The 72,089-nt window shown below is 38.1% G+C and overlaps 2 protein-coding genes and 1 long non-coding RNA gene across 6 annotated transcripts; 1 reads left to right on the top strand and 2 right to left on the bottom strand.

Annotated features, from left to right (window-relative positions):
• Positions 1-8,961: 8,961 nt before the first annotated feature.
• LOC122043484 lies at positions 8,962-11,570 on the bottom strand. Of its 4 annotated transcripts, none has more exons than XR_006129511.1 (3): positions 11,366-11,570; positions 9,231-11,267; positions 8,962-9,173 (listed from the first exon to the last, which is right to left on the bottom strand). It is a non-coding gene; the product is annotated as an uncharacterized LOC122043484 (long non-coding RNA). The 4 variants fall into 4 exon arrangements; XR_006129510.1 differs by having other exon boundaries at positions 8,962-9,166; XR_006129512.1 differs by having other exon boundaries at positions 8,962-9,146.
• A 25,009-nt stretch (positions 11,571-36,579) lies between these two features.
• LOC122044314 (dirigent protein 22-like) lies at positions 36,580-56,515 on the bottom strand. Its single transcript, XM_042604819.1, has 2 exons — positions 56,333-56,515; positions 36,580-37,026 (listed from the first exon to the last, which is right to left on the bottom strand). Exons 1-2 carry the CDS (start codon positions 56,513-56,515, stop codon positions 36,580-36,582), a joined length of 630 nt encoding a protein of 209 aa, XP_042460753.1.
• A 5,699-nt stretch (positions 56,516-62,214) lies between these two features.
• Positions 62,215-62,885, top strand: LOC122040335 (pterocarpan synthase 1-like). Its single transcript, XM_042599659.1, has one exon. The coding sequence runs from the start codon at positions 62,244-62,246 to the stop codon at positions 62,751-62,753; it is 510 nt and encodes a 169-aa protein (XP_042455593.1). The 5' UTR covers positions 62,215-62,243; the 3' UTR covers positions 62,754-62,885.
• The last annotated feature ends 9,204 nt before the right edge of the window (positions 62,886-72,089 follow it).

Below are 72,089 nucleotides of genomic sequence, written 5' to 3'. Positions count from 1 at the left end.
GATCAGATACTTGAAGATATCTGAAGTTCAACGTGACATTGGCATGAGACGAGAAAAGTTCAGGTGGGTCACGGTTGACAAACACCTGGTGATTGAAAGATCAATAGGAAGTTGACACGAAGATGAGAAGTCCAAGTGGGTCACTATGGTCTGAACACTTGGCAATCAAAAGTCCAACAAGGAGTTGACATGAGAAGAAGGAAGTCTAAGTGAGTCACGGTTGATCAGACACTTGGTGATCGGAAGTCTAATAGTTAGTTGGCACGAGAAAAGTCCAAATGGGTCATAGTTGACCAAATACTTAGCCGTTGGAAGTCCAAGAGGGAATTGACATAAGGTGTAAAGTCTTGACAGGTTAAGATTGATCAGATGATAGATAACGAGGAAACCCCGATAGAGTAAACTTTCAAAGGTTATAAATTTTGACTCTGATATTAGAATGAGATGATTTTTGGTACAAAACAGAACTCATTTGGAGGTCTATATTTTTACTACTTACCATTCGATTGGTGCAATCTATTGAAGCAATCAATTGATAACTTATTTCCAGCAAACAGAATGCTTCCAAATAGTTTGGCCTGATCGACTCTCACTAATAGATTGGTATAGTAAAAAATAGTCGTTCTATAGGTTTAAACGGTCAAATCCAACGGGGCAATCGATTGATGAGTCTACCAATCAATTGGTAAGCAGAAATCAGCTCAAATGCAACCTTATAAAAGAGGATTGTATGAAAATTTAAAGGAGCCAATTTTTGAAAGATTAGAGGTGAAGTGCTATTACATTTTCAACCATTAAGGCATTCCAAAATGATAAAGAAGTAAGCAAAGTAAAGTGTTCCTTGTAAAGTTGTTTTACTTTTCATTTGTATTTGTATTTGTATTTATTTGTTGTATTCTTGTAAGAAAAGCTTGTAATAAATTTCTTACCTTCGGAAGACATCCAAAAAGAAGAAGTTTACAGTGGAGGGAGATCACTAAGAGTAGATCTTAAATTAGTCATCTAATAGATGGATACTAAGTAAATCAAAATTGTTAATGTTTTGTGTGTGCTGATTTGCTCGTGTCGTCAAGATTTTATTGTACAAGTTCAATTAACAAATTGAATGGAGCTCCTTAACCCCTTTCTAACTCGCAAGGTCTTAACAATTATAACAAGTTGACACTAAATAGTCACGCTTGTACCCATTATAAAAAATGATAATAATAAGTCTCTTACAACATGTCACAATTAAAATATTCAAAAAATCTCACCATCTTCAAAGTAATTAATATTTATATTTACATGCAACACCAATTACATAAGCATACAAGCGGATTAGAATTATATTTTAAAAATATAAAGACAATATATATACATATATATAATATTATTTGATTTTTTAATTCAAATATTGAATTTTTATGATTTGACTATTTCTAATGGTGATTCATAACTAACGGACGGTATCAAAAAAATTTTAAACTTTTCCCAGATGTAATATGGTATCAATGAGATTTTAATTTATTAACGGGGCAAAAGGTGATTAGTGTGTTCTCGCCAATTTATCCCTAGGTCAATATAAAGGAGATAATTATAAATGACTACTAGTTATTGACTAAGACATAGTGAAAGATATATTCGAGCATACTAAATTTTAATCCTAGGACATAGTATTTGTCCATCGAAAGCACTCTCACGTACGGGCCTTGGAGTAGAAGTCGTCAAAGACTCCAAACCAAGTAAATCTTGGACTTGTTAGCATTGTTGTCTTTTCTTTTCTATCTCTATTTCGCTGTATTTTACTCGATCATTGTTAAACGAATTTGAAAGCCCCCCGCAAGAATCCTACACAACGTGGCATTAGCATTAGGTGAGAAAAGTCTAAGTGGATTATGGTTAACTGGACACCTAGTGATCAAAAGACCAACAAGAAGTTGGCAAGAAGACGAGAAGTCCAAGTAGATTATGGTTGACCAAACACTTGGCGATCGAAAGTCCAACAAGGAGTTGGCATGAGAAGAAGAAAGTCCAAATGAGTCACGGTTGACCAAACACTTAGTGATCGGAAGTCCAATAGGTAGTTAGCAAGAGAAAAGTCCAAGTGAGTCCTAATTGACCGGACATTTAGTAGTCGGAAGTCCAATAAGGAGTTGACATGAGACATGATGTCCCGGCAGGTTAAGGTTGATTGGATACTAGACAACGAGGAAATTCCTATAAAGATGTTGAATTGATTGAAGCAATCAATTGATAGCTTATGAGCTAACAGAATGCTTGCGAATTGATTGGCCTAGTCAACTGGAAGGAACTAATCGATTGGTGAGTCACACCCGTCCATTGGTAAGGTAAAAAATAGTCATTTTATAAGTTTAAATGGTTATATCCAATGTGACAATTGATTAGAGAAGTCTACCAATCAATTGGTAGGCGAAAATCAACCCAAAATCAATCCTATAAAAGAGGATTTTGTGAAGATTTAAAGGAGTTGGTTCTTAAGAGGTTAGAGATAAAGTGATGTTGTATTTATAACCATCAAAAGGCATTCCAAAACGATAAAAAAAAAAAATAAGAAAAGCAAAGTGTTCATTGTAAAGTTGTTTTACTATTTGTATTTTGTATTTGTTTGTCGTGTTCTTACAAGAACAAGCTTATAAGAGTCTTCTCCGTCTCCAGAAGATATCCAAAAAAAAAGTTCATAGTGAAGGGAAATAACTAGGAGTAGCCCTTAGATTAGTCGCCTAAGAGGCAGATACGAAGTAAATCAAAAGTGTTAGCATTTTGTGTGCTGATATGGTCGTGTCATCAAGATTCTGCTATGCAAATTCAATCGACGAAGAAATCTAAGTTATTCAACCCCCCTTTCTAGCCCGCAAGATCCTAACAAGTGATATTAGAGCAAGATCGCTCTTCATCGGATTAACATCCTTCAAAGCACAAAGCTAGAGGTATAAGATAAAGCTTCATATTTTAATAAGTCAAATGGAGTTCAAGGACAGATTTGGATACAACACTCTAATTGTACCTCTTTTGGACTAGGACGGTTTGAAAATGGAAATCAAGAATGGAGAACTTCTTGAAAATGGATATAGCACAATGATTTGCTCTAATAGAAAGATTTGAAGCTCCTAAAGATAAAAAAGGAAAAAATCACTCGGAAGAGCAAATAGACCGAGGAGAAAGTCAAAAGATCCAAGTCTCATGATAAGGTAACCAAGATTTTGAATACTTTGGTGCCTAATAATAATTTAAGTAAGCTAGGTAAATACTAAGATGTAAAGGAGTTATGGAACAAGTTGGCCAAGCTACATGAAAATTCATCATCGGCACAAAGTGAAGACGAGCTCAAGGAGGGAGATTCATTGACACTAGAGCACGATGACTCGAAGGTTGAGAGATTATTAACATCTGATATGGAAGACGAAGAAACATCCACCTCGAGGATTGAGGGGAGAACTCATTGACACTGAAATAAGAAGAACCGTCAACTTCAGTAGCCAATGACAGAGAAGAATGAACCACCTTTACAAGCGAAGGTATAACAATTTTAATTATTAAAAATAAAGACCATATCATTTGCTTCGAGTGTAAGAAAAAAAGGACACTATAAGTGCAAATATCCTAACTTGACGAATAAAAAGACTAAGTTAGCACCCAAGGTGAGGGAGAAGTCAAAGGAAGCTGGAACTTTGATTCGAAATGGCAAACATCACATTGTGTGCTTCTTGTGTAATAAAAAAGGACATTATCAAAATAAATATCCAAAGAGGAGGCTTTCAAGTAAGAATAGAGGAGTTTATGGGGAGCACCTAAGGCAAGATCTCATGCACCATTAGTTAATGATATTTCTTTATTCAAGATAATGACCATGTTAAAAATAGATTTTATCATCTTGGTGCTAATTACCATGAAAATACAAAATTTCATGGACATAGTGAAAAGTTTAAGGTGTTTAATGGTAGACCTATCCAATCTAAGAATAGGAACAATCTAGGCAAGAACCTTAAGAAATTTAGACATATACTCATACGGCTTATTATAAACGAGTCTTTCTAGTGATGTGGCAGTTAAAGCCAAGAAAATGTGGGGGCACTTAGACCCGGTCGAGCATAAGGTGATATGTATGCCCAGACGGGGAAGGTCGGCCGGGCTCAAAGAGACTAAACCTTATATATAAGATTTAGCATATGATTGGTCGAATGAAGGTTGATCGGATATGAGGTTCCCTGTAGATGCCCAGACGAATACAAGTTCGGTTGGACCCAAAAGAATTTAGCTTTTTCTAGTCTATAATAGATGATCGACCGGGTAAAGGCTAACCAATTGAAGGATTCCATGTATGTGCCCAAATGGGCAGAAGTCCGGATGGGCATAAAGACATTTAGCTTTGTCGAGCCTTCAATATACAAGTGGCCCTAGGAAGGCCGCCTGAGTACAAGGCTCTATGTATGCACCAGACGCACATGAGTCTGACCGGACTTAAAAGTGGCCGGTCTTATCAAGCCCGTATCATTTGAACGGTTGGATAAAGACTGATCGAATAACAAGATACTAGGTCTAATGTATTCACTCAGTAGGGAAGGGTCGGCCAAGCCTAAATAGGCTTAATCCTGTCAGCATTCCATAATATGACTAGCAATGTAAGGGTTGTCTAAACATAATGTTCTTTATATATATATATATTCAAGCAGGTAAAGACTGGCTGGGTTATCTACCACATAAGGTATTCCAAATATATGACTAGCCGGGTTATCTACCACAGAAGGTATTCCAAATATATGACCTGTCGGTTTATCTGCAACAGAAGGTATTCCAAATATATGGCCGGTTGAGTTATCTGCAACAGAAGATATTCCAAATATATGATCGATCGAGATACATGTAACAAGAGACTGGTCGGGATATATGGTCGGCCAAGATATAATTGATAGAAGAGTATTCTAAGTATGCGACCGTCTCAACAACCAGCCTAGGCATATGCAACTAGAGGTATTTTAAACAAATGTCCGGCTCAATGACCGATCGAGATATGTTCAGCAGATAAGTGGTAGACAACATTAAGATAGCCTGACAATGTTGTCGGTGAATATTCCCTCAAAGCTCCTTCATTGAGTAGTTATAATGACCTACTCTCACAAGCATTTCATGAAGAACTTAACTCACAAACGACAAAGGAGATACATTTGGGATAAGAAAAAGATTCCTCTGATAATTATGACATGAGGTCCAGGTTGTACTTTTCTCATCTCCTAACAAACTCTAACAAACCAGGAACCACCTCATGACTACGGAGGTTAAGTGAGGTGGTATAAAAGGGGGAATCCTCTCTATTGGCAAGGTACGCAAATAGACGCAACTCTAACTTTTTGCATCTGAGCTCTGTTTTCCACTACTATTCTTCTTCCATTTGCAAGAGAGAGAACTAACTTGAGCGTCGGAGGGCCTAGCCAGGGATTCTCACCCCGGTTTTAGGTCACTAATGCTTTATTGGATAGTCTGAGTGTGCACAGGATCGCTGAGGAGTTTTTCCAGATCTCTAGAGGTTCATCGTCCTTGGAGCAACCACCTACTGAAGCCAGCATACCATCTTCCAACTTTCAGACAGGATCATATACCAAGAAAGAAAAATGATCAAGGCATTCATGAAGAGTCTAGGATTAATGACTTAGAACTGAAAAATCAAGTTTTGAGGTCAAGCCTTGATAAATTAGAAATGACGTTTAAGAAAATGACAAATAAAGTTAAAAGGTCTAAGAAGAAAAATTTAGGCTTAGACAAAAATCATTTAAGGGCAAGAAAGATTTGAGATACAAATCTAAAGTCAAGGAGAGTGTGTTATCGTACCATAACATTTCATATAGTTGTGGAATTAATCATAGGTCTAGGAGTTAAGTCAAAGTTACAAGGGAGGTTATTCCTAATGTTGACCTTGAGGAGACTAGAATGACTAAGGCTTCTAAGAAGCCTAAGAAAGTCATTAAGAAGGTATCTTAGAAAGTTATCACTAATAAGCAGCTAGTGCACCCAAGGAACTCCAATAGGTATTGGGCTCATAAGAGTGTGATTTCTTCACACTAAATGGATATAAGGTGCATCCACCTTAATTGGAAGTTAACCTGATCATGGTAAAGTTGACATTTTAGAGCATTTTCAAGGTATTATGCCATCTTGAAAATGAGAAGTTGATGTTTATCTTTGATGAGTTTATAGGATAAAAAATCATGAAGTATGCCAAGTGTGTGGTTTTGACATTTTCGAGGGAGATAGGGTCGTCTATGTAAAATCGAGTATTTAGTATAGTGATTAGTTGATGACATTTAAATGAAAATCTAGATATTTTCATATGAGCCATAATTACCATGATTGTGTACCCTATCATATGTCATGACATTATATCTTACATTAATATTGTTGTGTAAAATGATATATGTCATACATGCATCATTTAGATTATGATATATTTAGACTTCTTTTTGAAAGATATGCATTATATGTCATACTCATTACATACATTATTTCAATTCTTGGAAATTAGGGACAAAAATTGGCATTGCTTAACATCCTAGGTAGGATGATTAAATTTAAAATACTTAGTTAGAGATGCATGATCTCTTGGTTTAGGGAAAACCTATTTTACATCATACAAAATCATAGGATGACTTGTATGTGTATTGAGATATATTAGATACAAGTGAGATGTTAGGATGATGAACTAAGTTCAAGATGCAATTTGATGTATCAATATGAGTTTTAATTTTATCAAACCAAATAGATTTTATGTTTACCAATCATGGAAACAACTAATATGAAAGTGATGTGCATTTAGTCTATAAATCATGGTTGGAAATTGTATTTGAAAACTATTTCAAAGGTTCTTTGAAAAATCATGATAAAGTCTATTTGTTAATAGGAATCATCATTGATTAGGTTGAAGCAACGTTAGAGTGAAAAAATGAAATTTTCAAGAATTTCCAACTTTGTACCATTCTTAAAAATAAGATGTATTTCCATATAAACTAATTTTTCCTGTTATTATTTTACTTTGTACCATTGAAATTTTTAAAAGTCTTTTTTCTCTTCTTCCATTCATATATATCCATGAGGTAAATCATAGTCATCAAGTGACCCTACAAGAGGGAGGGGTCATTTATCACGCTCCCTCAGGTATTTCCACCCTCGGGCAGGGATTAACTCCTACTTTACTTGTGACAATTTGCCCCTGCTAACCACCTAGATGATCCCACGGGGACCCCAAATTATCCTTCTTGTGGTGACAAAAAGTAAATACACTCGTCCCCAACGCCCCCGTCAACCCATCCCAGGGCCAACACGGACGAGGTAAATCACGGACGACTACTAGCCTTTGGAATACTGACTAGCACATAAGGGAGATATTTATCTCAACTTTGTCGAGATTCGAACCCCAGACCTCATAATGACAATACCTCATGCGCTAGTCACTAGACCGTCCTGAGAGAACCCCCAAATTATCCTTCTTGTGGCAAAAAGGCGAAATCGCTCGCCCTCACCGCCCCCGCCGCACCCGACCTAAGGTCATCACGAGGGAGGTAAATCACAGCATCCTGAGCGAGCATGTGGCAGGTGGGGTGAGTTGCACAGGGACCGGGGATTTACGCCCCGACTATCCTGAGTTTCGACCCCGCGACCTCATGTGGCAAACATCACCATTTACTACCCCCGCTTGAGTGAAAAGCTGACGCAACTTAGCTCGGCAAAAAAAAAAAAAAAAAAAATCCCCAAATTATCCTTCTTTGTGCAAAAGGCGGGTCCCGCCGCCCAGCGGCCCCCTAGGCCTGGCCCCACAGGGATCCTAGGAGGAGGTAAATCAGCGGTGAATGTTGGCCCGGGTAAAGCGTGGTGTCTCCGGAATTTAACACAGCCGGCCCAGATTATTCATCCAGTGCGCGTCCGTGGACCTTCGACCCTACGACTCATTGTGCAAGGATGTCACGCCTTAACCGGTTGATCCAACCCGCGGGGGTCCCAAATTATCCTTCTTGATTGTTGGCGAGGTGGATATATGAAGCATCAGATCTAAGAATAAATGTGTAGACATGGGTAATTAAGCTTATCCGTCCCACATTGTAAATTTTTTTTTACGAGATAATTCTTCTCCTGGTAAGAAAGGATTAGATGGAGCTTCTTTGTTTGTGTTGAACAAATGTTGGGAACCAACAATAAACTTCCCAACATTAAACTGTATGAAGTATCACCACCAAATTTCTTCTGACTAACATATTCAGAAAGAAACTTTATATAGCCTCCGCCCCATTCGATGTCCTGCTCAACCCTAATAGAATATTGTACCACCAACGTCTTGTTCTTGTTACTAAATTCTGGAAATTTACAGATATTGCAGAATGCCTGGCATCAATAGATGTTTGTAATCCTTTATCATCTAGATCACCGAATTATATAACTACAAGAAAATTAGTCTATCTTGACACACATAAATATCCTTATTACATATGTATGATGACATTAACGTTTTAGTGACATCTATCAAAAACGCCCTATAAAGTGATGTCGTCTTAGACCCTCCTCAATATCCTGACATTTTATAACGTTGTTATACAATATCAATGCTAACATGAAAAGTATCCTAATTTAAAGATATAACGATACTCTAAAATGTCAAGAAAAGTCTTTTTTATGGACATTTATATATGTCGTGTTATCATCATAACAGTGATAAAGCTAAATGTCACCAAAACTCATTTATTATGATATTTATATTTTTTATAAGGACAATAAAAAATATCAGTAAAGATAATTTATAAAATTATTTTAAATGTCACCTTAACTAATCTATTATGACATTACCAAATGTCGTTATAATAATTTATAAATATATTTAAAATGATCATTAATATTTATATAGAATATATAACATGAATTCAATATTTGCACATCATCACAATCCATCCACCATTTAGAATAGAAAAAAATTATAAAATATTATTTAAAGTGCAAATAGATAATCTAAATTCATCCAACAAATATTTGAGTCAAAGTTACAAATGCAAACTAACGACAAGTTCTTTACATCCAAAACTAACAACACACTACACTCAAAATATTAAGTTCTAGAACAGAGTTTTATAAAATAAAACTAACTAGGCAGACCATCTTCAACCGTCGTATAGCTTCACAAAAATCCAAGTACCTATCACCTACAAATACAATGAATAAATCTGTACAACATAGTTGAAGAGTATAAAATAGCTTACCAATCTCTCTGCTACAATATTACTTGAAGGACTTCCATTGGCATGAGTAAAGCAAGCCTGGAATAATTCAACTCGTGATGGAGAGTGTCCCTTTTCTTTTTCCTGCAAATATTCAAGTTCATCCCAATCTAAATGGCATGTTTTCCACCTTCAGTTACTTCAATAAAACTAATCAACAAAATTTAGTAAAGCTAATCAACAGAAGCATGTTTTTCAAAAAGCATCAAACTTGCATAAAAATATTATATTATCTTAACTAATCAACAGAATCTAATAAAGCTAATCAACAGATACATGTTTTACTTGAACAGAAATATTATATTATCTTAACGTAACTGGTGAGAGCAACAGAAGCATTAAACTTGAAGTTAGATGGGAGCAGCAGCAACAAAAATAAAAAGCAAAAATTATATATGAGTTTCAGCAGCAGCAGTAAATGCACGGGCAGACATTCCGTAGCTGAGATGCTTTGCTACCATTCAGAGACATTGTATATGAGTTTCAAAGTCTGAAGTGCATGTAGACTCAAACTAGAAGTCAAACTAGACATTATATATTCCGTAACTGAATATTTTGCTTGAAGTTTCATTTGACATTTACTTCATTACTAGAAGTCTAGTCAAATGTGTACTTTATGACTTCAAACTACCTTGCTACTAAGGTCGAGCACTCATAATATACAGACAAAAGCACAGATATAGTAAATTATTCTCTAAAGCATTTTAAGTTTGGGGATACTAAAACTCGTATTAAATCAAATGCTTCAGCAGATCCAGCATTGCCCACTTCCATGATTCTCCCAATAGTGTTCACAAAATGTTGTTTCTTCCTCTACTGTCTGTATTTAAGCAAAATCAACAAAGTATAAAGATGAGACAATGACTCTAAACTAACCTAGGAAATAATTTAATGATAAACACTAGCATTTCTAAAGTCACAAATACTATGTATTGAGTAAATGGTAAAACATAGTAATGCATATATAACCCTGTCTATTTCACCAAAATGTGCGCTAATAGCATTGTTTAGATCCCCATCATGTTCCTGAATGCCATTTGAAATAGAAGTTAGTAGCAGAAAGTTCAATTACTGATTGAGGAAAGATCATTTCATCTAAGCAATTGGAATAAGGAAGACAAAAGTTCAAAACCTCAGTAAGCATCATGCCCTCGGGAACTCACAATCATACAAAAGATACAATACAATAAGTAAATCAGTATGCATAAATACACTTGCATTACAATACTATAGAACACAATTTATCATGCATATCAACAAAGCTATGTCAAAGACCAGGTTTAAACTAGCATTCTATTGCGTAAACACATTTTAGAAGTAAATGTAATAGAAGTTATCAGCACCTTCGATTTGAATCAAAACATGATAATGACATATGTTTGACTTTTTAATCTTACATGCTCATTATTTCTTGTGTTTTCTATAGAATAAATACAACTACAATCAGGTTCCTTAAATTGATTGAACCTTTATAACTGTATGAAATTGGCAAAATAAACAGGGTATAGCTATTACTAAGAACTACGACTGAAATGCTCTTTAATGTAAATTTGAATGAGCACACAAACTAAGCTTCATGACTACTTTACCACATGGTACTACCCCAATAATAGATAGTATTACCAACAAGCATGAAAATCATTTCACAAAGAGGCTTGAAAATTGCACAACAGACAGATACAGTAGGTGTAAAGACGTGAATTAGCTTAATAAAGTTTGAATAATTTCAAAAAACTTGAAGTTGATCAGAGGGATGTTCTGGAAAATTGTAATCAAGATTCTTCAATTGTTGGTAATTTGGATACATAGCAAAAAAAATCTACAAAAATGTAACACTAAGCAAAACAAAAAAAAATGTAACACTAAGCAAAACAAAACAAAAAAAAATATGCAAAAACCTAGAAACAAGATAGGATTAGCACATACACAAACCTAAGAAGATGAAGGGTGGATTCGGCGCGTTCGCAGCAGAGGTTTGTGTGAGCGGCGGCTTGCCGCATGAGAAAGAAATGCGGCTGCCTGCAAAAAATAGAAATCTCGTGCGTCGTGACCGAGAGGTGTGGCGTAGGTAAAAGATGAAATCTAAGGACAAAGTGGTGGTGTGCGAAAAGTAAAACCTGGCCGTGTGTGATTGTCGATTTGCGGCGTGCGAACGAAAGGAAAAGAGGAGATCGATTGAAGGAGACTTGCGGCGTGCGACGTCGGGAAAAGAGGAGATTTCGATCGAAGGAGAATGAGCTCGATTGCTGGCGAAAGGAAACCTAGCGGCGTGAGAAAAATATCACGCGGCGTGAGAAAAAGAATCGGCACAGGGAAAGGGAAAAGAAAGGGTCTAATATAATTGTGTTTATTAAGTTACGTAAATTATTAAACTAATTGTTTTTATATTGACATTTATCAAAACTGTCATAATAAAGGGTTTAATATGTTATTGTTATTATTATTTTTTGATTTTTGATAAATGTCATTATAAAATATTTATAATAACATTTTTTTATAAGTGTCATTAAGAAAATGTCATAGTAGACCTTTTTTCTTGTAAACCACTTGCCAACACAAGCTTTTCCTTTACTAACTTCAGTCTCTGCAATTTGCAACTGACTTGGTTCATATTTTTCTTGAGGATTATTAACCTGCATGATTTGGTTTTGGACAAGTGTAGGTGGTCTTAGTCAGGAAACAAGCATTTCTTCAGTCTTTTGAGGCACTGCCGATGCACCATGGCTATCTTCCGTAATGGCTTCAATAAATGACTGATCTATGATGACAATGTCATCCATTTTGGCATGACCTTGACTAAAGAAAATTGATATTGATCCAGTACCATAATGAATACTTGCAGACTTCCCGACACAAAGCATGGCCTCTTTCTCCCTGATTTTGCCTTCGACACCATCACCAATGACTGTCTTTGTTTCTTTCTCCGTCTTCACAGAACATACTCGTATTTCTAAAGATTGTGGCAAAACTGTCCAATAATTCTCATTTATTTTATACCATATCAAACCAAATTAGCATTAGACATAATAATTAGAATCTTTCCTTTATTTTTGCTATCAATTGACCAAGTCTTTATTAGTCTTTGACCGAATACTATAATGTTTCTTTATAATTCATATATCTCAAACAAATAGAAATCATATCAAAAACATATTACATCTATAAGGATATATATTATAATATAATATGGCATGATCATTCAGATGAAGAAAATTTTAGGATTTATCATAAATAAATACAGATGGACTTTAGGATAGATTTTTGTAGTTGGTTGTCTTGAAACTATAAGACTACCAACGAAATTTGTATCAAATTGTTTAAGATATTGAATACTAATATGTCTAATTCTGAGATAAATTTGACATTTTCTTCGATGACTAATCAAATTTTTTAAAATATTGATTTTCAGTACGTCTCATACTGTGATAAATTTAACCTTGTTTTAAATTTTATCTTTGGTCATGTTGATTATTTATCTTACATAGTAAATAAAAGTAAAATTAGAAAGAGAAAAAACGAGAAGGACCGGATCAAAATATCAAATGTTAGGGGATTTGATATGGAAGAAAGCAATGCAATTAGCAAAACCAAGTCTTGGAAAGTGATAATTTTAAAATTGTACATGGAAAGAAGGATTCCAGTGAGAGAAAAGAGCTACAGCGGAAATATAGAAAGAAAGAGAGAAGAGAAGTTAGATTAGTTGGATGTAATGTAATTAAATTTGTAATGTAATATAATATAATCTTGATTATATTACTATAATATATGTAATATTTGATTACAAGATGATTACGTTCTTTTGTTTGGTGTCAATTATTTTTTATAAATAATGTAATTCGTATTATTATAAAAATATAAAAATATCCTGTGACCTCTATCGATGGCCACCTCATCTCTGTCGGAGCTTGCAGCAACCAGCGGCCACCGTCGTTGGCCTCCTCCATCGGCCGCCGCTGGCCGTCGACAATCGGCAACCGGCGACGGAGACAATAGCCGGCAGTGGCTGGCGGTGGTCACCACAGGTGGCGGCGGCCGACGACGGTGGGCGGCGGTCGCGATGGACTAGGGGTATATTCAGTATTTAAATTTTGGTTAAACAGTAACCTCGTAATATAATCGGATTACATAGTATTTGCTTTGTAATCCAGATTATAAAATTTCACTACCTTTTGTAATCCAGATTACATTACAAGTTTAAAATTAAACCAACAAAATAATCAGTTTGTAATATAATCCTGATTACATTATAAGGCAGATTACATCCTACCAAACATAACCTTAGCTCAAAGAGATACTGTGGTGACAATGGTGGCGCGAGCTGAAATTTCAACGGTAGCAGTTAGGAAGGAACGGTAGCAGTTAGGAAGGAAGTTGGCGATGACAGTGGTAGATTGGAGCAGAGATCCCAGTAGCAAAAAGTTGAGGGAGGGAGCAAGCAATTCCAAGAAGCATCAAAGACGACGGCAAATCAATCTTCTTTGTAAGATTGCAGACTCAACAAGTGGAGGCGGTGCAGCCGGCAACAACGTACATGGAAGAATAGAGGCACGCACGCACTATGTCAATTTAGATCCTTGTTTACTTGTGTAAAATAAGTTTGTTCAATAGATTTTGAAGAGATCATTAGAGCTCGTGGAAGGGGATGTCGAGTTGTCATTGGTGTTGGATTTATTCCACGTGAGGAAGGTTATCTCCTTTCTCAAAGCAAATACCTTTGAGATAGCAATATAAAGTTGAGGAAGAATATAAAGCCATATTGTATATCCCCTACGGTATCTCGTTCAAGATTGAGGTAGAATATAAAGTTATAGTAAATACATCTAAAATTATTTGGTTTCAATCACTACTCTCTGAATTTCATCTTACATCAAATATTACACCAAATATTTGGTATGATAATATTGAAACAATATATCTTATAATAAATCCAATCTTTCATTCTCGTAAAAAATATATGGGAATTGATTTTTATTTTGTTGAGATCTCCAGTTTGGAGGGTCAAATAGAATCATTCAACAATATCATATCAAACCAAATTAGGATTAAACATAATAATTAGAATCTTTCCTTTATTTTTTCTATCAATTGGCCGAGTCTTTATTACTCTATCAATTGACCGAGTACTATAATGTTTCTTTATAAAATGTATATCTCAAACAAATAGAAATCATATAAATAAGTTTATTTTCCTTGTCTATGCTCTCTATCGAATTACTTTCTAAGAGTTCTTTGAAGTCAACTAACTCTCATGAATGATCAAAGTCTTACCGTCATCATCATAAGTATCTCGTCAACTTCTTTCTCATCATAAACTAATCACTAATCGTCTAGGTCTCCTCTTCCATGTCTTCCTTAATTAACAAATCATTGTTCTATGGTGACCGCTAGATAGAACAATAATCCTAAGGGCGAGCTAGCTGGCCAATGATTTTGGTCACTCCTAATCATTGGCTTCCGGTTATGTGGCTGTTCACCTAGGACATGCTGGAAACTTGCATCTTGCATTAATGCATGAAGTCGTTGAGATAGAGATTGAATATATCCAAATAGAAAAAAGTGATTCTTCATCTTTTTCTTCCAAACTTTGATCTTGGTCTTACCTTGTTGGTCTCATAAGTGTCACAATTGCTCCCACCATACCGATGTTAGACCTATGAGTTTGAAGACAACCAATGTTACTTCCTCATAATAAAAAATTTACTCCACTTCATTGATCTAATCAATAAAACTCTCTACTTGTAACATACCATAAAATTTGAGCATATCAACTCAAAAATCGACATCTTTGTACTGTTCCTCTCAACCACGGCTTTGATAGGAGTTTTTAAAAGTGGAAGTAAAATTATGATAAGCGAACTTACAATCTTTAAGATCTCAGACACTACGATCATGACGTGAAACTTTCTCAGCTAGAACCTTTCTTTCACGACACTACAAGAAAAAAGTTCATACACAGTACTTAAAAGATAATATTTTTTCTTTATAAAAAGTGTTATTTTTTTACCACGCTTTTAGTGAAAATTGTTGTTTATTTTTTAAATAAAGGATAACCCTTTTTCAAATATTCATTATTTATTAGTGTTTTTGGGGGTCAAAGATAATATTTCTTGAAGAATGTTGTCTATGAGTATTTTTTTTTATATCTACGGCAATATTTTTTAAAAATCATTATCTATGTCCCTTTTTTTTGTTTTTTTGTTTTTTTATTTTTTACTCTAGAACAACACTTTTTTAAGAACCTTTGTATATTTTTATTTCACATTTGACAAATTAAAATACATAATTATTCCACAAAAAAAGAAACCCAATAATCCCTAACCCTCAATCTTGTCACCCTCATCCTTGTCCAAAATTCGCTGCTCCTCGACTAGAAAATGGCCAATGACCATCATGAGTGCTAGCCTATGACATGTACCTTTGTCCCCAGGACGTAGTACAATTGGGGGCGTATGATTTCGTGGCCGAAAGGTCCAGTATTCGATCCTCGGAGTATCATTACCTGGGATTAGCATCCCGGCTATACACTTTCAACTGTGTACCTGCATTTACCTTCCTCTATATCCGTGGGACCGGCTTTAGGGGTCACTGATGTGGCACTTCCATATTTTTTTTTCTATGACATGTACCTTCGATCTAAGCCTTGTATCAGCCAATTTGAAAATTGATTTACGCGACCCGATCAAAGCCTTGGCGTGAGCTTAGTTCAGCGATATCCGACCGATTCACTCATAGTTCCTTTGGTTTCCGGTCATGTACGAGTGGTGCTCGAACCTAGGAAACTTTCCGACCAACCCCAGCTGTGCTTTGAGTTGTTCTGAAGAACCTTCGCTCCAGCATGAACCACCGTGAACGGCTACTAGGCATTTATAATATAAGGTAGACTCTTCTCTTCATGTGCATATTATTTCTTTTTAAATGAATCCAAGTTTTTAGTTTTACATTTACATGTTATAATTTGGTTTTACACAAACATAGTTTTTTTTTCAACTTATTAATTTTTATAACAAATATATAATTTTAACTAAATATTAAAATATTTATAACGCGTGTACATCGATTACTAGAAAAAAAAAATAGATACCTTTCTTGAAGGTAGGGGTGTCAATTCGGGTGGGTCGGGTCGGGTTGGGTCGGGTTGAGTTTTTTTTTTTTTTTTTTTAACCCAACCCGAACCCGAGTTCAACCCAAAACACCTCAACCCGAACCCGAACCCGACCAACCCGATCAACCCGAACCCGACCCATATAACCCGAAAATCCGATTCAAAACGACTTTTTTGGGCTATTTTCCCTATAATTCTTCACTTTTATCTCAATATTCCATCATTATCATACAAACATGATATTAATATACATAAAAACATCTAAATTTTTAAAATAAAATTTGATTTAACTCTAAAAAAACCCACAAAACCCTATATTTAAGCCAACCCGGGACAACCAACACCGACCCAACCTCCAACCCGAACCCGAAAATGCCCAACCCGAACCCGATTTTTTTCGGGTCGACTCGGGTTGGGTCGTCGGGTCGGGTTCATTTTTGACACCCCTACTTGAAGGGTAACATGTGTAAATTTCATTTGAGGCCGAATATTAAATAACAAAAATAATTATTAAACATATTATATTTCTTTAAAAAAAACATATTCTTAGACCAAACATAAACAACTAAATTTAGTGGGGTCAAATAATATATATATAAATAAAATAAAATAAATCTATATAAAAATAATATCATTTAAAAATTTGTGTTTTTGGGGGGCAAATAAACAAAACCGTTTTCGCAGGGATTTCGATATGTGTAGATACACATTTAATTTAGAGAATGCCTTGGGTTTTTTTTTACTATCTTTTAATAGATTTTATAAAATTTATGCTTTTCTCATCTCTTTTATCTTTGTTCTTTTTCTTGCATTTTTTATATGTAGAATAAAGGGTTCGGCTTCAAAGAAAGAAAAAAATAAAGGTAATACCCGTCTTCAAATTTGATATTGCGTTGAATTACACACGCGTTCGTGTGTATTTAGTCGCTAGTCATTTAGTAAGAATCTTTCCGTATTGTTGGTGTATTGAACTAAATAATAAAGAATTATTACTCTATTATACAAAATAATAATAAAAGCTTACAGTGATCTTTTGAAGGAGAACTCGGATAAGATGCTGCTGTTGTAAAGCTCCCTGTCACCAAGAAGATTATCACCTTAAAACTTTCTTAGAAATTTTACAAATCAAATCCCTCTTGATCTCTTCTCAACCTATTCGCACTCACACCTTCTTCGTATGGAACTTGGACATCCTTTTATAGAAGGATTGAGACGAAGGGGAAGAGGCGCCCCTTAGTCTCCTTAACGCATGAATCAATGAGGAAAACAAAAGGAAAGAGGCGTCCCTTCGTCTCCTTAATGTCCAACATCTCTCACTCATCTATGTCAATCCATAAACGATATCTAGTCACAAAGACTATGTATAAACATTCAATTCATACATCAGGAAAAATGATTTGTGAGATAGCATGAACAATGAGCAATTACTACTAAGAAAATTGTTACACTTAACTTAGCTACTCTATAGAATGAATCCGAGACATCAATATCTTGCCTTTATCCCAAATTAAATCTTTTATATTATTATGAACATCTCTGATCCCTCATAATGAGTATTATGTCGAGAGTATGTTCAATATCTCCAATCAATAAAATTATTGATAATTATATTTTATTTACTAAATAAAAAATATAACTAGTACCCGTAATTAAATGTCAAATATATAAATTAATCTTAATCTTCATTTTCAGCTAAAATATATTCATTCTAATCAGTCACTTTTCTAGTTATGTTCCATGGACCAAATCATCCATAGCCAATAGGAAATATGTTAAAATAGCAGACACTAATCAAAACTTCAAGTAGACAGCTAAATAGTTACTTAGGGTAGAATTAAGATTAAATTATAATCTCAAGGGTCTCACATAGTAGAGAATCAGGGATCCATTCTCCTACAACCTTTATTGTTGTCATAGCACATTTAGTATGAATCAAACGCTAGGATATTTTTCTCTCTACCAAAAAGAGTGCATATTTTTCTCAAAATTTAACATCATACGGATTTTGATTTAGACATACCTAATGTATAATCCTAAATTCAACATATGAATTCCAATCTAGCCTTAAGCATGTGGTTTAAAGGCGATTCGCCCACCCCAGTGCCCCCGCCAATCCGTCCCTAGGTCAACATAGAGGAGGTAAATCACGGATGACTATTAGCCATTAGTGCAAGTAGCCAAGGCATGGGGGAAGGCATGCTATCAAATGTGCTGAGTTTCGACCCCAAGACTTCATGTGACAATACCCCATGCCTCAACCACAGCCCCGCCCAGAGGGGACCCAATCTGGTCTTAAGAAGATTTAATAAATGGTGGGTTCATTTATTTCGATCATTGCATAAATGATCTCATCTTAACACAATTATCAAGACAACCTTAACTTATGGATATGTCTCTATTCACAGCTACAAAAGTTGTCCCATAAGTAATGATTTTACCTCTATTTATACTTAACAAATATAGATGATTGTCCATATAAGTGGACTAATCTTAATCTGCCAATATGTTTATCGAGACTTTATTAAAATGTAACAAAGACATATACACTAAATAGATCATGAAAATTTCATATATCTAATTGTTTTTACAATATGTTACATTCTTCGAAGTCCCAAAGACAACACATGTCCTTGAAATGACTATTTAATCAATGACTTAGTAAAAGGATCTGCAGGGATAGCCCATGTAGGGATATACTTAAGAATTATCTTTTTCTTGTCCACAATATTCCTTACAAAATTATACTTAATTTCTATGTGCTTACCCTTACGGTGATATTTGGGATCCTTAGCAAAGACTATAGCAGCTTAACTATCATAGTACATTATAACAAGACTCCCACTGTCCTCATCAATTTTTAGATGCTTTAGGAACCTTCTTAGCTAGACAGCTACACAACATACTCATTAGGGTCGGCCCTGGAGGAGGGTGTCACTGGACGATGGCCCTGGGCCCATAATTTGAGAGGGCCCAATTTTTTTTTTTTTTAGTATTATGTATTATAGGCATGTAATTGGGGCTTTGAATAGTTGGGCCCAAATTCATATTTCAGAATTTTTGATATTGTCTTTTACTTTTATCTTTTTATGCATATAATTGGGGCCTTGAGTAGTTGGGGCCCAAATTTATTTTGAATTTTTTTTCCGCCCCGAGCCTCCTCTGTAGAAGGACCGGAGCTGATACTCATCTTCCATTATTAATAGTGCTACACAAGCATATTTTTTACTGTTCCATATGATGACATCATCATTTAGCAAGAAGTGTTTTTCGGGTAAAAATATAGAATTTAACAATCAAAATATTTCCTATTCAGATTTTTATGCTTATTAAAAACATAATTTTTTTCTATGGAATTATCAATTTCATAAAACAATTCGGGTTTCTGTATGTTGAAATTATATGGAATTTTTTGGTTCCTTTTTTAATTGTAATTTCGATTTATAAATAGAGGAATCTTTACTATTCTCACAAAATATATATATTTATGTGATAAAAGATCATATACATATTGCTCTTTAAATTTTTATTTTTGATTTGGCCATAAATACATTGTGTAGAAATTTTCTTTTTTGTAATGAATTGATCGGTCTTTTTTTTTTTTATATGAAGAAAATTTCATTGATACAATTTTAGTTGATTTTTTTTCTCCATTTTTTTTTGCTACTAATACTAATCGAGACCATTTGCTTTGAGATAAATTGTATGCATAATTACCCTTTAACCAGTTTTTCTATTCATTCATTCCAGGCTTCTTTATTTTCTTATACTTATACCTTGATTTGGAGTTAAATATTCCTCAGATTATAGATAATACTTTATCTTGTCCTTAATAAAAGGATGGGTACCGCGATATTGAAGAATAGATCTAAAGTGATGGTTGTTAAGTAATTGGGTTTGTGATATTTTGTAAAATACATATGCTTGGGACAAGGAAGATAAATTGTAATAAGTATTTGAATTATTACTAGGATTAGAAAAGTCCTTTTCTTTTTCTATAATCGAAATAAAGTTCATTCTATGTTTATCTGTTTCATCAATTCCTTCTTGATTTCTTTCATCCTTGTAAATGGATTCATTGATAATTTTTTTTATTGAAAGTTGTGCATTGACCTTCGAAATGCTAACCATACATAGCAGGATATCCATGTACATTTTTTCAATGAAAGATTTCATAAAATAATGTGATTTGCATATTAATCGAGTATTTATTCTTTTGAATATCCGCCAAATATCTTTCCTTAATTCTGGTCTTTTATCATCATAGGCTGGAACTTTTTTTTCTTTTGTAATTTCTTCTATTTGATTCCTGATTATAATTGTCTTATCAACGAGATCTTTCATTTCATTTTCTATGAATAAAAAATTTATCCAATTCATAGATTGAATTTGCATGGTCGATTCAGGAATAATCTTATTCTTATCTTTTGAATATTTTGCATTTTTCATTTGGTTCATATACTTTCACCTTCTTGAATTCAAATAAATAAATTAGGTTTACTTCTTCATGATTATTCATTATTCATTTTAGAATTGGAAAATTTTGGATAACCCATGGTTTTGAAACTTTTACTTTTAGAGGTAGAAAATAATTCTTTTTCACTTTTCAAATATTTTTTTTAGTTCTTTATATATGGGTTCAAAAACCGAATGTAGGGTTCGAGCAGGACCAAAAGGAAGTTCTATTTCCATTCCCCAAACTATTAAAAAACTAGAATTTTCTTGCTTTACTTTTTTTTTTCATTGGCTCTCCATGATGAGATTGTAGTTTAGATCTTCGCCAAGGTTTTAAATGGAAAGGAAATAGTATTTTTACCTAAAGACCATCTGTTAACCAATCTTGAGGAAATTCTATTTCTGATAGTGGAATACCATTATATGTACATTTAACATGCATTTCACTCTTCCCGTCCTTAAAATCCTCATACCACTTGGGGTATTGGAATGATAACATACATCCAGCATTTTTAGCTATTATCAATGAAAGCAATATAATGTTTTTTCTAAGAAAAGCGTAGATCAGGAGTATCAAACTTCTTATTGCTTGAGCAAATATAACGTTATCCCAAATTTCTGCTATTGTCATTCGTTCATTTTCTTCTTCTCTCTTCTTCTCGTTTTCATCGAGAGCCTTCATAGTTTTCTTCATCTTTTCTTTCTCAAAATGGTCAATTTTTAATTTCATTTTTGGTTTTTTCTTTGCAAAATTCTTAAAAATAGACTTAATATTTTGATCAATCTTGTTAAAAAGAGAAAAAGAAATTTGTTTTCTACTCGATTAAAAAAACGGAGAATTTACATATGCTTAGAATGTGTTCCAAATAACTATTTTACGTCTTTGAGCGTGTAAGGATCCTTTGATTAGACCTCGACGAAAATCAGGTTGTTGTGAGTAACGTATCAAAGCCAACTCGTTTATTTCATCATCGATAGTCTTGGGATTCACGCTGTAGTCAGTATAAATCACCACTCGTCTGACTTTTCTTGTACGAATTTCTTGATCTTGTTTCATTAGTTGCTCATGTTCATCTTCTTCATCTTCATCCTGTGCTAGTACTTCTAACTCTTCAGTTAGTTTGTATAACCGTTGAGGAATTTTTTGAATGATTTTTTCTTTAAGGATTTCTTCTCCTTCTTCAATGACTTCTTCTCCATTGGTTGTAATTATATCAAATACGGATTCCATAAGATCACTTAGGACTTTCTGCACACTTAGTTCAAGTCATTAGATCACAAGAAACTTTAACTTTGAACCTTTTGTTATAATCAAAACTTAGGTTCGATCACCTGGTCCTTCCTGCACCAATATCTAGTATGCAGGGTTTTTGCTTTTATATAGATTTAACATGAATCCAAAGTTTGTGGATTATGTCTACATATTTTCTATTTAAATTGTATGACACATTTCTGATTCAATATTAAGAAAATTGATCAATTATATTTTCATGGTATTTTAATTAGTGTTATTTATAAAGGTTTAATTAAGCAATTCGTGTTATAAATATAATAGACAACAATTTTGTAAAAAGAAAAAAATAACGATTTTTATCTTTTACAAAAAAAAATGGCAACGCTTTTTATGCTTTACAAAAGCGTTGTCTTTGTAAAAACGACAACACTTTTTATGCATTGTCTTTGAGAACTTTTAATAACAATACTTTTAACAATGTTTTTTCAGCCACATAGATAATGCTTAAAAGCATTATCTTTCAACTTTTTTCTTATAGTGTGACCTCGATCACGTACCTCACGATCTTCTAGATCTTACGCCACTAGATGTTGGAATAACTCCACAACTTGACTCTATAGATCTTGAATCTCATCTTGGGTGCTATTGTTGGAACCCCGAGGTGTTTTGATGTGATCAAACAAGTTAAGCTAGGTCCTGCGTTGTTTAACCCTTGTGTCTAAGTGTGCAGGAGCTTAGGAACACAGGAAGTCGAGCGGAAGACGCGGCTAGCGAGCAGGACGGCACGGGAGAGAGCCGACGGGCTCGGTGCGTCTGAGGGACGAGGTGTCCGCGGAAGAGTACACCGGTGAACGAGAAGAGCGTGCGCGGCGCTCGAGGGACGAGAAACCGGGAAGGAAGGCTGCTCGAGGAGAAGGTCGGAACATGGGTTCGGGTGAGCCCTATTCCGGAAGGCCGAGATCACCCAAGCTAGCGGAGCCGGAGCGAACAGACCCGGACCGAGACTGGGACTTAACGGAGAAGTGATCCCGGACAAAATGTCAACCGTAGTTGACTTTTTGCTCCGGGGCGCCCGGAGCATGATTTTGACCAGAATTGCGATTTTCGCAATCTGACCGTTGGGGGATAAAGTTTATCCCCCCGGGGGCGCCCGGAACCACTTTCAGGCGCCCGGACCAGTACTATAAATAAGTACTGATCCGTACATTAAATGAAACTACTTGTAATCCAGTGCTTTCATTTGTGTTATTTCTTTCTGTGCTTTCAACGCTGTAAGAGGAGAATCAGATAGTGCGCTTACATTCCTTGGATTAGCAATCCCCTGATTGCAAACCAAGTAATTCCTCTGTGTCTATTTTTCTGTTTTAATTAGTCTCTGCTTTTTAATTACAAGTTCTTTTAAGTTAATTGAATATCCGAGAAGGGTTTTGGTTTTATTTTGTAGGGCAATTCACCCCTCCCCTCTTGCCGGCCTCAAAAGGGACCTACAAGTGGTATCAGAGCGAGGACGCTTCAGGAGGACTAACCGCCGATCGAAGCAACAAGATGGCCGGACCAAGTATCGTCCCGCCAAAATTTGAGGGGAACTTCGCAGACTGGAAGCGTCCTATGGAGGTATTCCTAAAAACAGATTTTGAAATTCGGTTTATTATGAAATATGGTTTTATAGCTCCAGTAGATAAAGATGGAAAAGAAAAAGAAGAGAGCGATTGGACAAAGAAGGAGCAGAATGAGTCGGTAGCAAACAGCCGTGCGGAACATCACCTGCTGAGTGTGTTACCGCCTCAAGAGGTCAATCACATCGGAAACTATGTGTCTGCTAAAGAACTTTGGGAGAAGTTCTTGGAACTCCACGAAGGCACGTCCGAAGCAAAGCTCGCTAGAAGGGACATCCTCCGTAACAAACTGATGAACATCCGTCTGGAAAAAGGTGAGAAAGTAGCCAGTCTACACGCGAAGGTAAAAGAACTAATTACTAGTCTCGAGAACCTCGGAGAAAAGGTATCAAATCGGGATACAATACGCTACGCGCTCAACGCATTTCCTCGAACTCCGGAGTGGACTTCAATCATCGACGCCTACTACATCTCAAAAGATTTGGAGGTAAGTACATTAGAGGAATGTTTTTCTACCCTTGAATTACACGAAACTAGATGTGCAGAGACATCAAAGGACACAACCCAGACTATGGCGCTAAACGCAACCAACAAGGATGAACCCGAGTCAGACTCCGAAGACGACAAAGAAGCATACATGGTAAGAAACTTTAAAAAGTTTTTTAGATCTAATAAATTTAAAATGCAGAATCAAAAGAATCAAAAAGGTGGAAGAAAGGTGCGGTGCTACCAGTGTCAGAAGGAGGGACACCTAAGAGAAGACTGCCCAGAACTCAAAAAGGCCAAAAAGAAGTCTCCCAAGAAACACAACCTAAAAGCAACTTGGGACGACACTTCTTCATCCGAATCAGAAGCTCAAGAATATGCCGGAATAGCACTAATGGCAAGCTACGATAGACAAAGTATATCAGAACCTAGCATCGATGAAGGGGGAGCGACCTCAGATGAAGGCAGCGAAGCAGGGGGAGATTCAGGCTTCAAATCCAATATGGTAAGTGAGGTATGCCTCTTACCCCCTGATCAACTTTACTCTGGCATTAAGGCAATGACTAAATCCATGTATAGATTAGAAAATGAAAATACCAAATTAAAAAATGAAATTCTGGAAACAAAAAGAATTTTAGCAAAATCATGTCTAATAGAGGATTTTGATAAATTGAAAATTCGCAATGAAAAACTAAAAGAAGAAATAGAAAGATTGAAAAAATATAAAAGTTCAAATATTTCTACTTTTAGAAATTATAGAGGTTTAAATTGGTATTATAGATTTCATCAAAGTCAAATTAGAAATATATCAAAAATCTATGTACCTAGGAAATACTTGGTTAACCCTGTAGGTAGGAACCTCTACTGGGTTCCAAAAACCTGTTTAATTTAACTTAGCATTTTCAGCAAGGAAATTAAACGACTAATTTCATTATGAGGCTTTGTCTAAGGAAGTGGTTGTTGCTCCAATAACCAAGAAGGCCTAGTGCCTCACCACGACCTGGAAGCCAAGTATCGAAATGAAAAGTTTAATTGACTAACTGAAAAAGCATTAATTTAATTTACCTAATGCTTTAAAAGAGTTATTCAATTTATATATTTAAAATTAATTTATAATATTTTTTTTGGTATTAATTTTTTTTTAATTGAATTAGAAATTTTCTTAAAATTGACTTAGAAATTCTTTTTGGAAATTGACTTAAATCTTTTTAAATTAACTTAGATATTTTTTTTCTATGAATATTGTCTTAGACATTCTCCTTTGAAAATTGCCTTAGAAATCTTTTATAAAAATTCACGTTAAAATTTTCTGAATATTGACTTAGAATTTTTTTTAAACTAGATATTCTCTTTTGAAACATTGCCTTAGAAATTGCCTTAGAAATTTTTTTTCACTTAAATTTTTTTTACCTTAGACTTGTTTAGAGAACCCCTATTTTTTATGTGATCAAAGGGGGAGAAGTAGGTTAAGTCTAGGGGGAAGTATACACTTATTAAATTGAAATATCTTTGGACTTAATTGCAAATAAATTATTTTTACTGCATCTGTATTACCCTAGCTTAACTTGGGTTGCTCACATCAAAAAGGGGGAGATTGTTGGAACCCCGAGGTGTTTTGATGTGATCAAACAAGTTAAGCTAGGTCCTGCGTTGTTTAACCCTTGTGTCTAAGTGTGCAGGAGCTTAGGAACACAGGAAGTCGAGCGGAAGACGCGGCTAGCGAGAAGGATGGCACGGGAGAGAGCCGACGGGCTCGGTGCGTCTGAGGGACGAGGTGTCCGCGGAAGAGTACACCGGTGGACGAGAAGAGCGTGCGCGGCGCTCGAGGGACGAGAAACCGGGAAGGAAGGCTGCTCGAGGAGAAGATCGGAACATGGGTTCGGGTGAGCCCTATTCCGGAAGGCCGAGATCACCCAAGCTAGCGGAGCCGGAGCGAACAGACCCGGACCGAGACTGGGACTTAACGGAGAAGTGATCCCGGACAAAAAGTCAACCGTAGTTGACTTTTTGCTCCGGGGCGCCCGGAGCTGTCCGGGGCGCCCGGAATGCTTCCTTGCGCCCGGAGCATGATTTTGACCAGAATCGCGATTTTCGCAATCTGACCGTTGGGGGATAAAGTTTATCCCCCCGGGGGCGCCCGGAACCACTTTCAGGTGCCCGGACCAGTACTATAAATAAAGTACTGATCCGTACATTAAATGAAACTACTTGTAATCCAGTGCTTTCATTTGTGTTATTTCTTTCTGTGCTTTCAACGCTGTAAGAGGCTACTCCGCCCAGAGGAGAATCAATTAGTGCGCCTTCTTTGCCTTGGATTAGCAATCCTATGATTGCAAACCAAGTAGTTCCTCTGTGTCTACTTTCTGTTTTAATTAGTCTCTGCCTTTTTAATTACAAGTTCTTTTAAGTTAGTTGAATATCCGAGAAGGGTTTTTGGTTTTATTTTGTAGGGCAATTCACCCCTCCCCTCTTGCCGGCCTCCAAAGGGACCTACAGCTATGACTATGGTACAAGACTTCCTTAGCTGGAACCTGCTTGTTGCGACCATGACAACCATCTATGGGATATCGAGAGATCTGATACCGCTTACAGGGGCATAGCTGAGAATGTAAGTGGATGGAGGTTTGCCACTTGAAGTCGAGAGGTCGAAACTCGGGGATGGATCGAGGAGCGTAAATCCTTGCACCTCGTATAACTTATCCCCACATTCACTTGCCACCTCAGTCACCATTGTTGGAGCCTTTGTGCCCGCTAGAGGGGGTGAATAGTATTTCATCGTGCTCCTTGCGTCGTTTGCTTCGTCTTGATAATGTGCAGCGGAATACAAAGACAAAAGAAAACAAAATACTCACAACGCTAACACCTAGGGTTTACTTGGTATCCACCTCAAGAAGAGGTGACTAATCCAAGGATCCACACACACGACACAATCTCCACTGTGCAAACCTCCTTCTCGGTCGCAGCCGGAGGCGGAGAAGCCTCATACAAACTCACACAACAACACAACACCACTACAAGAAGAGAATACAGAAATACAAGTGAAATACACTTCTTATTGCCTACTTGTTGCTCATTGTTGCCTCTTGAACCTTGGAGAAACACCTCCAAGTGCCTTCAAGAACTGGCAGTGAAGATCTGAAAGCTCGCGTGAAGAATCGCAGAAAAGTCGCAGATGAAGCTCACAAAGAACTGCAGAGAAAACGCTCCGCCAAGGCTTTAAACAGTGCTCCCAATCGATCCAATCCATCCCCAATCGATTGCCACATCAGCACCACTTCATCCCAGTCGTCCATCGCTCGTTTCCTGCCCAACGGTCACTTCCCAATCGATCGACCGATCGATTGGTAGCTCCCAATCGATCGGCCGATCGATTGGAATGACTTCTGTGCTCGCGAGTAATGCTCCCAATCGATCGGTCGATCGATTGGAGCCAGCCCACACTCACAGCACACTCCAATCGATCGACCGATCGATTGGAGCCTGGTTCAATCGATTGTCCGATCGATTAAACTGCCTGGACTTGACTCAAACTCAAGTCCAAAGCCCCCAACCCAACTCCAGGTCAACCGTGACCTGTTGGGTCTCCATGCCTAGCATTTGGCCACATCCGACCAACCTCGAACTAGCCTTCTAGCCTCCTCCATCAGCCTTGCATCCTTCGAATATCTCCCATCCTTCACGCCTTGCCTTCAGAAGCTTCCTTCGGCCTCATCCTAGTTGTTGGATTATACACCACACTCGATCAACCTCGAACTAGCCTTCTAGCCTCCTCCATCAGCCTTGCGTCCCTCGGATACCTGCCCATCCTTCACGCCTTGCCTTCAAGAGCTTCCTTCAGCCTCATCCTAGTTATCGAGTTCTCCTTGCCAAGTCACACTAGGACTTATCTTGCCAAGACCACATGTTTGGACTTTCCAATTGCCTAGCTCCTTACCAGGGCTTTCTCCTTTGCTAAGATCACACTTGGACTTTCAACCTGTGCCAAGATCACACTTGGACTTTCCAAATGCTTGACTCCTCACCAGGACTTTCCATATGCCTAAACTCCAGTTAGGACTTTCACAATTGCCTAAACTCTAGTTAGAACTTTCCCAATTGCCTAAACTCCAGTTAGGACTTTTCCAATTGCCTAAACTCCAGTTAGGACTTTCACCACTGCCTAACCTCCAGTTAGGACTTCCCCAGTCAAGTCTCCTATCAACCTTGACCTACTTGACTTGTATTCTCATTATCAACCTGATCAATCTTTTGACCATTTCCACAACCGGACGATTGCCCTAGCAATCTCCATATATTGTCAAACATTAAAATTCAAGCATCACGACTCAAGCTTGACCCAACTTAAGTTTAGTCAAACTGGTCAAACTTGACCAAGGGAAATTGCCCCATAATCTCCCCCTTTTTGATGTTTGACAATACCACTAAGTTAGACTAAATCTCATAGCCTTAACCTCTTCTTCATACCAAGGCTAAATCTCATAGCATTAACCTCTACTTTATCATAAGGCTAAATCCTATAGCCTTAACTCCTTCTTTATCACCAAGGCTAAATCTCATAGCCTTAACTCTTCCATGACAAAGTATGAATGAAAGCCTAACTCAACCTCCAATTCTCCCCCTTTGTCACACATCAAAAATAGAAAACCAACTCTTCTCCAAAAGAGTTAACTTCACAATGAAGATTACATACCCTTCATTGTCTCCAAAGCTCCCCCTTGAGCTCTACTTTTCTCCACAATGCTCAACCTAGAGCATTCACCATTTGACTAATGAAAATCCCATTCATTGTATCCAATACTCCCCCTTGAGCAGTACTCAACTTTTCAATGCTCCTCCAAGAGCATTTTCCACTTTACCAATGAAGGTCCAATCCCCCTTCATTAACCCAATGCTCCCTCTTAAGCAATAATCTACTCCAAAATGCTCATCCGAGAGCATTTATCATCCTGACAATAAAGATAACCAATCTTCCATTGTTCCCCAATACTCGACCCTGAGTATTATCCATCACGAAGGTTTAACCCACCTTCCAAGGTCTTTGAAAATAAATTATTATGTTTTCAAAGAGTAACTCCCCCTAAAAACATGGTCAAACTTCTATCATTGCCCCAACAATGACTTGGAGTTCCTAAACAATTAAAAAAATCAAAACTCGAAGTTTTGAGGTTCAAAATTCAATAAAGAACCTAAACCTCACCCTAAACTTCACCTACGTTTACCTTAACCAACTCATGCTTGTTTTCATCAAGAAAATTCTCCCTAAGTGTATACAAATATATTCCAAAGGGTTAGGCATGGTTAATGACCCTTGAAAACCAAAACTTGAAGTTTTGAGATTCCAAAATTCAGATTTGAAACTAAACCTATCTTAAACTTTATTTTGGTTTTTCTTAACCAATCCATACTTGTTTTCATCATGAAAACTCCCCCTAAATGTATACAAATATATTCCAAGAGGTTTGGAGTGGTTAATGGGATTTGAAGTGACTTGAAGTGCTGAAATCAAGTTTTTTCAGCCAAAATCAGACTCCCCAATCGATTGAAATTGGGACTCAATCGATTGAACTCACTCCAATCAATCCATTGATCTATTCCACGTACTTCTATGCGCAGAAATTTCCTTTGAATCGATCGACTGATCGATCCAATCACGAGACAATCGATCACCTGATCGATTCAACACCCTTCTATTCGCAGGAATTGGCTTCCCAATTGATTGACTGATCGATTGAACCCAATCCAATCGATTGGGTTTCTGATTTCCTGAAATTCAATTTCAACGAAATTCAGAACCCCCCCCCCCCCCAATATTCTACAAGAATCTAAAAATCATGAAAATTCATGTAGACACTACTAAGGGTATATACTATCAAGGAAAAATAGTTTTCTATGAAAATACTTTCTATTTTCAAATATTGATACAATCTTGAAAACTCATGAAAACTTCAATGTTTTCTTCTAGTTTGTGTCCAACTTTCCAATGATGATTGCTATCAAAAGATAGCCTTCATCAAGGTTTTCAAAAAGTACATTTAAAATCATTTTCAAACCAATATCCAACCATGTTCTTTGGGCTCAATGCGCATGACTTGTACATTAGCTTTCCCAATGATTGGAAAGTACATAACTATGTGTTTTGATGAACCTAAAACTCAACAAGCTAGATGCACTAAATCAACACCTTGAGTTTTGTTCACCATCCTAACATCTCACTTGCATCTAATGTGTACTAAAAATACATACAAATCACCTTATAGTTCTTGTGAGATGTATATTTGGTTTTGCCCTACACTAAGGGATCATGCATATCTATCTAGGCATTATAAAATTTATTAGCATCCACCGAGGATGTCATTTGGTATACTCCCACTTGTTGGGATATTTACCATTCATAATAAATGTCTTTGTCCTTAATCACAAGGAAATAAACATAATGCATGATGCTACATGGCATACATCAAAATAAGCAATTTTTCAAAAGAAAAACATGATATAACTACATGATGTATGTATGACATGATATAGTATTTTTATGTTTTTCATAATAAACACGAATGCAACACATGATGTCATGACATATAATAGGCAATCAATAATGGCATTTTAGCATAATTAAAATATACCTAGACAATTTATCTAAGTATCTTTAATCCTATGCTAAACCTTAAAATTTAATCCTAGATTGCCTATTTCTCCCTTAAGAGAATGTCAAAACCCAACTTGGCATTTCTTTTGCCTTTATATATGTGCCAATTGAAATCAATTTTGCACCCTCAATTTTCTTGGCACAGTTCACTCCCTTTTAAGAATTAATCTTTGAGACTTAAGACTTAGTTCCTTAAGAACACACTAAGATCTCAACTAGACATTTCTTATCCTTCTTCCAATTGTGCCAACTAACATTAAATGTGATTCCTCAAATTTTGGCACAACCTACTCTTCCAAGAAGTAATTATTTAGAATTAAGGCTTAAACATACCTTAATCCCCTTAAGAAGATACCAAAATCTCAACTTGGTATTTCTTATCCTTTTTCCATATGTGCCAATTTAGACTAAAATCAAAACCTCAAACTTTGACACATTTTACTCTTTCTAAGAGTGATAATTTTGGATTAAGGTTTATATTTCCCTTAATTCCATAAGAAAATGTCAATTTCCCAAATTTGATATTTCTTTGCTTCCCTCAAGTGTGTCAATTTGAATTAGATCCAAGTCCTCAATTTTTGACACATTTTACTCTTTCAAAGAGTAACCCATTAATCCTTTTCATTTTCAAAGGTTAACAATACCCTTGAAAATGCTCCCAAGTGTCAACTTCACCAAAGTTAGGTTAACTACCTCTCCAATTGGAGTTGACACTTTCTAAACCCATCTAGGGTGTAAAGAATATGCTCCTAGGAACCCAAAACCTATTGGTGCTCCTTGGGTGCTCTAGGTACTCCCTAGGGACAAATTCCTTAGATACCTTCCTAAGGACCTTTCTAGGCTTCTTAGAAGCCTTGGTCACTTCTACTAGGTCACTCCTAGGGATAACTTCCCGTGTAACCTTCTTTGTGACTTTATTTGACCTTTTTGGAGCCTTAGCCACCTTGGTCTTAACAAAAGTACTCTTAGGAATGACTTCCCTAGTATTTTTGGCTTGACCCCTAGACCTAGGTTTGGTGTCATAGCTATATGAAACCCTATGATAGGAAGTCACATCCTTCTTGACTTTAGGTTTGTATCCTAAACCTCTATAGTCATTGGATGGCTCTTGTCTAGATTTTTCTAGGTTATACTCATTTTGACCCCTAAGCATGTTTTCCATTCTAGCTAGGGACTCCTATGAGCATTTCTATTCTTAGGGTTGTATCTAAAATTCCTAGAGTTATATTCTAAATGATTTTCTACCTTCCTAACCTTAGGTGTGGTAGATCTAGCATGAGGAGGTATATATTTTGCATTAATTCTATCATGCTTCCTATAGTCATGACAATTAGCATTAAAAAGATGAGAGTTATTTCTAACATGCATTTTATCATGACTAGGAGGAATTGCACTCTTAAAGGTTACCTTGGGTTTGCTCTTCAAAGCTCCCCCTAAACTTGTGTTTCCTCCTTTAACCTTGGTTGGCTTCTTCCAGTTAGGACATTGACTTTGGTAATGTCCTTTTTTATTGCATGAAAATCATACAATATGCTCCTTGCTCTTGTGTTCCGTGGGACCAACCACTTTAGGCTTCTCCTTAGCCTTGATTGCCACTTGGCCCTTCTTCTTGGTCAATTTTGAGCACTTGCTCTTATAGTGTCCATGTTCCCTACATTCAAAGCAAATTATATGATTTTTATTATTCACTATTGAATTCTTTATACCTTTGCTTGTAGGGTTGATGCTTGATTCTCCATTTGATGTAGCTTGAGTTGTGGAGGTAGCATCATCTTCTAATTCTTCTTCTCTACTTGGAGGTGTGGGTGCTTCCACCTCTTCAACTCTCGAGGTCGTGGATGCTTCCACCTCTTCCTCTCTTGAAGATGTAGAGGATCTCTCATCTTCTTCCTTCTTCTCCTCGAATGTTGACCTTGTGTCAACATCGGATTGGTCCTTCTCTTCTTGGACCAATGAGCCCTTCTCCTTGGGTCCTCAACTCCTTGGAATTGTGTGGGGTTCTCATGATAGGCAATGATCTTTTTCCAAAGATCACTTGCACTAGTGTATTCACCTACACTCAATATAATGTTAGAAGGTAATAAATTAAGCAATATTTTCGTTACCTCCTTATCTGCCTCCGCTAGCTCCTTTTGTTCCTTGGTCTAATGTCGAGGTCGGAGGCGTTTACCCTTCTTGTCTGTTGGAGCTTCAAATGGGTCCTCCAAGACAACCCATTGGTTCCAATTCATTTGGAACCAAGTCTCCAACCGATTCCTCCAAAAACTGAATTCTTCTTTGTCGTACGGCGGTGGAATCCGGATGTCCCATCCAAGTGGACCTCCCAAGTCCATCTTCTTCCTCTAGCTTCTTGCTCTCTTGGCGGTTAGTCCTCAGAAGAGCAGCCTCGCTCTGATACCAATTGTTGGGACCTTTGTACCCGCTAGGGGGGTGAATAGTATTTTGTCGCGCTCCTTGCGTCGTTTGCTTCGTCTTGATAATGTGCAGCGGAATACAAAGACAAAAGAAAACAAAATACTCACAACGCTAACACCTAGGGTTTACTTGGTATCCACCTCAAGTAGAGGTGACTAATCCAAGGATCCACACACACGACACAATCTCCACTGTGCAAACCTCCTTCTCAGTCGCAGTCGGAGGCGGAGAAGCCTCGTACAAACTCACACAACAACACAACACCACTACAAGAAGAGAATACAGAAATACAAGTGAAATACACTTCTTATTGCTTACTTGTTGCTCGTTGTTGCCTCTTGAACCTTGGAGAAACACCTCCAAGTGCCTTCAAGAACTGGCAGTGAAGATCTGAAAGCTCGCGTGAAGAATCGCAGAAAAGTCGTAGATGAAGCTCACAAAGAACTGCGGAGAAAACGCTCCGCCAAGGCTTTAAACAGAGCTCCCAATCGATCCAATCCATCCTCAATCGATTGCCACATCAGCACCGCTTCATCCCAACCGTCCATCGCTCGTTTCCTGCCCAATGGTCATTTCCCAATCGATCGACCGATCGATTGGGACCATCTGAATCGATCGGCCGATCAATTCAGAACCATTCTGTGCTCTCGCGTACGCGCGAGAGCTTCTCCTCCCCAATCGATCGACCGATCGATTGGTAGCTCCCAATCGATCGGCCGATCGATTGGGATGACTTCTGTGCTTGCGAGTAATGCTCCCAATCGATCGGTCGATCGATTGGAGCCAGCCCACACTCACAGCACACTCCAATCGATCGACCGATCGATTGGAGCCCGGTTCAATCGAGTGCCCGATCGATTGAATTGCCTGAACTTGACTAAAACTCAAGTCCAAAGCTCCCAACCCAACTCCAGGTCAACCGTGACTTGTTGGGTCTCCATGCCTAGCATTTGGCCACATCCGACCAACCTCGAACTAGCCTTCTAGCCTCCTCCATCAGCCTTGCGTCCTTCAAATATCTCCCATCCTTCACGTCTTGTCTTCAGGAGCTTCCTTCGGCCTCATCCTAGTTGTCGGATTATACACCACACTCGATCAACCTCAAACTAGCCTTATAGCCTCCTCCATCAGCCTTGCGTCCCTCGGATATCTACCCATCTTTCACGCCTTGTCTTCAAGAGCTTCCTTCAGCCTCATCCTAGTTATCGAGTTCTCCTTGCCAAGTCACACTAGGACTTACCTTGCCAAGACCACATGCTTGGACTTTCCAATTGCCTGGCTCCTTACCAGAGCTTTCTCCTTTGCTAAGATCACACTTGGACTTTCAACCTGTACCAAGATCGCACTTGGACTTTCCAAATGCTTGACTCCTCACCAGGACTTTCCATATGCCTAAACTCTAGTTAGGACTTTCACAATTGCCTAAACTCTAGTTAGGACTTTCCCATTTGCCTAAACTCCAGTTAGGACTTTCCCAATTGCCTAAACTCCAGTTAGGACTTTCACCACTGCCTAACCTCCAGTTAGGACTTTCCCAGTCAAGTCTCCTATCAACCTTGACCTACTTGACTTGTATTCTCATTATCAACCTAGTCAACCCTTTGACCATTTCCACAACCGAACGATTGCCCTAGCAATCTCCATATATTGTCAAACATTAAAATTCAAGCATCACGACTCAAGCTTGACCCAACTTAAATTTAGTCAAACTGGTCAAACTTGACCAAGGGAAATTGCCCCAACAACCATGATTTGCCTTCTCTGTATTAGCCATGGGGCAGGTTGACGGGGGCACTGAGGGCGAGTACTTCACCTTTTTTTTGCCATTAGAAAAATATGATACCAACTGAAGCCAGGTGGGATAGCGATTATCCTACGGACTATTGAATCTGTTGATTCGCATACGAATACTAAAAGTAATATTCTACAACATGTTAATTCGAAGAAAATACCAAGAAATAGAAGAATAAACGACACTATCACAAATATTATTAATCCAAAAACTTTCTTTACATCAATCCAAACATTTATTTATATAAACTCCAAATCCTAAATACCAAGAAAAGAAAGAAACACTAACATATTATTATAATTATGGAATCTTAATAGAAAGAAAAAAATTTTTACAGACTGACCATCCTAAAATCCTTAAACTAATTTAAAATTTAAAAATACAAATGATGAAAATTATCAAAAATATGTTGACTATAAAAAAATAAAACTTATTAAAAATAATAATAAAAAATTTTATATCCTCCTTGACTTTATATATATATATATATATATATATATATATATATATATATATATATATATATATATATATATATATATATATATATATATATATATATATATATATATATATATATATATATATATATATATATATATATAAAATCTTTTTTAAAAAAATAGCTTACAAATTATAACCCTATAAATAAAATTTTTAAAAATTATTTTAATTATTTTTTTAATTCAAAATTTAAAAAAATAAAAAAGTGTTGATATCTGCGCGACGCGCACAGTCGCACACTGTGCGCGTCGCGCAGGATATCAATATTCATATATAGTGGTGATATGTTGTGCGCCATACAGTGCGTGACTGTCTGCGCACACAGCATATCACACTTTTCTAATTTTTTTTTTATAATTTGAATTAAGAAAACAATTTTTCTATATATAAATACTTAATATATAAATATATCCCCTAAACACATTATAATATTCTATAAATATTTAAATTTATTTCATTTTTAATTTTTTTTTTACTAAACATTATAATTCAATTGGGATACCTTAATCCTAGAGGTAAAATCTTAAAAAAAAATTAGCTTGAAAATTATAACCCAATTGAGATGCATGAACTCTAAAATAATATCTTAAAAAAAATATTTTAATTAATTTTTTTAATTCAAAATTTTTTTAAAAAAATCAATATTTCCTTATATATAAATCCTTAATCCATGAATATATCCCCTAAACACATTACAATATTTCATAAATACTTAAATTTATTTCATTTTTAATTTTTCTTTTTACTAAATACTATAACTCAATTGGAAAATCTGAACCCTAGAGATAAAATTTTTAAAAAAAAATAACTTACAAATTATAACTCACTTGAGAAGTATGAATCTTAGGAATAAAATTTTAAAAAATATTTTAATTATTTTTTTAATTCAAAATTTAAAAAATTAAAAAAAAATAATGATAACGTACAGTCATATACTGTACATATCGCACAGTATATATATATATAATCAATCAATCAATCTTATTATTATAATTCTATCGATAATGTAAAAACATACACGTAAGAAATTGAGATCCCAACGACAACACAGCTCACTTTATTGTGATAAAGATAGAGACATAATTTAATGCACGATATAAGCATCGTACTCGGCGATAAGGTGTACTGCCGGACCACCACGAATTAGAAATGTATTAATGGTGTAGCCTCTCGCCATTCGAAATTTTCCGGTGCCACCGATGATGCTGCGCTCGCTGGTTCCCTCTAACGTTGCCCGGCCCACCACCGTGAGAGAGCTACCGTTATACTCTCCTTCTGTAAAGACAAAGTTGAGTAATACGAGCCAAGTCGTCTGTCTAAGCGATACCCCGGGAGCTATGCCTTGGGCCCTCCCAATGAGCTTTGAGTCCACGCTCGAGCCTTCTCGTATTTCGTCGTCGAAGATCCCTATGCTGCCGAAGTCTCCGGGGTTGCTGGTGGTGGAGTTGATGACGGTTATAGAGGTGGCGTTGGGGCTGTTATAGTTCTCGTGGAGGAAGAAATGGAGGTGAGTGGTGATGGAGTCTATCCCCTGAGTTGTTGCGATAAGGAAAAAGAGAAAGAGGAGCAAAGGCTTGAATGAACAATAATAAGCCATATCTATGTGAATATGGAGAAGTAGAGAATTAGAGGATGATTGATATTGGAAAGATATTTTAAGGTATATTTATAACTAAATGAATGCATTGGAAAGATTAAATTTGATGTAATAATTGAAAAGTGCATTCCAATTATCAATAGGGTGGGTATATATATATATATATCCAGAAGTTGAGTCGGACAGAGGCTGGTCGCGCTGTCCTCGATGTTGACGGAAAGTCGTGGAGATGTCTTGTTGACCTGGTACTTAATGGAAAAGTTCCCACGGGCAGATGACGAAGGGTGATGACTAAGACGATGAGGCGAGAGCTCTGCACACACTCAGACAAGCCACTCTCACGTTAGAGGCCAAGAACCAAGGAAAAGGTTCCCGGGACAGACCCTCTGACACTCAAGTCAGGTACTTTTTCTCCAGAAATTCAGTGAAACTAAAGGACGAAAAGTAAAGGATGAATGTGAAAGGATGAGTGAGCGTACCTGCGTAAGGAAGAAAGCTTACCTTTTTATATGGCAGTGAGTACTTCTGGAGTCTGATAAATGTCAGGGAATGTCGGGTGTCAGGATTTGCCTAGCGGTGAATAACACGTGGCATCTTCCTATGGGCTGGAAGAGGGATCGGTGGGCCATGAGCCCTAGACCATTAGCATATTCCCTGACATGCGGTGATTATTCTCTGATAGGTGGTTACGATTCCCTTCCTTGATTGTCGTATAGTGCATGCCCACGTAGCTCCGTTAACCCTGGACTAGGTCCCCGTACCTGTAAACCTTGACCTGTGGACACAGACCTGCGTTCCCTGGCCTGTGTTTGTCGTCCCGTAAATCCAGATCTGTATGTCCAACCATGCATTTGTCATTCGGTAAATCCAGACCTGCGCTTACTGCCCTGCCAATTGAGACCCTCGCTTGACGTTCCTTAAGTCTCGGCCTGTATGCACGGCCCTGCTCCGTATTTTATCTTGTAAGTGTTGGACTCTATGGTGTTTTGATGTGATCAACCAAGTTGGTTAGGTCCTGCTTTGTGTTTGATCCCTGTGTCTGAGTGTGCAGGAGCTTAGGAGCGCAGGAAGTCGAGCAGAAGACGCAGCTAGCGAGAAGGACGGCACGGGAAGGGAGCCGACGGACTCGGTGCGTCCGAAGGACGAAATAGCTGCGGAAGAGTACACCGGTGGGCGAGAAGAATGTGCACGGCGTTCGAGGGACGTTAAGCCGGGGAGGAAGACTGCTCGAGGAAAAGGCCGGGAATTGGGTTCGGGTGAGCCCTATTCCGGTTGGCCACAATCACTCACTGTTGGAGGCACCTCCAAGCTGGTTAAACTGATTGTTCGAGCACAGGATAGAATTCTATCCAATCACCGAGCTGGAGGCGCCTTGAACCTTATTGGAGGCGCCTTAGACCCTCGGATAGACTTTCCAGGATCTATATAAAGGCCCCTGGAGCTAGGAAATAATTGACAACTCAAGCAATCAACTGTGTAGTCTTTCCTTGCAATAGTTCTAAGCTTCCAAAGTGTAAAAGACTTTTCCGCCTTCAGAGAAGGAGATTCTTCAGTGCGCTTTTTCTTATTGCCTTGGATTAACAACCTTCTTGGTTGTAACCAAGTAAATAGCTGAGTCCCTTTTTCGTTTCTTTTAATTTATCTGTTATTATTTTACTATTGCACTTTTGAGTTGAAAGCACGAGGAGGGTATACTTTATTTTTTTCAGGCAATTCACCCCCCTCTTGCCGGCCTCCGCTGCACCAACATTTGGTATCAGAGTCAGACCCGCCTCAGAAGGACTAACCGCCGACTGAAGCACAATGATCAAGACGATGGCCAGAGCGAATATTCATCCCCCAAAGTTTGACAGAGACTTCGTGACGTGGAAACGTCGGATGGAAGTATTTTTCAAGACAAAATTTGATATTTGCTTAATTATGAAATATGGTTATACAGTTCTAAAAGATAAAGAAGAAAACACGTAAAGCAAGAAGGAGCAAGTCGATTTTGTCGCCAACGGAAAGGCAGAGTTCCACCTGCTTAGCGTGCTGCCACCATAAGAGGTAAGTCGAATTGGAAGCTACGACTCCGCGAAAGACCTCTGCGAAAAATTCCTGGAGCTTCACGAAGGTACCTCGGAAGCTAAGCTAGCGAGGTGCAACATCCTCCGGACCCAATTAATGAACATTCAGATGAACAACGACGAGAAGGTAGCGCAACTCCAAGCAAGGATTAAGGAGTTAATTGTTGGTGCAATATTCCCTAGGTCAAGGTTGACCTAGTTGACTGAGCTTGAATTGGGTCAAGCTCGAGTCTTGATGTTTGGGTTTCGATATTTGACAATACATGGAGACAAAACATGGAGATTGCAGGTGCAATTGTTCATGTGATGAGATTGTGAAGGAGAGTCAAGTAGGTCAAAGTTGACTGGATACTTGACTGGAAAATTCTGGTGAGTGAAGCCAGGTGAAAGTCCTAACTGGGAGGTTAGGCAGAAGGAAAATCCTAGTGAGTGAAGCTAGGTGAAAGTCCCGGTGAGTGAAGCTGGGTAGTTGGAAAGTCCTGGTGAGTGAAGCCAGACAGAAGGAAAATCCTAGTGAGTGAAGCTAGGTGAAAGTCCTGGTGAGTGAAGCCAGGCAGAAGGAAAAACCTTAGTGAGTGAAGCTAGGTGAAAGTCCCGGTGAGTGAAGCCGAGCAGTTGGAAAATCCTGGTGAGTGAAGCCAGGTGAAAGACCTAGTGAGTGAAGCTAGGCAGTATGGAAAGTCCTAGTGAGTGGAGCCAGACAAATGAGAAGTCCTGGTGAGTGAAGCCAGGCACAGGAAATCCAGATGGATCAAGTTTTGATCAGACATCTGGTGTTGGGAAACCCAAGTAGGTCAAAGGAATTGACCAGACACTTGGCACGGGAAATCCAGATGGATCAAGGTTGATCGGACACCTGGTGGAGATAAGTCCAAGTGGGTCAAGGATGACCGGACACTTAGCACGAGGAGAAAAGTCCAAGTGGGTCAAAGGGATTGACCAGACACTTGGTGAGGGAGTTCTAGCAGATCAAGGGTGACCGAATGCTAGGCATGATGTACCAACATGTCATGGTTGATCGGATGTTGGTTTAGGGGACTTTGGACTTGTTTTTGGGCAAAAACAAGAGCTGGATCGATCAAACGATCGATTGGCTCATGCCCAATCGATCGGCCAATCAATTAGGAGAGCCCCAGCAACAAGCCTCCTCCCAATCGATTAGTGGATCGATTAGGGAGAAGTGTCACGCGAATAGAAAGCCTCCCAATCGATCAGCCGATCGATTGGGAGCCTCCAATCGATTGGGCGATCGATTGGGAGGTGCGATTTCGCACGATAAGCTTGGATCGATCAGCCAATCGATCCAGGTGATTCCCAAGAGCATAGAGGCGCTCTGGATCGATCGGTCGATCGATCCAAAGCCTCCCCAATCGATTGGGAGCAATCCGATCGATTGGGATTCGACCGTTGGTGTCAATTAAAGTCGTTGTCGAGCTCTTTCTTCGCCAACACTTGCACTGTTCAGCTCCAATCTTCACAGCGATCCTCTAGGGTTTTCTCCAGAGCTCACTGCCCGTTCTTGAAGCTTCTTGGAGCAGCGTTTCCAAGGTCAAGAGGCATCCCAAGCAAGAGGAAGAAGCTAGCTAGGGCTTATTGTACACAATCTTGTAAGATTTACTTGTATTTGCTTCTTCTTCTCTTCTTGTTTGTTGTGTGAGTTTGTAAAGGCTTCTCCGCCTTCGGTAGTTACCGTAAAGGAGTGTTTTCCATAGTGGAGAGTGTTCGTGTGTGTGGATCCTTGGATTAGTCACCTCATCTTGAGGTGGATACCAAGTAAATCCTTTTGTTAGCGTTGTATGTATTGTCTCTTGTATTTCCACTGCATATCTTTGAAGAAACAAGCAACGACAAGCACGAGGAGCGCGCCGAGCTATTCACCCCCCCTCCTTCTAGCTACATATTTGGTCCCAACAAGTGGTATCAGAGCGAGGTTGCTCTTCACCGGAATCATCGCCGGAAAGGGAAAAGAGCTAGAGGGTGAAGAAATTGGAGCAAAATTCTTCAAGTCAGATTTTATCAAGCTCAACTTAAATGGAATTCCAAGACGGACTTGGATTCGATACAAGGGTGCCTCCATCATTTATTTCAACAAGCTTTGATCTTTGGAAATCAAGGATCGAGAATTTCTTGATGATGGAGATAGAGCAATGGTTTGCTCTAATGGAAGGATTTGAAACTTCAACAAATTCAAAAGGCAAAGTTCTCAAGAGGAGCAAGTAGAGCCAAGAATAAATCCAAAGATGTGAGGCCAATGACAAAGTGACCAAGCTTTTGGTCAATTTATTGCCAAGCAACATCTTGGAGCAAATTGGAAATTTTGAAGATGCCCAAAAGCTATGGAGCAAATTGGCAAAGATTCATGAAATCCCCTCTACTGTACCAAACCAAGAAGAATTCAAAGAGGGTGACTCATTGGATCAAGATAAAGAGGAAGAGGACTCCGAGGTTGAGAGATGCTCAACTTCCGAAGAAGAAGTCCAAGAAGCTTCATCTTCAAAGGAATTCAATGAAAAGGGTAAAGAGGGAGCATACTCTTTGTTTCATATAAAAGATGAAGACGAAGAAGCCTCCACCTCTAGGATTGAGGGGGAGCAACCTTTGGTGACGCCGGGTCAAGAAGAAGGAGAAGCTTCTACATCCGGGTCAAATGGAGAAGAAGACGATGTATCCTCCAAAAATCAAGAAACATCAAATGGAGGATCATGTGTCATCCCTACACATGAAGGTATAACTAATTCAATTAAAAATAACAATCACATTGTATGTTTTGAGTGTAGGGAACATGGGCATTATAAGAGCAAGTGCCCCAAGTTGACCAAGAAGAAGGGCCAAGTTGTACTAAAGGGCAAGGAGAAGCCCAAGGAGACCGTCCCCACAACAAAGAAGAGCAAGGAGCACATTGTGTGCTTCTCTTGCAATCAAAAGGGACATTATAGGAGTCAATGTCCCAAGGGGAAGAAAGCGGTCAAGGCTCATGGAGGAAGCACAACTCAAGGGGGAGCCTCTAAGGTAAAAAGACAGGTATCGTTTATTGAGCCTACTCCCTTGAATAACGGTAAAAAGCATGCTAGTTCTAATTTTTATCATTTTAATGCTATTTACCATAAAAATAGAAAGCGTGAGAGCTTTAAAGAAAAACATGTGGCTCTACATGCTAAAACTACCACACCTAGGTTTAGAAAGGTAAATAAAAATCTAGACAAGGAAACTAAGAATTTTAGTTATAGGTCTAGAAATAAAAATGCTCATGAATTCATTGAAAACCCTAAAGCTAAGGACTTAAGGATGGAAAATCAAATCTTGAGGTCAAGACTTGATAAGTTAGAAAAAAACCTAAAAAGGATGGAAAATATCCTAAAAAGGGCAAAATGAGCAAAACCTAGGTTTAGGAGCACAAAAGTCATTCGATGGCCATAGAGGTTTGAGATACAAACCCAAGGCTAAGAAGGATGTAATTTCTTACCATAGGGTTCCATATAGCTATGGAGCCGAGTCTAGGTCTAAGAGTCAAGTCAAAAATACTAGGGAGGTTATCCCTAAGAGTATTTTTGTAACAAATGTGACTAAGACTTCTAAGAAAGTCACAAAGAATGTCACAAGGGAGTTTATTCCTAGGGTTGACCTAGAAAAGGTGATCAAGGCTTCTAAGAAGCCTAACAAGGTCACTAGAAAGGTATCTAGGGAAGTTATCCCTAGTGAATACCTAGAGCATCCAAGGAGCACCAATAGATTTTGTGTTCCTAGGAGCATTTTCTCTACCCCATAAAAGGGTTAGAGAGTGTCAACTCCAATTATAAGGGTAGTTAACCCAACTTTGATGAAGTTGACACTTGGAGAGCATTTTCAAGGTTATTATTAACCTTTAAAAATGATAAGGGGTATATGTTTACTCTTGGGAAGAGTAAAATGTGTCACATTTTGAGAAATTGGATGATATTCTAAGTGACACAAATAGGGAAAATCAAGAGAACTACCAAGTTGGGATTTTGGTATGTTCTTAGGAAATTAAAGGCAATTTATGCCTTAACTTAAAAGTGGCTACTCTTTGAGAGAGTAATTTGTGTCAAATTTTGAGGAATATGCTTAATTTAAATTGGCACAATGTAGGAAAAGGCAAAGAAAATGTCAAAATTGGGTTTTGACATTTTCTTGATGAAATTGGGCAATCTAGGATTTAGCTAAGGTTTTAGAATACTTAGATAGGTAATCTAGGTATATTTCATTAATGCTAAAACTTGTCATACTTTGTTTGTCCATCATATGTCATGACATTATGTTTATTTTTGCATTCATATTTTATTATGAAAACCACAAAAATACCATGTCATGACATACATATATCATGTAGTTATAGGATATTTTCTTTTGAAAATTATTTCTTTTTGATGTATGCCATAACATTATCATGCATTAATTTATTTTATGCAAACTAAGGACAAATGACATTCATTAACATGTAACATCCTCGGTGGATGTTCATCATCTCAAAATGCCTAGATAAATATGCATGATCCCTAGAATAGGGCAAAACCAAAGTTTACATCTCACTAAGAACTATAAGGTGACTTGTATGTGGTTTCATACACATTAAATACAAGTGAGATGTTAGGATGATGAACAAAACTCAAGATGTTGATTTAGTGCATTCTTTTGAGTTTTAGGTTCATCAAAACACATAGTTATGTGTTTTCCAATCATTGGGAAAGCTAATGTACAAGTCATGTGTGAGCCCAAAGAACATGGTTGGATATTGGTTTTGAAAATCATTTAAAAATATTTTTAGAAAACCTTGATGAAGACTATCTTTTGATAGTACTCATCATTGAAAAGTTAGACACAAACTAGAAGAAAATACTAAAGTTTTTACAAGTTTTCTAGTTTGTGTCAATCTTGGAAAATATGAAGTGTTTTCTTAGAAAACTATTTTTCCTTGATAGTATATGCCCTAAATAATGTCTACATGAATTTTCATAATTTTTCAAATCTTGTAGAATTTTTGGGGAGTTTCTGAAATTGACTGAAAGTGAATTTCAGCAATTTCAGAGCTTCAATCGATCACCCGATCGATTGAAGTGCCTCAATCGATCGAGTGATCGATTGAGAAGGCATCTCTCATGAGCAGAAGCTCGCTGGATCGATCCACGCAGTCTGAATCGATCAGTGGATCGATTCAGCAGGGTTCAATCGATTGGAACCCAACTCCAATCGATTGAGAATGCTGATTTTGGCTGGGAAAGCCTGATTTCAGCATTTTGAACCATCTTTAATCTAGGTAACCATTCCTAACCCCTCAAAAATATATTTGTATACATTTAGGGGGAGTTTTCATGATGGAAACACGGATGGATTGGTCCAGGAAGACTAAGTAGAGGTTTAGGTTGAGGTTTGGTTTTAATATTGAATTCTTGAACCTCAAAACTTCTAAATTTGGGTTTCCTAAAGGTTTAGGGATTCCAAGTCATTGTTGGTGCAATGACAGAAGTTACGTGCATATCTTTAGGGGGAGTTACTCTTTAAGGACATGAAAATCTATTTTTCTTACACCTTGAAAGGTGGTTAACCTTTTTTAGTGAAAATGCTCAAAGTTGGGCATTTGAATCTAATGAAGAGTGGATATCTTCATTATTCATGTGATGTATGCTCACGGTTGAGTATTTGATGACAATGAAGAGTATGAGACCTTCATTTGATTCGTGTGTGAATATACCAAGGGGTATATGCTCAAGGATGAGCGTTGAGAATAATGAAGAGTATGGGATCTTCATTATTGTGTTGTGAACAACGAGTGAAGTTGTCAACAACGTTGAGTAACTCTTCAGGGGGAGAGTTTTTGATGTGTGCCAATAGGGGGAGAATGTGTGGTTAAGTTAGGCCTTCATTACCTAAAGAAGGAGTTTGTCCTCTAGAAAAGGAGGAGAATGAAGGAAACCATCATTCTCATATTGGCATGAAGGAAGTCGAGGCTATGGGATTAGCCTAACTTACAAGTGGTATTGTCAAACATCAAAAAGGGGGAGATTGTTGGTGCAATATTCCCTAGGTCAGCGTTGACCTGGTTGACTGAGCTTGAATTGGGTCAATCTCGAGTCTTGATGTTTGGATTTTGATGTTTGACGATACATGGAAACAAAACATGGAGATTACAGGTGTAATTGTTCATGTGGTGAGATTGTGAAGGAGAGTCAAGTAGGTCAAGGTTGACTGGATACTTGACTAAAAAATTCTATTGAGTGAAGCCAGGTAAAAGTCCTAACTGGGAGGTTAGGCAGAAGGAAAATCCAAGTGAGTGAAGCTAGGTGAAAGTCCCTGTGAGTGAAGCCAGGCAGCTGGAAAGTCCTGGTGAGTGAAGCCAGGCAGAAGGAAAATCCTAGTGAGTGAAGCTAGGTGAAAGTCCTGGTGAGTGAAGCCTGGCAGAAGGAAAAACCCTAGTGAGTGAAGCTAGGTGAAAGTCCCGGTGAGTGAAGCAGCTGGAAAATCCTGGTGAGTGAAGCCAGGTGAAAGATCTAGTGAGTGAAGCTAGGCAGTATGGAAAGTCCTGGTGAGTGAAGCCAGACAAATGAGAAGTCCTGATGAGTGAAGCCAGGCACAGGAAATCCAGATGGATCAAGTTTTGATCAGACATCTGGTGTTGGGTGTTGGTGCAGCGGAGACCGGCAAGAGGGGGTGAATTGCTGAAAATAAAAAACAAACTATTCCCTCCTCGGATTTCAACTCAGAATTTAAATCAGCAATAAAATAACATCAACTAAATTAATGAAACAGAAAAAGAAATAGGAACAGAAAAGACTCAGGGATTTAACCTGGTTACAACCAAGGAGGTTGTTAATCCAGGACAGTAGAAAAGAGCGCAGTAAGAAAAATCTCCTTCTCTGAAGGCGGAGAAGTCTTTTACACTTTTGAAGCTCACTAGTTGCTTAGGAATTGCTTACAGATTGATTGCTTGAGTTGTTATTGAATTCCTAGCTCCAGGGGCCTTTATATAGGCCTTGGAAATCTTATCCCGAGAGTCCAAGGCGCCTCCAACAGGGTTCAAGGCGCCTCCAACTCAATCTGCGGATAAAACTTTATCCGCAACGCAAACGGCCAAACTGGCCTGTTCAAGGCGCCTTAAACAATCCATTCAAGGCGCCTTCAATGTGTTTAAGGCGCCTTCAAGGTTCCTGCTACAGTAATTTCTGTTACAGTAACTTCCAGCCTCTTTTGACTCCTTTTCTTCTTCACTTTGTCTTCCGAAGCTCCGTTTGTTTGGGTGATTTCGGCCAACCGAAATAGGGCTCACCCGAACCCAATTTTCGGCCTTCCTCGAGCAGCCTTCCGTCCTGGCTTAACGTCCCTCGAACGCCGCGCACGCTCTTCACGCCCATCGGAGTACTTTTCCGCAGCTCTCTCGTCCTTCGGACGTACCGAGCCCGTCGACTCCTTTCCCGTGCCGTCCTTCTCGCTAGCTGCGTCTTCCGCTCGACTTCCTGTGTTCCTAAGCTCCTGCACACTCAGACACAGGGATCAAACACAACAGGACCTAACCAACTTGGTTGATCACATCAAAACTACCACGGGGTCCAACAATCTCCCCCTTTTTGATGTGCATCAACCCAAGTTCAAGTTAGGGTTAAAATAGACATAAAAAGTAATTTTAAAGAAAAATTACTAAACTAAAAAGTTAAGTATAATTTTTGCAATTAGTAAAATTTCAACAAAAAATAGAAAAAGAAATTTAAATTTTAAATTTTTTCTAACTCCCCCTAAACTTGTACTTTTCTCTCCCCCTTTGATCACAGCAAAAACGGGGTTAATAAAAATAGAGAGAATTATCCAACAATATGTTAGGTAAAATAAATGGTTCAAAAATATTCCAAGTAAGAATGAAATTTTGAAAAATTTTCTAGCTAAAATTTTGCAAGTCAAAAAGTTTCCACAAAAAAATTTTCAAGTTAAAAAATTTTCCAAAAAATTTTAGTAAAATGAATTTTTAATTTTTTAGAAGAATATTTTTAAAAAAATTCTAAGTTAAATTACTTTTTAGAATTATAGAAAAGGCTTTTAACTTAGACGAAAATAATAATTTTTTTTTATTATTATTATTAAAACAAAATTCATTCTCAAGTTATTGTCATTTCTCTAACCTTATTATGATATCTAAATTTCCACTTTAGTTTATCATAATTTTTTAGATTTAAGGAAAATAATATTAAGTATGCGAAAAATTGTTTTGACAAAATAATTGATGAAAGATCTTTTGATAATTCGTTCGACAAATTATTTTGTAACTCACAAGAATCTTTTGGCAATGTTTTTAGTTTCAGAAATTCTTTCAACAAAATAGTTGGTAAAAAATATTTCGATGGTGTTTTTAATTGGAAATATTCGTTCGACAAAATTTTTTCTAATCCAGAAAATTCTTTCGAAGATTTAATTTTTAATTCGTAAAAATTTTCAGGTACCTTCTCGATTAATGTAATTAATTGTTCAGAAGGTGGAGACCATACCTGACTTACCTTGTCAGCTGTTGATTCTCCCCCTGTCGAGTTGCTTTCTTCCGAAGTCTCTTCCCCTTCATCGATGCTCATCTGGGATGAGCTTTCTGTGGCTTCAGGATGGAATTCGGCTGTTGGGGCTGTTGCGGCATTTACCTTGGATTCGGACTCTTCATAGATCTTTAAGAACTTTTCCCAAAGTTCTTTTGCGCTATTGTACTCTCCGATTTTGTCGAGATCTTCATTTGGTATTGTAGTTAGAAGATGAAATTCAACCCGTGCATTTGTCATCGACTCATCACGTTGCTTCTCGTTCCAGAGGTATTTCTCGAGCTCTTCTCCGTTTAATTTCTTTGGTGCTTCATAACCAGATTTCATTATTAAATAAATACCAAAATCAAACTTAAGGTATACCTCCATTTTTTGCTTCCATGAAGCAAACTCCCCCTCGAATGCAGGTGGGTAGTCACTGGCTCTGGCCATCGTCTAGATCTTCGTGCTCCAGTCGGCGGTTAGTCCTTCTGAGGCGGTCCGGCTCTGATACCACTTGTTGGTGCAGCGGAGACCGGCAAGAGGGGGGTGAATTGCTGAAAATAAAAACAAACTATACCCTCCTCGGATTTCAACTCAGAATTTAAATCAGCAATAAAATAACAGCAACTAAATTAATAAAACAGAAAAAGAAATAGGAACAGAAAAGACTCAGGGATTTAACCTGGTTACAACCAAGGAGGTTGTTAATCCAGGACAGTAGAAAAGAGCACAGTAAGAAAAATCTCCTTCTCTGAAGGCGGAGAAGTCTTTTACACTTTTGAAGCTCACTAGTTGCTTAGGAATTGCTTACAGATTGATTGCTTGAGTTGTTATTGAATTCCTACCTCCAGGGGCCTTTATATAGGCCTTGGAAATCTTATCCCGAGAGTCCAAGGTGCCTCCAACAGGGTTCAAGGCGCCTCCAACTCAGTCTGCAGATAAAGCTTTATCCGCAGCGCAAACGGTCAAACTGGCCTGCTCAAGGCGCCTTAAACAATCCATTCAAGGCGCCTTCAAGGTTCCTGCTACAGTAATTTCTACTACAGTAACTTCCAGCCTCTTTTGACTCCTTTTCTTCTTCACTTTGTCTTCCGAAGCTCCGTTTGTTTGGGTGATTTCGGCCAACCGAAATAGGGCTCACCCGAACCTAATTTTCGGCCTTCCTCGAGCAGCCTTCCGTCCCGGCTTAACGTCCCTCGAACGCCGCGCACGCTCTTCACGCCCATCGGAGTACTTTTCCGCAGCTCTCTCGTCCTTTGGACGCACCGAGCTCGTCGGCTCCCTTCCTGTGCCGTCCTTCTCGCTAGCTGCGTCTTCCGCTCGACTTCCTGTGTTCTTAAGCTCCTGCACACTCAGACACAAGGATCAAACACAGCAGGACCTAACCAACTTGGTTGATCACATCAAAACTACCACGGGGTCCAACAATGGGAAGCCCAAGTAGGTCAAAGGGATTGACCGGATACTTGGCACGGGAAATCCAGGTGGATCAAGGTTGATCAGACACCTGGTGGAGATAAGTCCAAGTGGGTCAAGGATGACCGGACACTTGGCACGAGGAGAAAAGTCCAAGTGGGTCAAAAGGATTGGCCAGACACTTGGTGAGGGAGTTCTAGCAAATCAAGGGTGACCGGATGCTAGGCATGATGTACCAACATGTCATGGTTGACCGGATGTTGGTTTATGGGACTTTGGACTTATTTTTGGGCAAAAACAAGAGCTGGATCGATCAGCCGATCGATTGGCTCATGCCCAATCGATCGCCGATCGATTAGGAGAGTCTCCGCAACAAGCCTCCTCCCAATCGATCAGTGGATCGATTAAGGAGAAGTGTCGCGTGAATAGAAAGCCTCCCAATCGATCAGCCGATCGATTGGGAGCCTCCAATCGATCGGGCGATCGATTGGGAGGTGCGATTTCGCACGATAAGCCTTGGATCGATCAGCCGATCGATCCAGGCAATTCCCAAGAGCACAGAGGCGCTCTGGATCGATCGGTCGATCAATCCAAAGCCTCCCCAATCGATTGGGAGCAATCCAATCGATTGGGATTCGACCGTTGATGTCGATTAAAGCCGTTGTAGAGCTTTTTCTTCGCCAACACTTGCACTGTTCAGCTCCAATCTTCACAGCAATCCTCTAGGGATTTTCTCCAGAGTTCACCGCCAGTTCTTGAAGCTTCTTGGAGCAGCGTTTCCAAGGTCAAGAGGCATCCCAAGCAAGAGGAAGATGCTAGCTAGGGCTTATTGTACACAATCTTGTAAGATTTACTTGTATTTGCTTCTTCTTCTCTTCTTGTTTGTTGTGTGAGTTTGTAAAGGCTTCTCCGTCTTCGGTAGTTACCGTAAAGGAGTATTTTCCATAGTGGAGAGTGTTCGTGTGTGTGGATCCTTGGATTAGTCACCTCATCTTGAGGTGGATACCAAGTAAATCCTTTTGTTAGCGTTGTATGTATTGTCTTTTGTATTTCTGCTGCATATCTTTGAAGAAACAAGCAACAACAAGCACGAGGAGCGCGCCGAGCTATTCCCCCCCCCCCCCCCCCCCCTCTAGCTACATATTTGGTGCCAACATTAATAACTCAACTAAGCAACCTTGGAGAAGAAGTAACGAACCGGAACTCAATCTGGTACGCTCTAAACGCCTTCCCAAGAACTCCAGAATGGGCGTCCTTAGTAGATGCGTACTACATCTCTAAGAACTTCGAGGTAAGTACTTTAGAAAATTTATTTTCAACTTTTGAACTTCATGAATCTCGAGTTGCAGAACCCAATGGAGTAGTGACGACTAGTCAGAACATTGCCCTAAAGGCAAGATCAAATGATTCTGACTCCGAATCCTCGATCGACGAACACAAAGCTGCATTAATGGTAAGACGATTTAATAAGTTTTTTTAAATCTAACAAATTTTGATCGCAGTCGAGCAAACATCAGCAAAGAAAAAGAACGGTTTGTTGTTATAATTGCAACGAAGAAGGGCACATAAAAGATGACTGCCCAAAATTAAAGAAAAAGAAGAAAGAGGAGGAAAAGACAAAGTACAAGAAACCATAATCCTTCAAGCATAAGAACCTGAAGGCCACTTGGTCAGATTCGTCTTCTTCCGAATTAGACATCGAAGCCTTCTCTGGGTTAGCACTAATGGCTAACCATCAGCTGGAAAAAGAATCAAGCTCAAAAATGAGCATAGATGCAGGGGGAGGAACTTTAGACGAAGAAACCGACGATGAAGGGGGAGCATCACCAAGTCAGGTAAGTAAGGTACGTGCTCTAACCCCTACTCAGTCATTTAAATTTATTAAGTCTCTTTCTAAAAACTTATTCAAATTAGAAAAAGAAAATGCTGAATTGAAATTGAATCTAGTAAAAGCATGTCCACTAGAAATGTATGATAATCTAAAACTAGAAAATGAAAAATTAAAAGTTGAAATTGAGAAATTGAAGAATAATAATGTATGCTTAAATAAATTTTCAAAATCAAAATTAAGAATTTATGGAAAATTAAATTAGTATATTAGAAAACATTAGGGACAACTTAGGAAAGTCCCCAGAAATTATGTACCCCCTAAATTTTTGAATAACCCAGTAGGAAGGAATCTATATTGGATTCCAAAATCCTTGCTAGATTAAAAAAATTTTTAAGGCTTTTAGAAGAAAAATTAAACGTTAAAATTTCTTTATGAAGCTTTGTCTAAGGAAGTGGTTGTTGCTCCAATAACCAAGAAGGTCTAGTGCCTCGCCATGACCTGGAAGCTGAAATATTGAAATAAAATATTTAATTAACTTTCTGAAAAAAAAAATATTAAACTAGAATTAAATAATGCTTTGAAAGTTTTTTCAAACATTTTTAGAAAATTCTAAAAATTGTTGACTTAGAAATTATTTTAAAAAATTCTAAAAAATTAAGTTTACTTAGAAATTTTTTTGGAAAATTCTAAAGATTAATTTAGACTTAGAAATTATTTTGAAAAATTCTAAAAATTCAGTTTATTTGGAAAATTTTTTTCTAAAAATTCATTTTTGCTTAGATATTTTTTGAAAAATTCATCTTGCTCATAAATTTTTCTAACTTAAAATTTGCTAAATATTTTTTTTTAAAATCATATTCTCTTACTATTACCCCATTTTTGTTGTGATCAAAGGGGGAGAGAGAAGTACAAAATATTTTTGAAAAATTCTGGTTAACTCTTAATTAAGTAGTTGTAATTTTATTTATTGCAAACTTATGCTTAACATCTTAGTTTAGTAATTTTATTTAAAAATTACTACTTGCCTATTTTAACCCTAACTTGAACTTGGGTTGATGCACATCAAAAAGGGAGAGATTGTTGGACCCGGTGATGTTTTGATGTGATCAACCAAGTTGGTTAGGTCCTGCTTTGTGTTTGATCCCTGTGTCTGAGTGTGCAGGAGCTTAGGAGCGCAGGAAGTTGAGCGGAAGACGCGGCTAGCGAAAAGGACGGCACGGGAAGGGAGCCGACGGGCTCGGTGCGTCCGAAGGACGAAAGAGCTGCGGAAGAGTACATCGGTGGGCGAGAAGAACGTGTGCGGCGTTCGAGGGACGTTAAGCCGGGGAGGAAGACTGCTCGAGGAAAAGGTCGGGAATTGAGTTCGGGTGAGCCCTATTCCGGTTCGCCGCAATCACCCAAGTTATCGGAGCATCAGAAGCTGAAACAAAGTCAAAAGGAGCTAAAGAGCAAGTTGTAGGCGTCTTAAAGGAAGTGCTGGAGGCGCTTGCGCAGTCCTCCACATTGGAGGCACCTTCAACAAGTGTTGAAGGTGCTTTCAACAATGGAGGCACCTTCAACAATGTTGGAGGCACCTCCAAGCTGGTCAAACTGACTGTTCGAGCATAGGATAGAATTCTATCCAATCACCGAGCTGGAGGCGCCTTGAATCTTATTGGAGGCGCCTTGGACCCTCGGGATAGACTTTCCAGGAGCTATATAAAGGCCCCTGGAGCTAGGAAATAATTGACAACTCAAGCAATCAACTGTGTAGTCTTTCCTTGCAATAGTTCTAAGCTTCCAAAGTGTAAAAGGCTTCTCCGCCTTCAGAGAAGGAGATTCTTCAATGCGTTTTTTCTTACTGCCTTGGATTAACAACCTTCTTGGTTGTAACCAAGTAAATACCTGACTCCCTTTTTTGTTTCTGTTAATTTATCTATTATTATTTTACTACTGCACTTTTGAGTTGAAAGCACGAAGAGGGTATACTTTATTTTTTCAGGCAATTCACCCCCCTCTTGCCGACCTCCGCTGCATCAACAGTAAGTCCTGAACTATATGTCCTGGTCCACATATCCTGTTCTGCATGTCTTATCCTGTAAGTCCTGACCTGTAAGCATCAGTCCGCCTTGTTGGAGTGTATACTGAAAGCCTAAACTTTGTAAACATTCATTATGAATAAAGAATCACATTTGGTCAAATTTTCTACATTTAGTTGTAGTTGTTCAATTAATTTATATTGTAGATAATATAGTATGTGGTGTCACATACAGAAGATGATATTACCAGTACCTTATAAATTATAAACAGTAACTCACGACCAAAATGGAAAGGAACAAACCATTAGAAGGTCGTAGTGTAATTAGGTATCAGTTTATCTTGACTGTATAATTACACTAGTACACTCAGAGTGTATTGAGTAGGACCATTTGAGGTCGTTTCTTTTATACTGACTTTATAAAGAAACAAAGACCTCGGTTATTATGGAAGTGTGTGCTCTTAATCCTAATATAATAACAAGCACATATATTTGATATTTATTTCTTTAATTTATCAATGGGTGAGATTTAGTTCGATAAATCAATAAGCCCGATAAATTGGGAAATGATATCACTTATAGTGTGTGTTGTTGATTATAGAAGGAAACTGTGTCCTAGAGATACTAGGTTGATAATGTCCTCAAGAGGAGCTTATAAGGATTGTCATGTTAAACCCTGCAGGTGGACTTAGTCCGACATGACGATAAGGTTGAGTGGTACTACTCTTGGACTAAGATATTAATTAAATGAGTTGTCAGTAACTCACTTAATTAGTGGACATTTGATATCTTAAACACAGGGAGACTAACACACTCATAATAAGAAGGAGCCCAAAATGTAATTTGGGATTGGTGCGGTAGTTCAATAATAGTTCTCTAGTGGAATGAATTATTATTGATAAAATTAAGTTGTGTGTTCGGGGCGAACACGGGATGCTTAATTTTATCGGGAGACCAAAACCAATTCCTCCTCTCGGTCCCTATCGTAACCTCTTATTTATAGAGTTCTATACCCACCTATACCCACCTTCTATACCCACCCAATAGGGGTCGGCCAAGCTAGCTTGGGAACAAGCTCGTTCCTGCCTAGGTATAAGATTGGGTGGCCGGCCCTAGCTTGAACCCAAGCTAGTGGGGGCCGGCCAAATTGAATTAAAAAAGAAATTTAATTTTAATTTTTATTATGTGGAAGATATAATTTATTAAAGAGAATTAAAATTAAAATATCTCTCTTGTAAAAGATCTACAAAAGATTAAAGAAAGAGATTAGATCTCTTTCCTTATTTGTAGATTGGTGAGATATTTTATTTTCTCTTTAAAAATTATTCACATGTTGTAAAATTAAAATTATAGAAATTCCCTTTTTATCAACCATGAAGAGATTTGAAGAGAAATTTTATTTTTTAAAATTTCAAGAAACAAATTAGGAAGTTTTAATTGTTGATTGAAACTTGTCCAATTTTGTTTTCATTGATGTGGCCGGCCACTTGATTTTAATTGGAGAAATTTTATTTTATTTTTCTCAATTAAATCATGTCAAGGAAATTAAGGAAATTTTATTGTAATTAAATTTCCTAATTTGCCTAGGCCAAGGAATATAAAAGAAGGGGTGAGGGTGCCTTCAAGAGACACAACCTCTATTATTTTCTCTTCCTCTTTGTTCCTTGGTGTGGCCGGCCATCATCTTCATCCTTTCCCTCTCTTCCTCTTGTGGTGGCCGAACATCTCTATTCCCTTGGAGCTCTTGTGGTGGCCGGATACTACTTGGAGAAGAAGAAGAAGAAGGAGAGAAAGCTAGCATCTCTTGGAGCTTGGTTAGTATTTTGGTTTTTCTCCTTGGTGAAGTTTTTCCTTTGTGGCCGAACCTTGCTTGGAGGAGAAGAAGGTGGTTGGTGGTTTCTCATCTTAGTAGATCGTTGCCCACACAACGTCCGAGGTTAGAAGAGGAATACGGTAGAAGATCAAGAGGTTTTTCTACAAGGTATAACTAGTAATTTTTATTTCCGCATCATGCTAGTTATTTGTGGAAATAATACCAAATACAAGAGGCTTACGTTCTAGAATTTCGAATATGTTTTTTCGATGCTGTGTTCTTTTGTTTTTTCTTTTCCTTGTGATTTGATTGTTCTCTTTGATTAACCTAAAGTTATTTTAGGAAATTAAATATTAGCTTTCTATAAAAGGTTTTGTCTAGTCGGTGGTGGTTGTTCCCATATCCAAGAAGGCCATGTGCCTTGCCACGTCAGTACTGGGAACCAATTATGGAAATTAATATTTAATGGAATTAATAACTTAAGGAGACTTGGGTCGAACGTGTAAAGTTCCGCAGGAGATCCAAGTCAAAACCTAAAAGAACAAATAGATTAAGTTTTGGATCAAACGTGTTAAGTTCCGCAGGCGATCCAAAATTTAATTTAAAAGAACACATGGTAGCTAGGAAAAGGTTCAGACCTTTGTACAAAATTTTTGTACAGTGGAACCTATAGGTTTTCCGAGTAGCAACCAACACGCCTATCCTATCCGCATATCCTGTTCTGCATATCTTATCCTGTAAGTCCTGACCTGTAAGCCTCTGTCTGCTATCCTGAACTGCACGTCCTTATCTGCATATCCTGTTTTGCATGTCTTATCTTATAAGTCCCGACCTGTAAGCCTCAATCTACCTATCCTGTCCGCATATCCTGTTTTGCATATCTTATCCTGTAAGTCCTGGCCTGTAAGTCTCAGTCTACCTATCCTTAACTGTACGTCCTACCTTCTGAATTCCTACTTGTTATGTAGGTCTGACCCTTGACTGCCATGTAATATTGACTTTTGATCACCACGTAGGCTGGACCTTTGATCGCCACGTAGGCTTGACTTCTGACCTCCACGTGGGCTTGACTTCTGACCGCCCCATGGGCTTGACTTCTGACCGCCATGTGGGCTTGCCTTCTGACCGTCACGTGGGCTTGACTTTAGACCACGTCAGCTATCTGACCCCTCTATCCTGCACCGTATCACAAGTCTCCCCCTCAAGTCTAGTCGAAAGAGGCTCTAGTCCGACTGACTAGACTCATGTCCCGTTCTTACCTTACCTTGCCTTTGTGTCTCTTTGAATGCTAGCTCTTTTCCCAATATTCCACTCAGAATCCATCACCCTCCGTAAATAATAGGTGGGACTTTACTGCACACACGTCCATTTTCCAATCCTCGATCATGCTACTTTTCCATAAATGCCACACTATTTCCCACACATCTTCACACGCTCCGAGATTCACTCTTCACATTCCCTCTCTAAAAAAGGGTCGCGTATACTGCCGCCTTCACTTTTTTCTGGCTACCTTCCTCTCTGCTCATGGAATCAGATGAGATATCTCCTCTGCGCTACCAGCTCACTCATTTGACCCAGTTGTTAACTCACCAAGATGAGGCATTGCTTGAGATGATGATTCGAGGCGTGGGACGGCTCTTTGGAAACTTTAGGCAACTTTCGCGGTCGGGAGGCGGTAGTTTGCTTCTCGGAGGCCGCCCGTCTCTTGGCTTCCTTGAATAGTTCATACTCTCCAGCGGTCATGGTTACGTTGATTCGACCAGAGTCCTCCATCTTCACGTTCCAGAATAGGTAGATGTGTTCTCATAGACGACGCCAAATTTGATCCAGTCCGAAAGTTGAGTTGGACAGAGGCTAGCCGCGCTATCCTTGATGATGACGGAAAGTCGTGGAGACGCCTTGTTGACCTGGTACTTATCGGAAAGGTTCCCACGGGCGAATGACGGGGGGTGATGACTAAGACGATGAGGCGAGAGCTCTGCACACACTCAGACAAGCCATCCTCACGTTAGAGGCCAAGAACCAAGGAAAAAGTCCCCGGGGTAGGTCATCCGATGCTCAAGTCAGGTACTTTTTCCCCAGAAGTATAGTGAAACCAAAGGACGAAAGGTAAAGGATGAATGTGAAAGGATGAGTGAGTGTACCTGCGTAAGGGAGAAAGCCTCCCTTTTTATATGGCAGTGAGTACTTCTGAAGTCTGACAAGTGTTAGGGAATGTTGGGTGTCAGGATTTACCTGATGGTGAATGACACGTGGCATCTTCCTATGGGTTGGAGGAGGGATCAGTGGGCCATGAGCCCTAGACCGTTAGCATATTCCCTGACATGCGATGATTATTCTCTGATAGGTGGTTACGATTCCCTGACTTGATTGTCGTATAGTGCATGCCCACCCAGGTCCGTTAACCTTGAACTAGGTCCCCGTACCTGCAAACCTTGACCTGTGGGCACATACCTGCGTTCCCTAGCCTGTGTTTGTCTCCCCGTAAATCCATATCTATATGTCCAACCCTGCATTTGTCATTCGGTAAATCCAGACCTGCGCTTACCGCCCTTCTAATCGAGACTCTCGCTTGTCGTTCCTTAAGTCTTGGCCTGTATGCACGGCCCTGCTCCGTATTTTATCTTATAAGTCTTGAACTATATGTCCTGGTCCACATATCCTATTCTGCATGTCTTATCATGTAAGTCCTGACCAGTAAGCATCAGTTCGCTTATCTTATCCGCATATCCTGTTCTGCATATCTTATCATGTAAGTCCTGACCTGTAAGCCTCAGTCCGCCTATCCTGAACTACACGTCCTGATCCGCATATCATGTTCTGCATGTCTTATCCTGTAAGTCCTGACCTGTAAGCCACAGTTCGCCTATCTTGTCTGCATATCCTGTTCTGCATATCTTATCCTGTAAGTCCTAACTTGTAAGCCTAAGTCCGCATATCCTGAACTGTACGTCCTACCTTCTGAGTTCCTACTTGTCATGTAGGTCTGACCCCTGACTGCTATGTAATCTTGACTTTTGATCACCACGTAGGCTGGACCTTTGACCGCCACGTAGGCTTGACTTCTAACCTCCACGTGGGTTTGACTTCTGACCGGCCTGTGGGCTTGACTTCTGACCGCCACGTGGGCTTGACTTCCGACCACGTCAACTATCCGACCCCTCTATCCTGTACCGTATCAATATATATAGAGAAGATATCCTGCGGTATGCATCTGTACGAATCGGTGAGGTGGATCGATCCAGTGATTGAAGCTACTAAAATTTTAACGCGCGTCGCATCAAATCGCACGGATGCGTGTGTATATATATATAAAATTGAAATGTGGTGATGGAGTCTCGTCTGAGTTGTTGCGAAAAGGAAAAAATACTGTGCTATTAACTTTTAAAGGTGAAGTAGTTGCTAATGTTGTAGTAATTATTATATAATAGTTGCTATACGTTGTAATAGTCTTTGTATAATAACTGCTATAATGTATAACAGTGTTATTGTGTAGCTATTATATTGAAGCAGTTACTACACCATTGTAGCAGCTACTGTACCGTTAAAGCGGCTACAATACCGTTGTAGCAACTTCTACACTGTTGTAGCAGTTTCTGTACCGTTATAGCAACTTCTGCACCGTTGTAGAAGCTACTATACTGTGGTAGCAACTTCTGTACCTTCGTAGCAGCTTCTGCACCGTTGTAATAGCCTTTGTACCGTTGTAGCAGCTACTGCATACTAACTGTTACAACGATGTATTATCATTATCACAATAATTTTTGCATGTAATAATAAAAGAGAAAAGATATAATTTAATTTTAATTCAAAAAGAAAGAGAAAAAAATTATTACATACAGATAAAAGAAAGATTAAAAAAAATAAATTTTTATCATATTAAATAATCCATATTAAATTTCGCTCAGGTCATGCATAAAATATAATTTAATAAATTAAATCTCTATATATAACTGAATGAATGCATTGGAAAGATTAAATTTGATGATTAAATTGGATGTAATAATTATTAAAAAAAAGGTACATTCCAACAATCAATCACGTCAAATATTAAATTTGAAGCAATAATTGAAAAGGACATTTCAACCATCATTTTCGTCTATTAAATTGTACATCTAACTGAATGTTGGATTGATTAAATTTAATACAGTATTATTGAAAAGTACAATCCAACTATCAATCATGTCAAATATTAAAATTGAAACACTGAAAAGTACATTCCAACAATTATTTACGTCTATTAAATTATATATATATATATATTATTTTTTAAATTTTGAATTAAAAATAATTAAATTATTTTTTAAAAAAAAATTATGTCTAGTATTTATGTTTCCTAATTAAGTTATAATTTTTAAACTATAGTTTTTAAGATTTTAGTTCAGACTTCACAATTGAATTATAGTATTTAATAAAAAAAATGATAATTTACTAAAAGACATACTTAGATTTTTGAATTTACAGACATATTTAGATTTTTGAATTTACCAAAAGAAGCATACTACTTTAGCATTTACCAAATGGTGCATCATTTTATAGAAGTATTCCTATTCTACCCTTCTGATAAATTTAATTGATTTGATTTTTCTTTTCTTTGTCATTTCTCTCTCTTCTCTTTTCTACTATGCATGTAATGTATCTTCCTTTTTATCTTCTATTTGTTTTTCTTTTTTTTTTTCAATTTTTTTCTCAAACATGTTATAAGAGATCAACCTCACGTTGGGCCTAATATCTCTCTATATCAGACCCACATTTCCTATTCTACCCTCCTGATAAATTTAATTGATTTACTTTTTCTTTTCTTTGTCATTTCTCTCTCTTCTCTTTCCTACTATGCATGCAACGTATCTTCCTTTTTATCTTCTCTTTATTTTTTTTTTCAATTTTTTTCTCAAACATGTTATAAGAGATCAACCTCACGTTGGACCTAATATCTCTCCATATCAGACCCAATGTGGGTCTAATATGGAGAGATATCAGACCTAACAACAGAGAAAAAAAATAAAAAAGAAAAAAAAAGAGAGATTTAGATATTTCAACACCTCTGGTCCACTACTAGAAATGCCGAAAAGAACAAGGAAGAGCATATTTGAACTCCTTACAATTTTAGAAATTTACAGGATCTGAAATGATTGCAATCTGAGATCTCTAAGTCGATCGGTGGATTTTGACTGAAACTCACTGATGGACCTAGAGAGCTCCGATTGCACCCATTTCAGTTCCTGTGGATTCCTAAAATTGTAAGGAGTCCAAATATGCTCTCCATTATTATTTTTAGCATTCCTAGTGGTGGACCAAAGGTTTTGAAAACCCTAAATCTGCCGTTCTTTTTTTTCTTTTTTTTATTAGGCCTGATATGAAGAGATATCAGGCCCACGTTGGGCTTGATATCTCTTCATATCAGGCCCAATGTGGGCATGATATCTCCCCATATCAGACCCAACGTGGGTCTAATATTGGAGATATCAGGTCTAATAACAAAAATAATAAAAATAAATAAATAAATAAAGATTTAGGTTTTTCAAACCCTCTAGTCCACCACTAGGAATGCCAAAAATAATAATAAAGAGCATATTTGGACTCCTTGCAATTTTAGAAATCCACAGGAACTGAAATGAGTGTAATCAGAGCTCTCTAGGTCCACCAATGGGTTTCGGTCAAAACCCATTGATGGACCTAGAGAGCTCCGATTGCACCCATTTCAGTTTCTATAGATTTCTAATATTGCAAGGAGTTAAAATATGTTTTTCATTATTATTTTCGACATTCCTAGTGGTGGATCAGAGGTTTTGAAAAAACTAAATCTCTCTTTTTTTTTTTTTTTTTTGTGTTTTCCCTGTTGTTAGGCCTGATATCTCTCCATATTAGGCCCACATTGGGCCTGATATGAAGAGATATTAGGCCCAACGTGGGTTTGATCTCTTATAACATGTTTGAGAAAAAAATTGAAAAAGAAACAAAGAGAAGATAATAAAGAAGAAGGAAAGAGAAGATACGTTGTATGCATAATAGGAAAGAGAAGAGAGAGAAATGACAAAGAAAAGAAAAAGGAAATCAATTAAATTTGTCAAGAGGGTAGAATAGGAAGACCACTTAAAAAGGTGTGTCATTTGGTAAATGTTAAAGTAGTATGCTTCTTTTAGTAAATTCAAAAACCTAAGTACGTCTTTTGGTAAATTGCCGAAAAAGAAAAATTAAAAATAAATAAATTTAAATATTTACGGAGAATTGTAATATGTTTAGGGGATATATTAATATATTAGGGATTTATATAAGGAAATATTAATTTTTTAAAATTTTAAAATCTAAAAAAAAGAATACATTTTTAAATTTATTTATTTTATTTTTTAATTTTTTTAAAAAAAAAATAATTAAAAAATTAATTAAAATATTTTTTTAAGATTTTATTTCTAGGGGGCAATGCTGACGCACTGTAGCAGTACAGTAGTAGTACTGTAGCAGCAATGTAGTGGTACGGTTGTGACACTGTAGCAGTACTATAGCAGCCGACCGGTTACTGTAGCAGTCGACTGGAACACTGTAGCAGTCGACTGGTACACTGTAGCAATCGACTGGTTGCCGACCGTTGGGTAACGGTCGACTTCACTTAAAGGACTAGTCGACTGGTGCATACACCAGTCGACTGGTAGTGGAAAAATAACTTAGTGTTTTCCTCTCGAATTCTATTTAATAGAGCTCGGGGTGCTTGGGCATAGTTGACGAAATAGAGGTGGTGAACCCCTATTAGTAGTCTTCCAAAGCCTCCAAGCTCTTCTTGTGATCTAAGAGTGTTTGGATCAAGGTTGTGGTGAGGTTTCTCCACCGAGAAGGAGGTTTGAGCTAGCCGGAGGTTTCCAGGAAGTCATCCACCGACGGATTGAGATCGTCCACCTTACGGACAGCCGTGAAGTAGGAGTCCTAATCTATGAACCACGTAAACGCCTTATGTTACGGTTTGTTTTTGGTTTATTGTCTTTCCTTATTATTTATAGGGTTAAGTTTTCTTCTTGTTAGTTTGTATTTTGTTTTTCGCTGCGCGCGTACTAACAACTAATGTTCAAAACTATTTTTTTTTTGTATTTTACCTCAAAATACTCCTCCAATATCAATCATCTATTATTGATTATACTATAACCCAAAGCCTAGACCCTAGAGATAAAATCTAAAAAAAAATAATTTTGATAATATAACTGAAAGCCTGAACCCTAAATAGCTTTGATACTATAACCCAAAGCATAAACCCTATAGATAAAATCTAAAAAAAAATAGCTTTGATACTATAACCCAAAACCTGAACCCTAAAAATAAAATTTTTTTAAAAAATAATTTAATTATTTATTGTAATTCAAAATTAAAAAAAAAAAACTAAAACCTGATATCCTCTGCGCGCGTACAGTCACGCACTGTACGGACACGGGATATCAGTATATTTTATATATATATATATATATATATATATATATATGCTATCTATCGTCTGCTATATTATTCAGAAATAGATATGGCTTATTCATGTTCATTCAAGCCTTTGCTACTCTTTCTCCTTTTCTTCATCGCTACCTCTCAGGCTAGAGACTCCATCACCACTCACCTCCATTTCTTTCTCCACGAGAACTATATCAGCCCCAACGCCACCTCTATAACCGTCGTCAACTCCACCAACAACAACCCCGGCGGCTTCGGCAGGATCTGGATCTTCGACTATGAACTACGAGAAGGCTCGAGCGCCAACTCGAAGCTCATTGGGAGGGCCCAAGGCATGGCTCCCGAGGTGTCGCTTGGCCAGAGGGCTTGGTCCGTACTGATCGACTTCGTCTTCACAGACGGAGAGTATAACGGTAGCTCGCTCACGGCGGCGGGCCGGGCGACGTTCGGGGGACCCATCGAGCGCAGCATCATCGGCGGCACCGGAAATTTTCGAATGGCGAGGGGCTACACCATCAATACATTGCAATATGGTGATTTGGCAGGACACGTTATCGCCGAGTATGATGCTTATGTCGTGCATTAATTAATAAGAGTGTGTTGCTGTGGTTGCGATCCCAGTTTCTTAATTATGAACTAGCATGTTTACATGCGTAGTCGCCGACTACGATGCTTATATCGTGCATTAATTAATAAGAGTGTGTTGTTGTGGATGCCATCTCAATTTCTTAATTATGAGCTGGCATGTTTACATTATCGATCGAATTATTAATAATAAGATGCTTGGATTAATAATAAGTATTCTCTTATATATATGCAGCATTTATGATATTATTTATTTTAGATTTAAACTTTCATAGATTTTTTTTTATAGAGTCGGTCTAAAAGTCTAATACTAATATAAATAATTTTCATCTTTTTAAACCTCTGTATATTTTAGAGTCGGTTTAAAAGTCTATCACGTTTGACCTGCTCTTGGTCTCCTATCAACTTCGTGTAAGGTCACCTCACATGACATCCGGCTTAGATCATGACTTTAATACTGTTTGTTGAGACCAAAAGAATTGATATATCTCCATAATGATATGATATTATCTACTTTAAATTTAAATCCTCATGAATTTATTTTTAAATTCTATCAAAAAAAAAAAATGTTATACCAATGAAATGAAATGAAATGAAGTTATTTTTCATCTTTTGAAATTTATAATTTTTTTTTTTTTATGTATTTTCAGTGAGCCTTGGATGGTATTCCTAACCCTTATAAAGTTATTTATTTTTTAATAAATATAAAAATAAAGAGGAATATAATTAATCCACATTGAACGCTTCTTATCATGAATCCATTTCATTTAATAATTAGCAAAAAGAAAAAAATTGTATCAATGCATCATAGTAAAGACGAGGGTAGATCCTCTGTACTACTTTCTACGGTACAAGGGATGATCCTTAAGCATCTATTGAGGAATACATAACCCTCATTTATAAAGTAAGCGGGGGCCATTCATTCCTATTAATGCATATCTAGGGGTCATTATTTTTAACCGTAGAAAATGATCCAGAGGATCCGGACTCCGCAAAGGCTCCGCCGAACTTCCTTTAAAACACTATATGGGACCAGCGCACGGGCCAGAGTAACCCCAAATGTTCAACTGTGACGTCATGATTGACCTTCCACGTACGCGGTTCAATCATTTTTGTTTACTGGTGTTCTACTTTTCAATGATTTTATGCAACTCCAACTGTTCAAAATCTGCCGAAATACATTGCCAATGGCTTGTTGGTTGAACGTCAAGAGTAGAATAGTAGGTTGGTTAAGATATAAGATGTTATTATATGAGGTCTTGGAATCGAAATTTGACGTGATCGAACATAATCTCTCTCATGTTTTGGTCATTTGTATTAATGGTTAGTAGTCATCCGTGATTTATCTTCTTCATGTTAACCTAGAGACGGATTGATAGGAACACTAAAAGTGAACGAATCACCTTTTACCATAAGAGTAGAATAGGTTGACAGTGCTACACGGCTGTTATTCTCTTTGTATTGAACTGTTATGTCAATATTCAGTATACATCTAATATAATATTTGTAGTATTAATTATATTTTATTTTAAAATTTATTGATATTTTGACATTTCCCTGTGCTCACGGTTTGTTTTTCTTCTTCAGAGTAAACACTACGCCTGATTTCAATGTGCTCCTCACTTTGAATCTGTTAGGGGGAGATATTTTTAGATCTCTTAAACTAAGAATAATCCAAATCATACTTGCACATATGTTATTTCAAAATTAATATTATTATATTATGATTTCAAAATTGATATGTTTTCCTTATTTCATTCATTACACAATAGACTTAGCCAAGGTTCATTACACAATAGGCTTAGCCAAAGTTTAACCATAAATTATATGTACCTATAGATTTAGATTTAGGTAGTCGACATCATACAAATATACTAAGAATGTATTTGATTCAAATTATCATATATAATATTAATTATATGATTATTCAGTAATCATATTGTTGGTTGCTACTCAGAAAACCTAGAAGTTCCACTGTATAAAATTTTTGTACAAAGGTCTGAACATTTTCCTAGCTACCATGTGTTCTTTTAAATTAAATTTTGGATCGCCTGCGGAACTTAACACGTTTGATCCAAAACTTAATCTATTCGTTCTTTTAGGTTTTGACTTGGGTCTCCTGCGGAACTTAACACGTTTGACCCAAATCACCTTAAGTTATTAATTCCATTAAATATTAATTTCCATAATTGGTTCCCAGTACTGACGTGACGAGACACACGGCCTTCTTGGATATGGGAGCAACCACTACCGACTAGACAAAACCTTTTATGGAAAGCTAATATTTAATTTCCTAAAATAATTTTAGGTTAACCGAAAAGAACAATCAAATCACAAGGAAAAATAAAACAAAAGAACACAACATCGAAAAACATATTCGAAATACTAGAATCGTAAGCCTCTTGTATTTGGTATTATTTCCATAAATAACTAGTATAATGCGGAAAGGAAAAATTACTAGTTATACCTTCTAGAAAGACCTCTTGATCTTCTACCATATTCCTCTTCTAACCTCGGACGTTGTGTGGGCAACGATCTTCCGAGATGAGAAACCACCAACCACCTTCTTCTTCTCCTAGCTAGGTTCGGCCACAACAAGGAAGCTTTACCAAGGATGAAGAACAAATCATCAACCAAGCTCCAAGGGATGCAAGCTTTCTCTCCTTCTTCTTCTTCTTCTCCAAGTAGTATCCGGCCACCACAAGAGCTCCAAGGGAGATGAAGAATTCGGCCACCACAAAGAAGAAGAAAGAAAGAGAGGATGGCCGGCCACAACACCAAGGAAAAGAGGGAAAGAACAATAGAAGTTGTTTCCCATGAAGGCACCCCTACCCCTTCTTTTATATTCCTTAGTTTTGGCAAATAAGGAAATTTATTTATAATAAAATTTTCTTAACTTTCTTTGACAATAATTAATTAAGAAAATTTTAATAAAATTTCTTAATCAACTAATCATGGTCGGCCACCTCAAATAGAAAAATTAGGAGAGTTTCAATCAACAATTAAAACTTCCTTATTTGTCTTTGGAAATTTTAAAAAATAAAATTTCCCTTTATAATCTCTTCATGGTTGATAAAAAGAAATTTCTATAATTTTAATTTTTCAACATGTGAATAATTTTTTTTAAAAAAATAAAATATCTTTCCAATCTACAAATAAGGAAAGAGATCTAATCTCTTTCTTTAATCTTTTGTAGATCCTTTTAAGAGATATTTTAATTTTAATTCTCTTTAATAAATTATATTTTCCACATAATAAAAATAAAAATAAAAATTCTTTTTAATTTAATTATGGCCGGCCCTCTCTAGCTTGGGTTCAAGCTAGGGCCGGCCACCCTAAACCATGCTTAGGCCGGCCCTAGCTTGATTCCAAGTTAGCTTGGCCGGCTCCCTTTAGGTGGGTATAGAAGGTGGGTATAGTACTCTATAAATAAGAGGCTACGATAGGGACCGAGAGGAGGAATTGGTTTTGGTCTCCCGATTAAATTAAGCATCCCGTGTTCGCCCCGAACACACAACTTAATTTTATCAATAATAATTCATTCCACTAGAGAACTATTATTGAACTACCGCACCAATCCCAAATTACATTTTTGGGCTCCTTCTTATTATGAGTATGTTAATCTCCCTGTGTTTAAGATATCGGATGTCCACTAATTAAGTGAGTTACTGACAACTCATTTAATTAATATCTTAGTCCAAGAGTAATACCACTCAACCTTATCGTCATGTCGGACTAAGTCCACTTGCAGGGTTTAACATGACAATCCTTATGAGCTCCTCTTGGGGACATTATCAACCTAGTATCTCTAGGACACAGTTTCCTTCTATAATCAACAACACACACTATAAGTGATATCATTTCCCAACTTATCGGGTTTATTGATTCATCGAACTAAATCTCACCCATTGATAAATTAAAGAAATAAATATCAAATATATGTGCTTGTTATTATATTAGGATTAAGAGCACACACTTCGATAATAACTGAGGTATTTGTTCCTTTATAAAGTCAGTATAAAAGAAACAACCTCAAATGGTCCTACTCAATACACTCTAAGTGTACTAGTGTAATTACATAGTCAAGATAAACTAATTCCTAATTACACTACGACCTTCCAATGGTTTGTGTTGGGATCTTAGATGGCTAGAGGGGGGGTGAATAGCCTCTTTAAAAACTTAAGCAGAGAGTTCTACACAGAAACTAGTTAGCGCAGCGGAATAAGCAAACTAAAACAAAACGAAAACCAACACACAAACACTGATACACAGATTTACGAGGTTCGGGGATAACTTGCCCCTACTCCTCGGCGTGTCCGTAAGGTGGACGACTCCTTGATCTTCGGTAGCTCGCACCCCGGAAGAATTCCGGCTAAAAATCCTCCTTCTAGGTGGAGTAACCTTCCCACAAAGTCTCAAGAAATATCTAAGTTAAAGCACGAGACTTACAGAAACTCGGTGGCAAAAGAGAATAGAAATGCTTACAACCACGCGAGGATCAGTAGCAGAAACAGAGATCGCAGTTCACCCGAGAGCTCAAGAACTTCGCACAACAGCACACTCTTTTCTTTCAAGCTTTCTTGTTGTTGTTCTTGTTCCCCTCTCGCTGTTTTTACTGCTTCTCAAAACCTTATCTCTGCTGTCACAGATCTGGTCCAAACTGCGCAAATCAGCGCTGCAGCCAATCCCTTTTCCTCCTTCTCTGATTCTCTGAACTCACACCAATGTTATCACAGTCAACACTGGCGTCTTCTGAGCTCGAACCAATCCCCAGGAGTCAAGCAGATCGTAGCCAGATCACAGCAGTATCCGTTGATGCCTGAAATGCACCATGCGCCGCTGAAACCAGCAGAAAGACCATTTGTCGCATTCCTCTTATGAACTTGATTTGAAATTAGGCTTGGAATGATACCTGTTAACCTGCAAACTCAAAAGCTAACAGCACAGAGGATTACATCACATAAAAGAATGAGATATATCAAAAGCAGTGAAGGAATCGCTGATACAGCGAACAAATCAGAGTGTGTGGATCGGTCACCAGACCGATCACAGTGCCTTGGACCGATCAGGCTATCTGAGGCCATTCTGATCGGTCGTAGTGACCGATCAGATTGAGTGTGGATCGGTCCACAGACCGATCCACCTCTTTCTCTCTTCTGCGGGCTTTTCTCCTGATCGGTCTCCCTGACCGATCAGATTGCACTCAGTGTGCTACTGAGTGTTTTCTGATCGGTCTGCAGACCGATCAGATTTCACTCAGTGTGCTACTGAGTGTCATCTGATCGGTCATCAGACCGATCCGTGGAACACAGTTTCACTGGATCGGTCTGCCGACCGATCCACTGATTCTTGTGTCACTGGATCGGTCTACCGACCGATCCAATGTGCCATGTAATGTCCACTTAGGTCCCTCTCTGACCTAATCCGGAGAACGAGCTACCGAGCCCTCTCTGACCTAGTCCGGTCCAGAGAACGAGCTACCGAGCCCTCTTCCGACTTCGTCCGGTCCAGAGAACGAGCTACCGAGCCCTCTCTGACCATTTCGTGCCAAGTCAGCATACTTGGACTTTTCCCGTGCCAAGCTCCCTGCTTGGACTTTTCACCAGATGTCTTGACCCATCTGGATTTCCTTTGCCTGACTTCACTCACCAGGACTTTCCCTCCCAGCTGATCAACCTCGATCAGTAGTCATTCTGAGTTTAATCAATATCTAATACAAACTTAAATCAGTGTCAACATCAAAACAACAGCCAGGTCAGACTGTATCAACAATCTCCCCCTTTTTGTTGTTTGACAATACGATTTAAGTTTAGATCAGAATTGTTCAAATTTTCATAATTTTAGGGGAATCAAGATCCTCCCCCTAAGACGGATACAACACTATGTGAGGGTCTTCACATTTGCATTCATCTAAACTTAGTTATCTTCTCCCCCTTTGTCAAACACCGAAAAAGTACGAATAAGGTAAGATAACTTAAAGAACTCCCCCTTAACCCTTACCGTCTGGTTCTTAAAGCACTTAGAATTCCCTCTAAGTGTATTCTAAGACAGTAATAAGGAAATAAAAGACAAAACAAGACATGCAAGTGAACAACATATTAATAACCGATAGAAAATGAAGCATAATAAGGAGCAAGTAAATATAAAACTGAGTAGCATAAATACAGGAGTAGCATCAGAAGTGCAAACATCCAGGTCAGTCATAAAGACTAACAAATAACATCCAAAATACAGACAGTCAACAAACAAACTGTATCAATCAACATCCTCACACTGAGGAACATCACCATCATCGGCAGGAGGGGTGAAATCCTGAGGCGGCACGCTGGAGGATGGATAACCTGGATAAGACTGCGGAGGCGGGTAGCGTGCCATCCATCCGAGTAGCAACTGCTGTGTCACCACCTGATGACTGCGCATATCATCGAAGCGCTGGTCAATATGCCCGCGCAGGTCATCGTAGCGCTGGTCTATCCGAATACGCAGGCCATCCAGCTCAGCAGATATCATCTCATCGTGTTGATCAAAGCGGCTCTCCAGCTCGGCGATCTGCCAGCGCAGATCAGGATCGACCTCTTCATCGTCAGCAGCAGGAGGAGCAGCCTGTCGTGGAGATCCCCGTGGTAACTCACCCAGTGCTCGCCCATCCTTCCACCGAACATCCCCATTTTGCCCTATGATGCCAGACTTGGAAAATGCCCGTTTCCCAAGTCGGCAATCCTGCCTGACCATTTTGACTATTCTACCCTTAGAGACATCAATCTAAAGGGTCTCGAGCCAATCAGTAATTATATGCCCATAAGGCATATAAATAGTGGAGCCGCTAGGCTTAGAATATGATATGATCGAGGAGTAGATGCTCGACATGATTTCAAAATCGAGACGCCGACGCAAACCATAAAGCATAAGGCAATGATATGATCGGATCTCAGATAATGGTTTAGATGTGATAGGTAGAAGGCAGTTCGTGACAATCTTAAAAAGAATGTAGTCTTGAGGAGATAATCTCAAGGCTGCAAAAGTAGGGAAGTCAACATCTAGCTCATCTAGTCCATCCGGTCTAGGTTGCCTGAAGAAGTACTCATAAATATCGTCAGGTGATACATCAAGTGGAGGAGGTAGTGACTCTGGTAAATCAGGATACAAGGGAAAAGGATCTCCTGAACACATACGGCAACCTAGATACCCAAAGAATTCTCTGATGGAGAAATCGATACTTCTTTTAGCGACTCGAGTGGTATAAACACCATCATGGTTTTGATGAAGGTTGTTATAGAATTCAGATATTAGGTCAAGATTGATGTCCCTTTCTAGGTAGACTACCGAATCAAGTTTATAATAGGCTAGGGTTTTGGATACAGATGGACAAAATTCATCCATCCACTTTCGATCCACAGATCGACATGGAAGCAGCTTGAATGTTCTCTGTTGAAATGCTAGCTCAAACTGGCGGTTTGGGAATCTACTGGAACTAGCTGGTTGGGGTCGAGAGGGAGCAGGAGCTTTGGATTTGGATTTCTTGGTCGGTTCCTTAGAGGATCCCTCACCACCAGTGGGTATCTTTCTAACAATTAGGACAGTGGGAACAAGGAAAGAGCACCGGCCATGGGCAAACCACCGAGCACAAACCACAGTGACAGTAAGAACATGATAACATGACCTGCCAAAGACAATAAACAGCAGAGATCGAGAGATTACCTCGGTGCCATTGTGACCTTTGGCTTTTAGAAGACGATGGGTCGAGAAGACGGGAGGAAAAGAGAGGCGTCGGCTAGGTTATGGTTCGGTCGGCTAGGGTTTTGAGAAGGAAGAAGATCGGGAAGAGAGGAGGTCGGGAGGATTTAATGAGGGGAAAGTGCACAGTGTGATCTGATCGGACGGCTGTCCGAACAGAGAAATCCTGACCGATCAGGGAACGTCCTGATCGGTCAGCGATCGTCCTGATCGGTCGTGGGGACCGATCAAGGATCTTCCTGATCGGTCCCTGGACCGATCAGATGTGGATCAGTGGGGTGCGATCTGTGCCGGTGTCTCCTGATCGATCCCTGGATCGATCAGTGAACCTTCTGTGGTCAGGAATGTCCTGATCGATCGTGGAGACCGATCAGGCATCATCCTAATCGGTCCCTGGACCAATCAGTGTCTGATATAATATTCAGTAACTGAAAATATGAGCCGTTATCTATCGGGAATTTTGAAAAGTTCAGAATTCAAGAATTCAGAATCTCCCAAATTCATAACCTAGAATCAACACCCACAAGTATATATAAAAAAATGAGTTCTTAAGGTCTTAGTTTGTGTAGAGCCCTAAAGTTTCAGACTTTAAATCCAAAAGCTCAGACATTTGGAATCTTAGAATTCCAATCTTAGAAAACCTTATAAAACCATATAGTGAAACAAGGTATTAATTAAGACTCAGGATTGCTATGATCAGTTTCAAGTTTGTCAAAATATAAACAACTTGTCCTAATTTTCAATCAAGGCATGTTAAGTATCAATCAACAAATCATCCACAGTTAGACACTTTTTAGACAAAGGTCCAATCAAGATTCCTTGATTGGAATATATGAGTAAGATCAAGGAACCAATTACACATGAATTATGTAATGGTGTTCCCCATACTCAATTAATGTCTCTTCAACCTAATTATTCAAGGGATGCATGATACATTTTGAATAATTTGGTTGTTCCTAGCATCTCACCCCATATCTAGCAAACAAAAATATTTTGTTAAACCTTATAGTTTGTGTGAGATGTTCCCAAGTTGTCCAAAATCATTCCCAATTTCTCTTGTCATTTTAATTTGTCCTTATTGATCATGATGAAGTCCTAAGGACCTAAGGAGCCAAACACATTCCCAACTCCCTCCTTAAATGACTAAATTCATTCTCCGGAAGGGGTTTGGTGAAAATATCAGCTAGGTTTGACTTTGACTCAACATATGTGAGTGCAATGTCTCCCCTAGCTACGTGATCTCTTATGAAGTGATGACGCACTTCAATGTGTTTGGTCCTCGAATGATGGACTGGATTTTTAGTTAGGTTGGTCGTGCTAATATTGTCACATAGCACTTGTACACCCTTATAAGAAAGTCCATAATCCTCTAGGGTGTGTATCATCCACAACAACTGTGATACACTCTCTCCCATGGCAATATATTCGGCCTCGGTCGTGGAGAGAGCAACACAATGTTGCTTCCGACTTGACCAACTAACTAAAGATGAACCTAAAAATTGGCAGCCCCCACTAGTACTTTTCCGATCCAATTTGCACCAGCATAATCGAGTCGGTATAACCTACCAAGTCAAAAGACTCAGTACGTGGGTACCAAAGACCT

This window comes from Zingiber officinale, chromosome 2A (assembly GCF_018446385.1).
Source record: "Zingiber officinale cultivar Zhangliang chromosome 2A, Zo_v1.1, whole genome shotgun sequence".
In the NCBI taxonomy this organism is placed as follows: Eukaryota; Viridiplantae; Streptophyta; class Magnoliopsida; order Zingiberales; family Zingiberaceae; genus Zingiber; species Zingiber officinale.
Note: the sequence above shows the minus strand (reverse complement) of the source record. Positions and strands in the feature narration are given on the sequence as shown.

Excerpts from the sequence above, each read along its gene's own strand:
- LOC122044314 (XM_042604819.1), bottom strand. The coding sequence starts at position 56,515 with ATGGAGGACTCTGGTCGAATCAACGTAACCATGACCGCTGGAGAGTAT. Across the intron at positions 37,027-56,332 it reads TCAAGCAATGCCTCATCTTG|GGGATAGACTCCATCACCAC; the intron begins GTGAGTTAACAA and ends GCAACAACTCAG.
- LOC122040335 (XM_042599659.1), top strand. The coding sequence starts at position 62,244 with ATGGCTTATTCATGTTCATTCAAGCCTTTGCTACTCTTTCTCCTTTTC.